This window comes from Fukomys damarensis, unplaced genomic scaffold (genome assembly GCF_012274545.1).
Source record: "Fukomys damarensis isolate Sample0158 unplaced genomic scaffold, DMR_v1.0_HiC HiC_scaffold_4, whole genome shotgun sequence".
Taxonomy (NCBI): Eukaryota; Metazoa; Chordata; class Mammalia; order Rodentia; family Bathyergidae; genus Fukomys; species Fukomys damarensis.
Window position 1 is genome coordinate 2,704,092 of NW_022900916.1, and position 56,847 is coordinate 2,760,938.

Below are 56,847 nucleotides of genomic sequence, written 5' to 3' on the forward strand. Positions count from 1 at the left end.
TGGGAGCTCATGCGCATACACACACACACACACACACACACACACACACACACACTCACTGTCCCCGAGTGTTCCCTTTGCAACTCTCTCCCTGAGTCTCTCTGGCATCTGCCCTTGAGTGACCCCTGGCCCTCTCCTCTGTCCACAGAGAACTGACACCGGATCCGCCCCGGACCACCCCATGGCAGTCGCCTGTCTCCCGTCATTTCCTACGGGGCCACTGGGCACCAGCTTCGTCTCTGCTCCTCCAAACCTTGGCCCCATCTTCACGACCACCCACACAGCACTGCAAACTGAACCTGCTTCCTCTCATGGAACAAAGATCTTCTGCACACCAGCGCCCAGGAAAGTGAGTAAGGAATTATAAATACCATTTGTGGTCCTAGGCTACACTTACTATCATTAACATGATGCATTATTATTTTCATAAACAGCCACCAATTTAGAGTAACTTGACAGCATTGACCAAAAAGCTGAATCTATGAATGGAGGCAGTAGCGTGTGTTCATTTAGGGCAGTAATTAGAGTGAGACACTGGACGTGGTCTTATTTATCTGTTTGTGAAGTTTAGGCAGACAAATCATGACTAGAGTTTTCAGTGAGGTTCCATGCCCAGGATTCTGTTAAGTAGTGAACATATGAATAAGAAATCTCTACTCAGGACTTGACAAAAACCAGAAGATCATGTAAATACATGCATTTGTCAAGTTTGTTCCACGGATAGCGTTTGGCAGTGTTTTGTTGTAGACAGACAGACGCACTCATGAAGGTATCGTCACTCCCCCTAAGAACTCACTGTATGAGAATTCAGGACATAATAATGCAAAGTCAGAACACTCAGCCAAATAAATAGAAAGAAAGCAGTTGTGCTCCCCTAGATGTGGAGATAAACTCTTCTCCTTGTTCCCTCTCCCACACTCTGTGTCTGTGTCTGTGGGTCTGTCTTTCTGTCTCTGAGAATAAAACTAGCTACAGAAAACTCCCAGTCACCCTCGCTGCCTCCTCCAGTCATGCTCGGTATGTGTTAATTTGCGCGTTCTCACAGCGTGAACTTTGCTGGTTTAACAATCTCTACATTCATGTGCCCCACTCTGGTTTCCTGCCTGCGCCAGCCCGAGAGCTGACCATCACAGGTCAGCGCCCTGAAAGGCCCTCGGGGTACGCGGGGACCAAGTCTGCAGGAAGGAACTGGGGCTCCCCCTTCTCCCACGGGGAGACTGCTCACAAGAGAGCATGAGCCTGGGCCGGAAGTGGGACAATTTCTCCCACTCAGGCTTCCTCCCACCCAATCCGCAGTGTTTTTCCGGTCGGAGGCTAAGGTTGGGGAGCTGAAAGCAAGATGGTCAGGGAAGCATGTCCGGGGCCTGAAGGGCACAGGGGCAGGGGCCGAGCAGGGGTCCTCGCTCTCAGGACATTTTCGCTGCCCAAGCCTGGCCACGCCGCGGCTGGACCAGGGCACCACAGGAGACAGGCGGGGCAGAAAGCACAGCCCCTGCCCTGCGAAAGGGCGCGGTGGGTAAAGGGAGGGACGGAGAAAGGCACCCCTTGCATCCGCTTCAGTTAAGTCCGGGGTCACCATGTAAGGACACAATGCAAATAAGAAAACTGTTATTGGGGGAGATTCAAAAAGTTTTTAGCCTCAGTGACATTTGTTTCTTCTTAAATTAGTCTGTTCTCCTAAAAGCACCCACTCTTAAAGCTACTTTTTGAAAAGAGGGAGAAAGGCAAGAAATAAATTGGGAAACACAGTCATTTGTTTTTCTTTATTGTTTCTTTTCCCAGAAGTAAATTTCCACTTTCAGAAATATTTTCTTACAAGATTTGTGAATCCTTCTGACTTTCACTGAGGAAAGATTTCATGACATTCTTTATGCCACAACTAAATATGTGATTAATTTAGTATTCTAAAATCTTTCAGTTTTGTTCATCCATATTTTGTTGAAGTTCATTGCCTTATCTGAATATAATGTATATTGTATTTGTTGAAAATCAGAAATTAAGGAAAGAAGAAATATCAAGAATAATTCTACTTTTGGAAACTACAATAGATATTAAAGATTACTGGTATAAACTTCTTCCTAATGACAACATGAGCTTCAAGATTTAAAAATTTAAATTTATGATGCATTTAAAATATTTATAAAACAAGTTAGAAATGCTTATGCAATTGATCAGGAAAGCACTTAGCTGATAATAAAATCTCTCAAAATACAAACATGAAGCCTACTACTACTATTTTCTACTGATATCGAAATAGCATATAAAATAAATAAATCTAAATAACTTGTCAATTCAAATTAAAAGGTGACATTATATTTTATTACAAATGACTCAAAGAGAGAAGTGCCTTACTGGACATAGCATCTGGAAGTCACAGCCTTCTACATAAGTGTCTCTGTGAAATAACATAAAATTCTCCAAAATATTTGTTTCCATTTTTATTCTACTTCAAACCATACTGTGCCAAACAGCTGTTCTTCCTCAGCAACAGAAGGGGATTAGTCCCTTGATTGTAGTGATTTCTGTGTGGGTCTTGTTCTTTTTTTCTTCACAATATGAGAAACAGAAATCTAGGAGTAACACAGCTTCAAATTTGTAACATTTTTGTAACAAATGCAATACAAATATTTATTGAGAAGCTAACTTGTCCTGAGAATAATATTGCATGAACAGGGTCATAAACAGTAGTGGTACGTTCCCTGATTACTAAGAGCCAGGCACTAAAATGGTATCATCTAGGAAATAACCAGACAAGTTTAGTACCTGGAAGCAGCTTCTAGATGCAAATGGCTTTGCCATATAATGACTTTGTAGTCAACTCTTTAGTGCAGATGCCCATCTGCCTTCACACACACACACACACACACACACACACACACACACACACACACACACACACACACACACACACACACACACACACACACACACACACACACACACACACACACAGCAGAAACAGTGGTTCTCCAGCATAGAATGCACTTAGATACTCGGTGGGTTTTTCCAAAATGCTCCTTGTGTTCAGAATGCACACATATATAGGTGGGTTGAAGAGACTTGTGCATCTGAAAGGGTAAACTGCCACCTGCACAAATAAGGAAGTCTTGCAGGGTTAGGGTATAGGATACCCGCCATGGCTTATGCCTAGATGGTCCCTCCAAAGCCTCATGGAGTCAGGGGTGGGGATTTTCAGAGGTGGCTGGATCGAGAGTATGTGACACTGGGGTTGAATCATGATGCAGTGCTAGGCTCAAGGCGAGAGGATTAAGAGCATGAGTGCTGCCCACCCTGAGTAGCTTGGGTAGGATAAAAGGGGCAGATAGTTGTTGACTAGGTCCCTTGCTGCTTTTGCTACGTGGTGGGCACCATGAACTGTTTCTCCTCTGCCAAGCCACCGTACCCTGGAGCCAGCTGACTATTGACTAAATGCTCCATAAACTGTGAGCTGAATAAACCTTTCCCCTTTTAGCTTTGGGTGTTGGGTATTTTGGGCAACACAAAAAGTCACTAAGACAATACCTAACCATTTGTTTTAGTTTACACAAAAAAGGTTGACTTAGGCAATTCTCCATGAAAAATCAATAATACTACTGAAGTCGATAAATATATGAAAGAATGTAATCATCACTCCAACTTTCCATTAAACCAAAACTGTTTAATGGGGTGTGGCTAAGTAGCACTGAGCTCAGTGTGAGAACTTGGTAAGTGGAGGGGTTGGCACATGGGCCCTGTGGTGTCTGCTTGTGTATGTGCGAATCTGGGCTGTTTCTGAAGGTATTTTCACCTTCTACTTAGGTTAGACAATGCAAGCATTCCTTTTGTTTTCTTGAGTTGTCCGGGAAATTACACAGCCTGGACTGTCCTATAGTCACGAAGCCTTTGCCTTACTTTTCCTATTTGATTTCTATAAAGATATGATTTTTTTAAAGTGCATGAAAGCACAGCTAGACTTTTATACATTATACATTATACTATTATGCATTTATACATTGCACTGCTCAAAATTCTGAAGAAATAACAATTATATTCTATTATTAAGTTGGTTTAAAATACATTAAAATGTTAGCAATAGGGAATCTAAATTGTGTAAAGTGCTTCTCAGTGTGAACACATATATACTTGTATTTAAAATGAGTAATGAATAGCAATTCACATAAAATGACCTAGAATTGGCGCCACCCCCTGAAATAAGTTCACAAGAAACATTATCGATTAAATAAGTAAACCAAGACTCTTCCCGTGTAACTACCTGGGTTTGCCTGGCTGGGGAGGTGAGAGGAAGGAGAGAACTTAAGGGAAAAAAGAAACAGGACAGAGACCAATTAATGGGGATGTTTTGCTTCCTTTCTTCGTGCAAAGTCTCCGAGGATGCTGGAAAAGAAATCAAGAAGGCAAAGAGAAAAGGGAAAACGGAAAGAGCCGTCGGCGCTGTGCTGGACGAGGCAGACGAGCACGCCCTGCCCCTCCTTCCGGGCATCTGTCATCTTCGTTGGTGCCAGGCACTGCGCTCTCTCCCCGTGCCGCTTCACGTCTGCAGCACTTGGCGTCTCTCTTCCTGCCTACTGAGAACATGTCCTATGTGCTCCTGAGTATTGGGTTAGAATGAAACAGTGGGACTTCAGCGTGGCGAGGCGCTGTGCGCGCTGGGGTAAAGGAGCATCCTCCCTGCTCTCCTGGATTCACGACTGCACGTAGGGGAGAATGACGTCCGATGTCATCAGCGCCTCCCGAAGGAGACGCTGGAGCTCTGTGCGGTCTGCCCGGCTCTGAGCTGCACGGTGACCTTCCCACGTGCCGAAGCCACTCGGAGGCCAGATGGAGACATCCTCGTGATGAAGGCGAAAAGGAGTGTGATTCTCTGAAAAGCAGGGTAAAAGAAGCTCACAATGCCTGGGACAAAAAGAGGAAGAAAGTGCATATTGTGAAATAACTACATGGACAAACATGAAACGGGGAAATCAGACTTACAGGGGAAGCATCTGGCGGCAGCCATCCAGATGCCACATGGGTAATGTGGCCCGATGTACACTGCTGGGCCAAGTGGGAGCTGCATGAGCCAGAGCACTGCAGGCGGACCACAGGGGCAAGCTGGGGAGCTCATATGTAGTCTAGGAGGATTCCTGTGACTTGCGCAGTGGAGATACAAGGAAGAAAGTAGATGCGCAATATATTTAGGGGCGAAATAGATGAAATTATGAGAAGGGAGCCTGTACTATTCAGACTTAGTCATGTTGAGTTTGATGCACCATAAAACATCTCAATAAATATAGTCTGTGGGCTGCGGCACGCATGGTGGGAAGCTCAGGAAATGGCTTTGGGCCTGAGAGATATTAATTTGTGATAAATGTTTCCAACACAGGGTAACTGAAGCCAGGAGAGTGAATGAGAACTTTTAGAATAAGAAGAATGAGCGTATGACAGAGACACGATGCACTTGACCATTTAAGGGCTAAGTATAAGAGGAAAAGCCAGGAAAAATAAAAGAAAGAAATGAAGCAAAAAGAGGAAGGAAGGAAGGAAAAGATCAAGCCTGTGGTTTCATGGAAGATCAAGGAAGAGGCAGCTTAGAGAAGATGGTAATAGAAAATAAGATTATAATATTGACAGATATAACTCACATTTTTTGATTCTCCACACTAACCAGTGTCATCCATTATGAAAATGATGCTTTGGCCAAGGAACCCAGGCTGGGAGCAAAGGACTGTCCCCCTGCGTCATCACCGCCTCTGCCACCGAGCTCCCTCTGGTGTGCTCGGCTCTTCTTGCACAAACATCTTTCCAAGCCCTCAATGAAGACAGCGTCGGAATCTGCTCTCCCAAGGGACTGCCACACAAGCCAAGCCCAGAACCCTCTTTCAGTTGCCTCCTTCTCCTCCTTCTGGTGGCAGAGATTCCCTTTCAAGGACGGTCAGGATGGTGCACACACAGCACCCCTGTACAGATGGGGTTGGCAACAGGCTTCTGGTCTTATGCACCCATCCACGCAGAAAGCAGATATGACACCACACGGCCTCCCATGCTGGCCAGGGTCTGGGGTTTGCAGCATCAGGAGGATGAGGGGCCATCTGATTCCCACAAGAGCATATGGACTGGTCTGAGTAATTCAGGGCACTAGCAGGGAAGCCCAAGTCTGCCACTCAGAGAGAAGCAGGCTGTGAGCAGGGCCCTTGCGTACAGGGGTATTCATTGATCAGCAGGGCTCATCTTCAGAAGCACAGTGTGGGAGAGAACTTACAGTTAAGCCATTCAAATCTGCATCAATTTTGCCTAGATGCCAAGGACAAGGCAATATTTTGCCTTTTCTTGGATCTTTTCCTACATTCCCAAGAAAGCCCAGAGAAGAAATACTTACCTAGAAGGATACTATCGCTGGATGTCTCCCTGATCACTCTGTCACTTCTGTTTTCTTCACTACTTCCCATGACCAGAAAGAATCTCAGTACGCACCACAAAGCCAGTGTCCAGCACAGAAAAAAAAAAAAAGCCTCAGACTCGACTGCATCTTTTCTATGACATGGAAGACATTTTGAGCCACCCCTCCAGGCTTGGTTGTGGACGTCCCAAAAGAAAGGAGGATGGTATGACTGTCCATTCTGGGGTGCTTGCTTCATTGGATTAAGGAACTTTGAACAGATCAGTAAAGGCTACTTTTGAGGGTCTTGGAGGTGTAACCTTGAATACTATATATAATTCCTGGCCCCATCCTCTCTGGCACTGTTCCCCGCTCTGCTTCCAGCTCTACTGGCCCATTCCTCCATGCTGCTCCTGCCTTGGCACCTGCCCACCATGGACGAAGATTTCTCTCCTCCTTGAGTTGTGTGTGCCGGGTACTGTGGCCATGGGAAAGCTGAGCAGTACTGATGGAATCAGAAAGTGAAAGGCAGCTTAAAGGCTTTCTGCATAGCTAAAGAGTTCAAGGTTCCATCAGTCCAGACTTGCATTGGAGGTAAGACTTGGAAGAACAGATTTCTGGTAGGAGTTAGAGTGTGCCATTTAATATTTACTAACCTATTATCCCATTATAATATTTTAGGTTCTCGGCTCTATCAGTAAATTTTGAATGCCTTTCATATATATGCAATATATCCTTATTATGTACCAAAGCAACCACTTTCTTGAATTTCTGTAGTCTTGTTCTTTCTTTCCCCCTATTTGTTTCCACAATTTGCACTTACACGGATGAGTAGGTGCCTTCAGAACAAGGTAATAGAGGAAAAGCAGAAAACTCAAAGCTGGGAGTGGTAGGATGTTTGTCAAGATGTGGATATGGAGGAGGGGAATTTAGTTCTGTGCTGAGTTGTATTAGGTACTGTGGAAGTCAGAGAAGGGGAAAGATATGAAAACTGTGCCTTGTGGGTGGTAGGAAAGAGCACAGGGGTCCATGAGTTTCAGGAGTGCACTCTAAAGAGAGCCCAATGCTGTGGGCCAGGAGTGGGCTCCTTGATCCTGGTGTGCTGAGTCAGGGCTCAGTTGTGACTTTTTAGGTTACTTGGAGTCATCAGGAGTGTGTGCCCAGCCTCAGGAACCCCACGGTTTCTCCATGCTCCTGGGTACCTTGTCTCCACCCTCATCTGCCTGCAGTTTACCAAAGTAAACTTTTTAATTTATTCAAAATACCATCAAACTAGTGCCAGCATAAGTTCACAGCTTTCCCACAGCATTCCTCTACTCTGGCTACACAGTCCAAAGCTCCCCAGCCTCTCCTCTCATTCTCATCTTTACTTGGAGACCAAATCTCTAGTACCAGCAGGGACATACTTCCAAAATATTCACTTACAATTCAGGCTTGGTACTGCTGCCTGAAGTCCAAGAAGGTGTCTGTCTCTCTGACACAAATGAAGAATCCCTGTGTTGGTTCAGTTCCCAAACTGAGTCTTTTGTGCTTCCTTGGTCTAACAGGGAAAGTGTAGCATTTAATCCCAAATTTAAAATCAAGAGAAATATGTTCCTGCTCAGTATTGAAAACACGCTTTGCCAACTGGAATAGTAAAATAACACTTTCCAAATTTGTGATATTTGCACAGAACTTCAAACATAATGCATTTCTAAGATCCATCTTATAAAGGCGCTGTGGGAATTCACTGATGGTCCCCCACGACTCATAAGGAAAAGGAAACAAGTGAAAGTGTCACTCTGCACTTTGTTTTGAACAAGTTATCTAAACATTACACTAGCAGATTAGAAAAGGAATTGCTTTATTTAATTGACTAATTGCCCACTCGAATCCCCAAAGACCAGTTATTGTAACATGAACTAGGTGATTTCCACTAAGAGTCATACATGAGTCAATAAAAGGTCATGTTTTTATACGCTAAAATCTCTTGAAAGAATAATATGAATGTTGACTCCTGGGCCATGCCCACACTGGCCCGTGAAAGGTATTTCCCTCCAGGGTGTGCTGGTCTCTGCATCTGTATTCTTCACAACCCGGAGCACAGGCAACACTCAAAGTTGCTTTCAGTATATTGTGATTTTGTGGTATTAAAGCGAAGCCGGTGTCTGGTGTGTGATATGTATATAAACACATATCCAAAAACTTAATCTGTACATAGCGATTCTCCTAGAGCTGGGTTGACATCATTCTTCCTTTTATTTTTCTTAAATGTTAATAAGTAATTTTACTTATATCAAATTTGTATTTGCTAGGATTTTTATAGCACATTAAAAAAAGCTGATTCACAGAAGTATTTGTTTTATAGCTACTACACTTTAACACTAATCTTTTAGGATTAGGGGCCTAAAGCTAAGTAATTATTTTAGACTTAAGGGGAAAGAGCATTTATTGATTTTCAATGTTAGGAAAAACATTTATGCAAACGTGTGTGTGTGTGTGTGTGTGTGTGTGTGGTTAAAAATAATGCCATTGTGACTTTAGGCTCAACATCAGAAATCCAGTGAGAATTGTTGTTGATTAACCCTAAAGTAAAAGCTACTGAACTGGTAAAAAATGCAATGCTTAAAACTACATTATGCCAACCAAGAAAGAAAACAACTATTCAAAATCATGAGTCCCTAAATTGAAGACATCTTTTAAAAATACACTTGTAAGACCAAAATGTAAAAATTTTTGCACAAATCTCCCATAATTTAGAATCCTTTGGGAGAAAGAAAATCTCAGTGTCCCGCACATCATTCAAATCTCCTCCATGAGTCGCCACTGACAAGGGCTCACATCTCCTATTCAAAATCATATCTAATTGGCAACTCTTCTCCTGTGTCTTCTCAGACCTCCGAGTCAAGCTCAGAGTCCGCTGAAGTAACATACAACCCCGAGCCACTCAGAAGGGTTCCGTGTTCCTCGAGACCTTGAAGCTGGAGTGTTGTCCGGCATCTGCTTTGGTTTCGCCAAATTGGTGCTGTTATGGTTTAGATGAAAATGTCGTGGAAAGGCCTCATGTGCAGCTGGCGGGGCTTTGGGAGGCGACCAGGCAAGTGGATCATGGCGGCCTACAGCTGACTTGCTGCCAGGAAGTGGTACCTGGTCACAGGGGTCACTGGGCACATGACCCGGAAGGGTTTATCTCCTGCTCCCTTCTCGCTCTGCTTCCTACCAGCCATGACATGAGCAGTGTCCCTCTGCTCAGCCCTTCCGCCCTCCGGCTTTTGTGTTGAAGCCTGGTGAGTGTGAACCGAAAATTAGGAGACTGTGACCCAAAATAAACCTCTTCTCCTTTAACTTAGGGGTTTTGGGTGTCCCTGCAATGAGATGGCAACTACGTGTAGTCAGTTATTATGGCTACCATCACTTATCCCCAGTAATAAAGTAAGGGGACCAAGAAGTTAAAGAATCTACTTCTGTATAGGTGTTTTCTCCCTAGGAACTTTCCCACTTGCAAAATCTAAAGCTACACAAGAAAAAGCAGTGAAATATCCTTTCCTCCGATGCAAAGAGATTAAACTATAAGGCAAAGAAAATATTCAGACAGAATGCTGACGGACTGAGTGCAAAGAAATGAAAATTTATGTCACCAGGAAAATTGGAGAAAAGTTACAACTTTGGGAAATTGAGGGAAGTGATGTTATTTCCACAACAATATGTGAAGGGTGGACAGGGTGGATCTTTACAATTAACCCCATTCAGGAGGGCTCCACTCAGTTATTAGATGCCAAACATTATTGACTACATTTAACAAGGTATTACCATCAAAGAGAGCAACTCCAGGATAAGCACGTCAGAATTAAAAGTGCTGAAATTCTATAGGCCATCTGGAGTACAAAACAGCAGCTGCTTACTGACTCCAGGCAGCTGATGATAGAATTTTAAAGGACTGCACAGCAAATACCCAGTAAAATGACTCAGATGAACCCAATAAATCACGGCTACTCATAAGGGTGTATATGGCCTTTCCATTCATTTCCATAAGGAGGCTGTTACCTTTAAATTAAGAGATGGGCTGGGGGTTTAGCTCAGTGGTTCTGCCACCTGCCTCATAAGCACAAGGTCCTGAGTTCAATCCCCAGAACCAAAAAAAAAAAAAAAAAAAAAAAAAAAAAAAGTGGAACCTTTAAATTAACAGAGAAGCAAGTTGCTGAAAAGGCGAAAAGCAGAGAAAGAGAAATAAAGAAATTTAAGAACTACATCTGGAGAAGAATTTTGGGTATGTGATTACCAGTCCATGGAAAATTCGAATGAAGCAAATCAGCAGTCCGATGATTGGAGAAATTTTATTTCCAGAAAGTCAGAAATTTGAACCACAGGAGCCTTTGAATATTGAAATCTAGAGCAAATAAACAAATAGTTAATAATGATGAAACTTGAGAACTCCCAACTTCACACCAGCCCTACACAAATGCAAAGGCTCTGTACCCCCCTGAGGAAGATGCTGCTCTCCTAGCTCTTGGGGCCAGAGCGGGTGAAGGATGAGGGGGAACTTACACAGGGACGCACTACGGAGCCCTGGGAAGATGAATGCAGCACTCCTGGCAAGGACATGAGTGAGGATTTGGCAGGGGCACAGCCTCCTGGCACAAGGCCGGAAACCTTCACACTGTGTCTTTACCCTTCTCCTTTGTGAATGGGTGCTATTTTTTATATATTTCTATTGGTACATGTTCCTAGTTCATAATGATTATATTCGCTGTTAGGAGTTGGTACACATATGAGATATTTCCCAATTCTTTTTTTAAGTTTTAAGTATAATTTTTAAGAGTAGAGCATTTTATGTCTTCTTTGAAAAGCAAACTGCTGCAGATCTAAACATTTTTATAAACTGGTTGGTAATTCATCCCATTTTCCTATAAAATGAATGCATAAGACCCTAAGTCAATGAGAAGCATCAAGGACAAATGAACACATGGAGAAATAAAAGGAGTGCAAAACACTGTTTAACCCCCCTCCCCCGCCGGCGTACTGATCCCTCCCCAGGGACATGCCGACAAATAATATTTGGATATATTTATAAGATGTATGATATTCATATATATTGTATATGTTTGTAGTACAGGAGGATCACGTTCCACTTAGGAACTCGGTGAATATGCACAAAAAGTGAAGGGGGCATTGTGAATTGAATACAGATGTTTATTATTTCTATGGTCTTGGAATTATAACCCATTTCTATTTCTGTGTTATTTTTACTGAAAATTGAAAATTGACTTCTGATGTGAATTTTAAATGTTTTGAATTAAACTACAAAAATTAACTTCCACACTCTTCCTAATGCAATGCGATGCAATCAAACCGTTCATAAACTCTCGCTTTGCCGGTGAGCAGCGTCTCTGGGATCCTGTCAAAATAGAACTTTAAAACAAGCTTCTTTGCTAACTTGGAAGTGGACCTTAGAATAAGGTGTCATTCTTGAGAAGCCAGAAATGAGGTTGTGCTGACTCTGGTTATTTCCTTGGCGGTGTCAGGGAATTTTCCTTGAGTGTTTTACAGGATGATTCAGTGCTCACAACAGTGACGCTGGAAGTCCAAGGTTTCCTTCACATTTTCCCTCCTTTATTTAAGCCTCAAGATATTCTGCCTTCAAAGCCAGCCAGTTTCCTGGGATGAATCAAGAGTCACAAGCTGAGAACCACGGTGGAAAGTGGCCGGCTGAGTAGGGCAGGAGTGAACGAGCCCCAATTCAGTGCCACCCCAAACCAAGCACCACTGCCCCATTTCAGCGATGAAAAAGAAAACTGGCCTTGTGTCATACTTCAAAGTGCCTTGGCCCTCCCGCATACCTGACACGTGATCTCCATTAAAACGAGGTAGAGGGAGGCCTCCCTCCGCCGTCCGCTCGGGCCATCCCGCTGGAGTTCCACCTCGAGTCTTCCAAGGCTTCGTTCAGGGAAAGGGGTGAGCTGACCTGGCAGTGGTTGGAACCAGGCTCCTCTTCCTACACTCGGGGGTCCAAGGTTCACTCTGCCCTTGTCTGCGGGTTAGCACTGCCGTGCAGCACCTGAGGGCCTGTTACGGTGGCGGGGGGACCCCAAGAAGACCGAGCGCAGTACCAAGACGCGGGCGCTGTGCTGGGCAGCCGCTGCCACAGCCTGTGCCAATGCCCGGGGCTGACTGTGGGCACCGGATGCCCACTCTGTCCCCCTGCCGCGGTCCTGTGTGGCAGCTCAGAACTCATCGTCCCCTCTCCCTGAGATTCACTTCCTGTCCTGCACTCCCGGCTCAGGTTTACCTCTCCTTAGCTATTCTCTGCTCCGTGAGATTAGCCAGCTCAAGTCTGCACCGGTTCGCCCTTCCTCTGCTTGGCCGCTCTGCTGCACACACGCTCACTCTACAAGGCCACATCGCCACGCTCCCTGAAACAAATATCCGCTGCCATTCCAGCAGATACCAGGCTTCTTCTCAGAGTTCTGCCTGTCTGGGAATCTCCTCCTCGGCCTGTCCATTAGCACAAACATTATCTGAATTATAGACTATCGTAGGCATGCTCTCCACACACATGCTATTCGATGTCTAATGACTTTATCTCCCTCTGGACTACACTGCCCTTGTCCGTGTTTTCTATAAGGAAATAATCAAATATCCACAAAATCTCATTACACTCTAATGGGAGAGTCCGTGCCTCTTCCTTTGGTAATCCTGTTTGTGTTCGAAACACACTTATTCTAGCATTATCAAATGACATTATAATTTTATTTATGAATCTGTCATCCCTAAATACATGAGATGCTACGCTTCTTAGAAACAGACCGAGCAAAAACCATGAACTGCAGCAGCCCACTATACAGTCCACCTCTCCGCCGTCAGTGGTGGGACTTCCTCACACTTACGTGCATCTTTCCGCTGATACATATTTACCCAACATTACCCTAGCTCGCATCCCATATGCTACCATTCTAATTACCCTGAAATGCTATTCAGATGCCACTGCTTTTATGAAACAGCTGGCATGTGGTGAATGATACAAAGACATTTTTAATGTAAAATTTATTCTGCCTTATTCCAGAAAAGAAAAGAATTCAGTTCCTTCCTCTGTTCTTGTAGAGCACTGTAAATATCAACAAGAACACAGAATATTGTTTTTCGTCAAACAAGGGGAATATAACAGATATGCACAGTTGCTCTGGAGTCCTTTGTGTGCAAATAGTGACTCAATCCTGTACAAATGCTGAACGTGGGAGAAGAGTAAACCTTTTTAAGGTTAAATTTCATGAATAAAATTTCATATTAGTGTCTAAATTTGAAGATTGCTTTGTGGCGTATGCATTGAAATGTGCAGTTCTGTGCAGAACTAAAAGTACTAGGGAATACTGCATCCAGGGGATGTAATTATTGGGTGACATTTTCTTCTTCCCAGGGAGAATGGTGCAAAGCAGTTGTGAGTTTTGCAGATCTTTAATAACCCTGGCATTGGTCTGCAGAACTGGAAACCTTCCATGGCAACGCCAGGGTCGCTGACCAGGTCAACCAGACTAATGCTGTACGTGGAAGTGATGTCTAGGAAGGTGACTCCTCGCTGTCCAGGAAAGAACGCAATTCCCAGTCACAACACAGCCTGAAGACCATCACTGTGATAATCATACAGAAGAGAGAAAACTTGCAGAGCTACAATTGTTAAGAGTAATAATCTATTCTGTAATGTGGGTGAGAAAAACTGATTATTGTAAAAATAATTTGAGTTATTTTACTTTAAAATATATATGAAAATGCCCCAGACTCCTAGAAACAAAAGGAATTGTTTTTCTATATTTCAGGAAAAATACCATGGCATAGGATTCTCAGACTTACTATTTCCTCACTGTAAAATCAGTGGAAGACAATGTCACTTGAGAGAAAGGAATCCATGTTTTGCTTTCATTTAAAAACATTCATCTCAAATTTTTAATTTTTTCAGATTTAAATGTTTGCTAAATAAATGCTTGCTGTACATTTTTAATTTTTTTACATTTTTATTTTGCTCCATTTATTGGTCATGCTGAACTTTAATTGTCAAGTTGCTTTATGCAAAGTGAGCTCTTAGGATATTAACTATATTTTATGATCTTAAGAGTTAATATTTTCATAATGGCTATTAAAGTAATTTATATTTCCTTTAAGTAAACTGGAAAAAACTGATGATTTTCTTTCTTATATGTAAGATACCAAGTAATATACAGGAGCAACATTACATAATATATGTGTTTCATTAAAATGTGTGATTCCAGTATTTTGTGGGCCAGAACAGGAATTATATTTCCAGTATCACCTCATAAATTTATAAACTGGGACATGTGATACTACCCTAATGCTTTCTTTTCAAAATTAAGAAACCTAACTACCCTTACTTTAATGTACATCCTTAGAACTGTGACAATGTAGCCTTTCTCAAAATATATTGGGTGTAATTGATTACAGATATTTTCTGGGTCTAAAAGAAAATCTAGGCCCTTTTTAAGTAAAATTTTGGAAATATCTAAGTAAACTTAGAGAATACCACATTCATTCTCCAAAGTGAATTCTAATTAGCAGCAATTAAAATTTGAAATACTTGGATTCAAAATTCATAGTACAATCTCTTCCATGGAAATACAGATAAACTGAGTGTTTAATATATCACTATTCTACTTTCCCATCAATTTCCACATTATTGATAATATATTTCATATTTCAATCATATATGTATTCATATATTTCTATAAGTAGAAATACTATATTAAGATGATATTTTAGTGAAATAAATATTAATAGTTTAGGGAAAAACTACTCTTAAAAGTATGATAAATTCATGCCAAATTGCACTATAGAAATATCAACAGTTTAAAATATCTTTACCAGTATCTAAGAGAGGCTCTTCTAGTTCCTCAAACAGAATACATAAATTTTTAAATCAATTTTGCAATCTAAATGAAAAGGCTTTCAATGTTTCATTAAGATTTCCGTTGTTTATTTACTTGTGCATATTTCTCGTTTATATCTGTTACTTCTTTTTGTTGATGTCATTACTTCCATCATTTGAAATCTACTAAATGATGTGTTTTATATTTGGCCTCCTCTCTGTCTAATGGAAGGCCAAGGTACAATAAGAGAGGCCAGGACATGCAGTTAAGGGGCAGCAAAACCCACCTCACACAGCACAGCAGGAAGCAGAAGGCGAGGTACCGACCCCTTCTTCTTCCAGGCCGGTGGCAGAGTTTTGTCAATGGATCAGAACCTGACCGTCCTGCTGATTGGCAGATTGCCATGCGGGAACCATCATCTATAGAACTTGAAGAACACCTCTGCAGGGAGTTCCCTTCATTCTTTGAGATTGCTTTACTTGGTTTTACCACAAGTTGAAATGCAGAACACTCCTACTAAGCTATGTCCTTCCTCATAGCCTGGCTTAGCCCTCACTATTATGAGACAAGAAGTCTTCCTTGAGAAGCCAGTCTTCCTGTCTTGGTCAGTGCATGTGGCTTGGGTGCACTGTGAGAGGATCAGTGAGCCAAAGGCCTGATCGACCAGAGAACTCTTCTCCCACTCGTGATCGGTCCAGGATGAGCACATGGTGTGGTCGGAAGCGGCTGGAGCTTATTTAAGACTTTCTCCTGTGGGAGAGTGGATAGCTGGGAAAGTAGTATTGCTCTCTGAAGTCAGCAGCAGCTCCCTTGCCACTGTGAGGAAACACTGTTTCTGCAACCATTGAAGTATCTGAGGAAACATATGGGGACACAGAACAGAGGGATCAAGAAAGTTCAGATGTTCTCTTATTTACTTTCTTCTCACTGCAACAAAATACCCCACATCCCAACCGGGGCTTTGGGGGGACATTCTGTACTGAAATTGTGTCATTTCATTGATGACCCCCAAAAGACTCATGTTCATTTCATAATGTAAAGTTCACTTTTCCATCCCCAAGAGTCACAAACTTAACATTCTAATATTGCCGAAAAGCCCAAAGTTTCCGCTGAGATTTAAGGCAAACCCTGCTTTGAGTTCCTGTAAAAATCAAAAAGAAAATTAAACACTTTGAATATACCATTGTGGGCTAAGCACTCCGCTGAGTGTACAGCACTGTGAGCCCTCCAAAATCCCCCCTCCCATCACACGAGGTTTTGGAGGATATTCTTAATTGAACCCATAACAGACACCATAGTTAGACATGGGAATCCAGCTATAACTAAGTTTTCCAATTAAATGAACAGACACATCTTCCTTTTTATATGAGCTCATTTATGTTATTTTTATATAAACATGAAGATTCTTCACCACTACAATTATTCGTGTTTCTTTATCTCTTGGGTTATGATTTTTCATCTGTTTTGTTTATAAGTATTCTCTTTACTTTTCTGGGAGGGTAGTACTGGGGATCAAACTCGGGACCTTGTGCTTGCAAGGCAGATAGCGGAATCACTGAGCTAAATCCCCAGCCCCAACTTTGCTTTAAAAATATGAATACTTTTACATAAACACTTTTACATACTATTTTTCTTTCCATTATACTTTGAATACTTTGGTCATAAAGCTTTGAAGATTTTATGTAGTTGAATCTAATCTTTATGGCTTCTTTCCTGGGAAACTATGGGCTTGTAGTCTTGACTATACTTACACACTTCATCCATTATTTTTAAAAATCTTACCTGGAAAATTCCAACCTAATGCTCCTGTTTTGCTGGATCTGCCTTCCTTTTTTTATTGCTTTTTATGTCTTTCAGACTGTACACTCTCATTTTATTTTATTTTTTTTACATATTTTGGTTTCATTATTTTTCTTTCTTCATAGTTTTCTTTGCTCTTCACTTTTCTAGTTTCAGTAGTATGAAGAATTTTAGCAACATTTTATAATGTGCCTTACGATAATCTTTGAATTTTTATTATAGTTTTATTAAATATGTAAACTGATCCATGATTTCTATTTGCGCATTATTGAGTTTTGCTATTTAAGAGTATCGGATACTTTACTGATAATTAACAGTACTTCACTAAGAAGATGTATTTCCTTTTCCCAGTGGAACTCAACATATATTTTCTTTCTTAAATTCTTTCCTTTTTTAATTGACATACAATTGTACACATTTATATGACACTGTAATATTTCAATACACATATAGATAATGTACAACGATCTAGTGGGACAATGAGCATTCTGTGTCACCTACCTCAATGTTTGTTATTTCTTTGTGGTGGAAATATCCAAAATTCCTTCTACCAAAGCTGTTGTGAGATAGTACTTTTCATAGATATTCTAGCAGATCTTTTGCAATTTCTTTTTTGGACATTTTAAGAATTCCTTTGTAGTACTCATGTCAATCATATGCGTCTGTGAATTGCTTGACATTTCTAGCAAATGTATTCACAGTAACTGAGGGGCGTACTTGCTTTATCTAAAATTAATGGAAAAGCTTCAAGAATTTCAAGCAGCACCCTCATGCCTGTATGTGTACACATTTGTGTGTGGTGGAGTATGCTCACAGGCTGAATCCACAAGGTATCTATGTTCGGATTGATGGGAAGAGCAGAGCTGTAAGCGAGATTCTCTGCAGCGCAGGCACAGAGCAGAAAGCTGTGTGGCTACCTTGCCTAACTGGACAGTGCACTAATTAATACTGTCAGAATTCTGGTTAGGCAGAGATTGTAGCTTTATGTTATAAATGCTGGCGAGTCTGTAAGAATAAATGAGCTAATGCTGTAGTAACAACGTGCTGTGGCAACTGTATGAAGACACCAGTTCTTAGCAGCACACTGGAACACCCCAAGGTGGCCATGGTCCTGGTTGTCTGCTGTGTGTGGTGATTCCAGCCTCAGTTAGCTGCTGCTGAGAGGAGGGACAGTGGCAAAGCACTCAGTGGTTTGCACCCAAACAAGTCCATAATATTTCAGAGGCCTAACCAATCACCTGACTTAGATCAATATGTATGGGGTTGAGAAACATAATTCCTTCCCGGGAAGGGGTAGAAAATAGCTTCCAAGTGAACTGACAGTGACTAATTCATAGCGCATAGGAATAGAAGTGGGACAAGCAAGACTTTCCATAGGCAGGTTTGTCTTAAGACTACCATTCTGAGAACTTTATTTCATGCTCTCCAATTCCAAATTCTAGTTCTAAAATCATGCGGTTAATGGTCTCCATCTCACTGATCCGAGTAACATAGTCGACCATAGCTCTAAACTTTCCAGTGTCCTTTGGGAAACAGAACTACACAGTACCTTTGTGGCCTCCGGAAGACTCGCTGAGCCATAAACCTTGAGTGATCGTTTGACAAAAACTAGAAATATAACTCTTCCCTGAAAGTCAGGACAAACGCACAAGCTCAAGTTTTTATCCTACAAATATTCTAAATTTGCCTGGAGGTCCCCACTGCTAGGCGTGGCTTACATGCTATATTCATTTCTAGGTATTATATAGAATAGATAAATTAATTCTAAAATCAGTTTCCCAGATCAGATAGTAGTCTTCAAAAGTGCCAAGCACATTTCAATAAAATAAATTCCATTGATTTTTCCCATCAACATTCCTTGCTAACGTCTGCTTGGCCTTGTGGACATCGTCCTCCGTGTCAGAAGCTGCTCACAGAACCAGCACACACAGTCCCTTTGAAGACGGATGAGCCACTGCCGTGGACGACAAGTTCCACTTGAGTCTCTTTGTTTTTTAACTACTGTAAGTGATAAAATTGTAGGCATCATTGGAAAACTGTGCTACAGTTTGGTACATGTACCCATGCGTGATATTTACATCAGGCTGCACATTTATTATTTCTTATGTTGAAAACTGTTGAAACATTCATCCTGTTGAAATACAGCGTGCCATGTTGTCCACAGTTGCCCTGCCACCGTGTAGCACAACAGATCCTCCCGTGCATCCAGCTGTGACCCAGCCCCTGAATGAATGCGTCGCCACTCCTGCCTCTGCAGCCTCCGGTACCACTGTCCCGTTCTCCACTTCTGTGAGATGAGCATTTTTAGACCCGTGCGCGAGCTTAGTCATTTGGCACTAACTTTCTGTGCCTGCCGTATTTTGGTCAACACAGTATTTTGGTCCAGCCCCTTTCATGTTGCCAGACATGATGGCGTTTTATGATTCCTCTGGCCGTCCGGGGTTCAGCTGCCTGTGTGTGCCCCCCTTCCATCCTCCGCTTGACTCTGTTCCCGCCGAGGTTGCTTGCATCGCCTGGCTGTTCCTAGCAGTGCTGCGAACCAGGAAGCCTGGCGTGTCTGAGACAGGTCTGTGTCCTGAATGGCCCCTGCAGCAGTCCTATCATCATTAAGTGTATGCACTAATTTGCTCTCCCACCACCAAAAGCAAACAAGCGTCCCCTCCCTCCGCGTCTCTGCCTGCATTTGTCCCGTTCGCCAGTTTGGTACCAGCGGTTCTGGTGCCGATCTGCACTTCCCTGGTGAGTGGATGTGCTGACAGAGAGGAGGTTCCTGCTGCTTTGCTTTTGGAAGGCGACTTCCGACTTCCGGGCTGCTCTCAGCCCCTGCTCCAGACTCTGCTCCTCCCACAACTTTCAGCCTGCAGCTGGTGGACTGGAAGCCTAGCAGACCTGCATCCGGGGACGCGGGAAAGGGGCTCAGCCTCCTCCGTGCCCCTCAGAGCTGCCCTCCTCCTTTTTCCTTCTGAGTGACCCAAAGAAACATCCTAACAAGTGTATTGTAAGCTAAACCCTCTCAGCCTGGCCTTCAAAAGAACCCAGTCTGAGACAGCCTGTGAAAATCCTTCTATTACTCTGCCATAAGGTAAGACCAAAATACCAAAAATGTTAGGTGTATAAACTAATATTCGCATTTAAAATAAAATCTCCCATCAAATTTTAAAATTATGACATGATTTCCATAAGGAATTGGAAATCATTTTTCTTGCTCTGAATATTGTCCCTACTATGATAACTACTAAACATTTTAATTTTGCGTTTTGATTATAGTGATTGTACTTTTGAAAAATTTATTAATCAATGCTATTTAACTTCGTAGACAGACTGTAATGTGAAATGAACCTACCGGGTGTTCCTGCGTTGTTGCACGGACTCATATCTCACTGTGATATTGGCCTAACTGCCCAAGAATGTGCCCCTCGTCACCACGGTGCATCATCAAGGGACCAGCTCTGGGCAGCAGAATAAGCAGGAAAGAGCAGAGAAGACTGGTTTATGCCCTTGGAGGTGTTACTATGAATCTTTTAACAGTATTGATTTTTTTAAAGCCCTTATGTGACAGAGAATAATTGAATTGTAATTGTACCCAGGTCTTCTCTGCGACAACACTGCAGCGTGTTGTAATTTCCCCTAAAGCCTTTGAGTGTCTCTATAATTTCTACAAATAATCCAAATATCATGTATGCCTTATCATTTTATTTGAACCGTAAACCAAATAGATTACAAAGTGTACTTTTGTTCAGAACATGCCTCAATGTTTCGCGTTTTATCAATGTCCAAGTTGAAGTAAAAGCTATAAATATCCCATCCTATTTAATTTCCGTTCAATGTCCCCCACAATGCCTCATGTTCGTTTAGTCTTTTTGTAGAGACTGCCGTGCTTGGTCAGGAATTTCCACAGCAGAACGAGTGGTTATTTCTTCACATTTGTACTGCTTCTGTCCGTATTCCACATTCCGTAGAGGGTGCAAGGCTGTGTCCACACCAAGAGCGCAAAGACAGGGTGATACGCTGTGCAGTGATGAGGCTGCCTGCGAAAACGTGCATACAGGGCAGGGCGGAAGCCTGTGAGCGGGATTGGAAGGCAGAGATTCCTCTTTATAAATTATGAAGGACTGACTATTCAAGGTTAAATATTGCTGAGCATTTTCTATTTGCCACTGTTTCCTAGGAAGGGGCTCGTGATAAAATATCAAATGTTTCGCCTTCGAGCACTTCCATTTGGTTTCTAATTGTTTAGGCTGGAAACGTCTGTGAGCACCGATTCCAATGTTAAGTTCATGGTGGTGAAGCTGGAAATTGACTGGGGGGCACATTCACCGCACTGCTGCACAGTTAAATCGCTACTTTGAGGTTTTATGATCGAAGCTCACACTTCTCCAAACCTTAGGGGTGTGTGTATGTGCGTAACAATATCAAGATTGTACAGGTTTTATCTAAATCTACTAGTTTTCTATTTCCCCGCAATCTATGAAATATTCATGGTTGTTTTCCGCTCGTTAGGAGAGTTGGCATCACAATGTTGGCAGCGCCATATTTTCTATAAAATGGAATGGCCAGATGCATCCTGAAAATGTGATTAAATCATTTATAAATTGAGAAGACGTGAAGTCGATTCTCTGAATGATTCCATAGCAAACTACTTTTAGGAAGTGAGAAGTTAATTCATCTAGAAGTGCACGATACACTCCCTGATTCTGCAAATGTCGGCTCCCTTTATCCCTCAAACAAGGGAGGCAGGAGAGAGGAGGCCGGTGGCTGCACAGGGGAAGCGAACGAGATGCGGGCCCTCGGGGCCTTGCCCCCTCCTGCTTGCATTCTTTCATGAGGACAATGGGGAATGTGACAGAGGCTGCCTTAGCAGTCCACTGTTCCAGGCTGCACATGTACCCAAAAAACATCTTTAATCCTCCTCTGTAGGCTGGAGTGATCATCCCAGCATTCCTTCACAGGGCTTCCCGGGGTTAAACGTGTGAGCACATTAGTAATATGCCTGATTCCCACATGGTCCTAAATTTGTAATGCTCAGGGGCAGAGGGAGGTATTTCCCTATAACATTCACCAGTGACAAACTATGTTTCCATCTATCGTAAACGGAAGGGTGCCGCAGTTCCCCAAATTTAGGTCCAACATTGGATTTGAAAATAGAATTTTTGCTGATGCATTGAAAGGGGCAGATGAGTTAACGCTGCATTGCGCTCTATTAAATCCACCAGAAGTGGGTTTTTGTTTGGTTGGTTGGTTGGTTTTGGTTTTGGGTGGGTTTTTCTTGTTTGTTTTGTTTTGTTTTGTTTTGTTTCGGGGATGGAACTTGGGACCTTGAGATCTTGCGCTTGCAAGGCAGGCAGGTGGTGGCACCACTGAGCTAAATCCCGGGCTGGGAATGTTATTAGAGACAGAAAAGGGCTGCAGGAACACAGAAAGGAAAGTGTGCCAACCTGGAGGCAGAGATGGAGAGATGGCTCTGGAGCCCAGGAATGACACCAAGTCTTGGGTGTTGTCCGTGGAAGCCAGGAGAGTCACAGAACCGTTTTTCTCTCACAGCCTGTCAGCAGGAACCTGCCTCACCAGCTGCTGTCTGTGGGTCTGTGGCCTCCTGAATTGTAGACGATTTCCATTCTTACAAGCCAGCCAGTGTGTGGAAGTATGTTACGGAAATGTCCAAGAAACTGATAGAATACCCTCTGTCATTCGCTATGTAGAACAAAGCTGTGAAGTGAGTTTGGTTACCAGGGTTTTGCCTTCATTCGGTGATGGAGAAATTGGAGGCGTACAGGTACAACATCAAGCCTTGACACCTCCACGTGCTCTTCTTAAGGCCTGCAAAGAGGGAGTTCAGCGTTAAGAATCAGCTTCAAAGCAGTCAAAGTCTCCGTGAAACCCTGAGCTCCTCAGCCTGAGCCTCATAACCCTGCTGGCTCCGGACGCCAGTCCCATTCCGGGAGTTGCTCCGGCGGATCTCCGCCCATGGAGAGAAAGTCCCAAGGAACCTAAACAGAAACACACTGATATTTTTTAAACTATTACTTTAAAAAGTGGAAGCTTTTGATAAGAAATTTTCTTGAGTCACATGTGATAAGCCTCAATTAAGAAATAAGCAACACATTGATTATTTAAACTATTATTTTGTTCTTGCTATTGAAGCACCAAACGTACTTCTGTAAGTTCAAAAAACAGAAAAAATTTCATCAAAATCAGTACTCAGAAGGGCCTAGGTGTACCATCTCCCCCAATAGAGATATGAAAATGAACTACAAAAGTGATTCTGGATTACAAATACGAATCCAAAGCTAAACATACCATCTATTATTTCTTCTAGCATTTTGTATCTTTTCATAAATGCAAAGGTTAAAAAATTCAGATCTTTTTACAAATACAATTTAACACCCCTCATATCCTGAGTACTGCATATGACTTTTCAATTAAGAAAAGTCTAAAACTAAATCCTACAGTGGATTTAATTAGCAAGATTTCTGAGTGGTTATTGCATTTAATGGGAAATTAGTGTTGTAGAATTGAAGCACACTGAAATTATGTCAATTAAGTTTTCATCTCAATTATAGCATGCTAAAAGAGGGAATTCAGAATCACTTGGAGAGCTGTATCTTAATAATGGGGACTTGAATTTATTCTAGAAATCACTCGATGTCATTTCGTGGGTTACAACTGCTCAGCGATTGCATTCCGTCTCTTATTCAATAAATAATCCAACTGCTTGCGTGACCATAACATCTTTTGATAACTATATGAAGAAAATTCTTGAATAACGATTTTACTACCAAATTATGACTTGGAATTATTTAAGTAAATAACTAGAATGAATAACTCACATGGGACTCTTCATCATCACTGCTACATTTCAGAAAATTTTCTTGTATACACATCAGTCCTAAATAGAGGAAAACAGCAGAGGATGAGCTGCGGGAGCTGCCCCACTAAGTAACCAAAACAAGATGCACCGTGAAGAAGCCTTAGGTTATAACATATGCCCTATCAGAACTTCAATAGAAAGTCCACATTTTAAATACATTGTGATCTTTTCATCTCACAATTCTAGGTTGAGTTGTGTACACACAGGGGGCTGTCACCATGTGAAATCTTCCCTGAAGCAGGGAGAGATCTGGGCTCGTGGACCAGAGGGGCAGAGCCCACCATGAGGTCCCAGGGAGCACCCACTTGAGCAAGGCCCTGGGGGACCCAGAAGCACACAGACTTCAAGAAACAAGCCCAGTCTCCATGGAAGAGCTGTTGTGTTGTTTCCACCAGAGTGAAAGACAGTAGCTCCCAAAGCCTAATCTCAATAATATGACATTCAAAGATTAGGAATTTACTTTTTCTTTTGGTACCAGGGATCGAACTCAGAACCTTGTGCTTGTGAGGCAGATGGCAGAACCACTGAGCTAAATCCCTGGCCCTGGAATTTAGACTAATCCTTCATGGGCAGGAGACTCTGCCTGATCTACCCGATGAGGCCTTCTTTTCTACTCACAGAAAATCTTTGACTAAGAACTTTAAACCGGGAGCTGATCTGCTGAATTTAACTCAGTAGCTGGTTCGAATGGGCTGGGATTTTGCCTGTGACAGCTCAACTGATGAACTCACCCATAGTTCAAGATGAATGAATTATGAGAGACAGAATATGAACATCACTGTCTGTATCTGAGATGGTGGCACCTAGTGATTTCAATTTAAATGCATGCATTCAGCTTCTCCAGTCTAGTACTTGATGCATTTTGGTAAAATAGAGTAAGAAAAACAGATCTCACAAACATGTTTTAGGAGACATACATTCCTTTCTATTACATACAGCAACCTATCTGTTAACAGCTGCCAGAGTAGTTAGCTCTTTTATCGTTTTAGCATATTTTAATATAATATTGCAAAAATTACGGAAAAGTCTAAAAGTAATGTGGTGTTTATATGACCTTCTCCATCAATATACGATGGAGAGAGGATCTTGTGGAATCTGCTGGTCTTCTGGAGGCCTTAATGTCCTGGACCACTCGAGGTAGGAACTGTAAAGGGAATTAGTCTGGCACGGGGTGGCTCACTGGGAAGCCGCCATCCCACGACTGCTGGGCACTTTGCAGAGGGGAAGGCCCCGGCCTGGCCTTTGCACTCACAGGACAGCACTGGCTTACACACCGTCAGCGGACTTCCAGTCAGTCCTCTGCTCCTGCACCCTGAGCTCGCCTCCCCACCACCTGCCATGGGACCCTGCATCACCAAGAGGCCCAGCAGTACCTCAGTGTCCCTGCGGCCAGGGTCCTCCCCTGTTCTGTGCCTAGACCCACAGAGAGTTCCTCCTTTCTCCTTAGTTCTGATGTAAGAACCCAACAGCTCATTCTAGCTCTACCTACACTGATGAGATTTGCTGCTCCATTAGAGAAGCTCTCCCTGCCCTAAAGACAAAACCTCATCCTTAGCAACAGCAAAAGGGTTGCTTTCTGCTGAAGAACTGGAAAAGCAACCAGTAAGAAAATGGCGGAGCTCTGCTCCCTGACGGCATAACCAATTGGCTCCAAGGCAGGGTGGCAGAGGGGCAACAAGAGCCCCTAATAGCGTCTTTCTGCCCATTTTATCTCATCCAGACCACTGGGCCTAGGGCGGTGCCACGCCAGTTCTCACTGTAGTGACCTAGTAATCACACACCCTTAATTTCAGCATCACACTCCAGATTCAGCCACTTCTGGAAAAGAAAGGCCCACCTCATCCACATGAGGCTTTGGGGGACATCTACACACAGGCCATGATGGTCACCCTTGCTGCGAATGCAGCCCCTTACCCCCACAAGTTCAGTCCTAACTCCTTACTCCGGCAGACGCAAAAACCACAAGTTTCTCCTCCCCGTGCCACATTGCGCTCTGTCTATTTTGGGGACCTATCATTCACCGAAGAAGCCCCCCTTACCCCACGCCAAGCTAGCTCTCTATGAGTCAGAGCTGAAATCTCACTCAGCTTCTCACCACTCAACACCCTCATGCTTTGTCCCCGCGAACCAGGCAGAACTCCAGCCCGTGACCAGCAGCAGGCTTTCTGAGAGGCCGCCAGCAGCGTGCAAGCCCCGCAATGTGGCAGGAGGACTGCTGGAAAAGTCGGGGCTCCCGACCTGCGCTGGGTCCTCTGTCCCGCACAGAACTGCAGCTGCCGGCTTCTGTTTCCGTCGTCCTCCGGGGCGAAGAGTCTTTTAAACCTTCACGGTTCTCCCTCAACAGCAACTCAAATTCTTCTGGTGCCACTGATCCCCTAAAGACATGAAATGGGAGCGAGCAAGTAGTAAACTTTAAAACCTAATTTTATATTTAAAATCGTGTTTAGGAAATGGAAATACAATTTTAACATAGCAATCATATTTAATGAAAAAGTGAGTCATTCTGATTACATTCAGGAACTGAGTTACAAGGCTAATATCTAACGTGACATTGGAATTTCTCCTTAGTATTAAGAAAAGAGAGGACCGGGGATTTAGCTCAGTGATTCTGCCTCCTGCCTCACAAGCACAAGGTCCAGAGTTCGATCCCCAGTACAAAGAAAAGAAAGAAAAAAGAAAAGAAAATAGCAGATGTATGGACTCAGAGAAATAATCATGATTATTGTATAGTTCATCTACATGTAAGTGACTTCTCCCAACTCTATAAATGATTAATGTATGTTCCCAGATGTTGACCAATACCAGTCCAATTTATCAAAATTAACATATTTTTCTATATTAGCAACAACAAATGTGAGATTATGATAACAAAGATGCATTCACAAATTTAAAAACTGTGGAGTGTTTAGGAATCAATCTAACAGAATATACAGTCTTTACACTGTGCACATTAAAGAGGAGCAAAGTTTAGAGAGCTTATACTTACAGTCAGTGAGAATTTGTAGAGTGTTTAGAAAAATCATGGATAGATATTCAGTGACATAGTGCTCCTGCCTGAGATGGGGGGGCTGGGCTAAAAAATTGGGTAAAGAAAAATACTTTTCAAAATCTCAGTGACTTAAGCCAATAGATTATTTTCATACACACTACGTGTCACCATTTTCTGGGTATTGTCAAAGTGGTGAGAAGGTGGGATCAGTCACTGGAAGTGAAGGAGAGGATTTTGAGGGGGACTCATGGCAATGTACGGTAGAGAATAGTAAATTTTTTATTTATTGCATTAAAACTAAGTCACCGCCCAGAGTACAGTGCATTTTACATAGATGCAGTGAATCGTGTGCAGTGATTATTCTCATGGAACACTGAGATAAAACAATGGATAGGAATTTGCCTCACATATTGATTGAAAACTGATGCAAAAGTAAAAGTTTCTGCTCAAATAGTCTTCACTATGCTTTCGTATTAGATGAGGACAATGGGGCTCAAGGACCAATGGGTGACTTCGCCTGCAGTTCTCGGCTCACTGCCTGCTCTGGAGATGCAGGCCACTATCGGATTCTTATCGTTAGGTTTCTATTTCTGTTAGTTTTGTTGTGTTGTCCTCAGATAAGAGGACAGAGGCCTGAGGGACCCAGCCAGACTGCGGGGCGATCTTGGAAAAGCGACTGCCTCTGGAACCGCAACCTACAAACGTCACCCCGGGGTCAAAGCCCACAGCACAGGAGAGGCTTACAGCAGCAGAACGTAATCATACACATGAGAAGCTGTTTCAGGGCTATAGTTAGAACTGCCAGCTGCAAAAATCTAAGTAGACAAGGACAGAAAACCTGTGAAGGTGCTGTGAGCTTGGTTGTTTATATTTATCACCTTCCTCTGCCTCCCTTTGCCCCTGTGCCCTCCTCGTGATTATGGCCTGCAGCTGCCTGTATCTGCCTTAAATATCAGTAGAATTTTACCTGTCAGTAAAATGGAGCTCCTTCAATGTTTAAACATCAATGTTGAAGGGCTGGGGATTTAGCTCAGTAGCACCGAGCCTACCCTGCAAGTACAAGTTCTAATCCCTGGTACAAAAAAAAAAAAATCAATGTTGACTGAAAATTTTGGAATGAGATCTTTGTCACCAAAAAAAGCCAGAAGAAATCTAGGCACAGGTTAACAAAAAGTAGGGAAGTTTTCTAGAAACAAAACTTTCTTCTATTTTAAAGGAAGTTAATGCTCTAATTTTTTTAAACTACTATAATGTCCACTAAAATTGAGTGTCTATAAAATTATTACAGAAGATCTACTTGTAAGCAATATCCCGACTATTTTAATACATAGAAAAAGCTACAACATTAAATTTTAAAATGAGGCACAACTTTTGCTAAAAATTACTCTGCTGCAGCAAAATATTTAATTCAGCAGAGGACTTACTTTCTTACATGTATTAGAATTGACAAGGAAGAAACACTTGCATGCTGCACATTTCTGCAGCTGTTTCAAAATACTGAGAAATGCAGCTTACTGAGGAAAGGTTCCCTGTGGTTCAGTTTCCGGGTCTTCGGTCCATAGTCCGCTGATTCCATTGCTTCTGGGTCCATGATGAGGCTGACACCGTGGTGGGAGCGGGGGGTACAGTAGAGTTTCGTGGTGATAGGAAACAAAGACAGGAGAGGAGTGGGGACCCAGCTTCCCCTTTACAGCCCAACTAACTCTAAAGATCTAATATCTTTGTCACTGGCTTCCTCTGCTAAAGTTTCTACCATCCCCAGAAGCACGATGAACCTTTGGAGGACAATGAAAATGCAAACTGTAACTTTTACACAACTAAGTGAACTGAAAATGCTGAACCAGGCATTCAATGTATTGAGTCTAAGAAAAAAATTTCCTGTCACTAACAGATCTTTATGAAGAAAATGTATTTGCATAAAAGGTTCTAGAAATCAGACTCAGAAACTAGGCTTACTTCTATTTGCTGGGTTGGGTAAGAGGTATCCCCAGAATCATTTACAGTGTAGGGATTTAAGGAGGAGGACCTGATTTCGCCCCACAAGCAGTCATCCAGATTGTAGCTTTACATTTGAAGTCCTCTACATTATGTGAGGGCCTCGATGTCAAGAGACATTTGGTTAGAAACCAAGTAAGATCTCCAATGCCTCAACAACCCTCTCACATCTAGAGCACAGGAGAACAAAACAAGGAAGATACATCCAGCTCTCTCACCGTGCCTGTCTTTCAATTTATCTGTTGCCATAGTTTCTAATATTGAATTTTAAAGCCAGTATCTACAGTGAAAATTTACAAAACGCATACGTTTTGAAATATTGCAAAGTAAATCTAACTTCTCAAATATTTATCATTTATCCATGACAACAACATAACTTAATCTTCATTAAACAGTCTTCCAAATGGCTTATCGTTCCCAATTTGAAAAGTTTAAGTTGTGCTCTTTAATTTTAGTTTCACTCAGTATTCCAAGATGTACTTTCATTCACTTAATGTTGGTTTCTTCTTTGGGAATGACTTCAAACCACAAAATCTGATTAAGTTTAAATACATCTCGATGTATTTTGGCAAATGATAATGTTTCTTTTTATAGTCTGGTTTCTTTTCCCTGAAAATATGCCATGATAAATGAAATGACACAGTAACATTAAATACAAAAGTTGTGGCTCTTCAAGTACTGAAACCTATGCTCCAAACGCAGACTTACGAGGAAGAATTATATTCGCATCACGTCACTTCACGATGCTGTAAGAGAATATCAAGCAGCTCACAGAGAGCAGACATCCACTTCTCCAGTCCAGATGCTGGGCAGTGCAAGGCCACGGAACCACAACCCATCTCTGTTTCAGGGTGGCACCCTGCCCACAGGCCGGAGGAGAGTCCGGCTCCTGCAGGCGGCTGGAGGCATTGGTGCCTGAGGGTGCCTGCAGGACCCCAGCACCTCTCCTTGGCCACTGTCACTGTGGGAGTTAGCTTCCTAACATGGATTTGAGGGCCACCTCCAGACCACAGCAGCCACTGTTGTTGGTCCCAATTATCCATTTTCTATGTGCAAACTCTTCCCATTATCTTACTGTATATGAGATAATTCCCTGAAGATAGCAGAGGGTATTACCTGCTTATTAAATGAAATCTATGACACCATTAAAATAACGTCTAATAATATAAATTGATTATTGGTTAAGTAACACATTTACTTGAGGTTAACTTCCATGATAAAAATGTATCAGTGACAAATCTACTGACCTATTGTCTTTTGCTAAATTCTAATGTAATATGTGACTTTACACTGTTAGGAGGAATAATATTAGTGTTACATCTACATGTGGCTTGGGAATTTCACCCTAATCTCTCTTTCTGGCCAGAGTGCTAATGTGTGGAACTGATTCCTTTCTAATGAAGTTCTGTGGAAGACTGACGTCTAAAGACCTCTAGGATATATTGTTAAGGGGAAAGGGAATCATGTTCCAGACTGAATGTATCTGTGATCCTTACTTCCAAGATGACAGAAAAGAAAATAGGAAAAAATAGAACTCAAGGAGGGATGGAGGGAGGCAGGGAGGGAGGCTGATTGCACTGGGGCCGCAGCCCGGTGAAGGCTGTTGGCTGTGGAATGGAGCCCAGCAGAAGTCATCCCTGGACAGAGCAAAGCATGGGACATTTCTGCCTCCTGGACACACATGCCTGAGAAGCCGGAAGCAGCCCCAGCAGAGCAGGCAGGAGTCCGTCCCAGGAGGGAGGCTCCCAGTCTGCCTCTGGGTGCTGCCCCATGCTCCCCCGGACCCCGGCCAGGAGCTAAGACCTTGTCCTACAGAAAAGGCCTGAGAGGAATTATACTCACCACACTCCTTGTAAATCAGAGGGAAATAACAATACATATTTTAATGCTCAGACCCAAAATAGGTAAAGATTTCAGAATGGTAGATAAAAATTAACAGGAAAAAGTATGGGTCTGAGTGAGGTAGGTTAGTGGGGGTGGGTTCTTTGTCGCTTCTTTCACAGCTTACTCTTTCGGAAGTATTTATTACTATAGTACTTTTTGAGTACACATTACCTAGTAAAAATTGTGCTTACTTTCTGTAAACTCTTATTCAAACATATCACCTCTTCACAGGTAAACCATTTACCAGATAACAACTATAAAATGATCACCCTTAAGGAAAGCATGAAACGGTGTAGGGAAATAGCTTCTAAGCCTTGGATTTTTATCTTTCCACCATCTAAAATGCTCTACTAAGGAGCTTGTTTTAGTCACATTGTGCCTAGCCTTCTATATGCAATGTTACTGGAAGTGAGATTTTCCATGGGACATTAATTTGTAAACTTTTAGGTTGAAAGGTGAAAACAAAGCGCAGCACTGGCTCACAAACTGGGGACCTTTTCTCAGCAAAGGCCAGGTGCAGCAGGCTCTGAAAACAGAAAGGCAGCGTTTACTTTAAACAATGACTCACCCCTCCCTGTGTGTGTCAGCTCTCTGAGTAATTTACCAGGCTGAAACTGTGGAATCCAAGACGAAGTGGAGGGACCCCCACCCCCCTAGAGTGGTTACTCTTACCCCCAATCACAAAAGGAAGATTTAAAAACCTAAATCTAATATATACAGCTATTGCTGTAATAAACCCAAATAACTACCTCCCGCTGCTTTAATGAAGAGATCCTGTAGTGAATTTATGCTTTCTGATTGAACTGGACTATGATACAAAAGCAAACAAAAATTCAAAGAGAAACAGAAAAATGAAAGTGAAGTATAAACATTTCTAAATGCTAATCATCAAACTCTGAAAATGAAGCCCATCAATTGTGTCTCCTTATGTAATTCTGAGTGGCCATAGATAGTATTAAAAAGCATATTGAAATTTTGAACACAATACTTGCCCCTACAGTCCAGTTCTAAAATCTAACAAGTTATGCAGTGAAAATGAACTGTTCATCAATTCTTGAACATTTATATGCTCATGTGCTTCTAAGTTTTAAACCATAGAAGGGCTAGTGATTTAGATCTTTACTCTTAACATTTCTAAACTGAGAATCACTCAACCATAAAATGTTATTTTATGTCTGGAATGAATTTTGCACTGGTGACACCTTGTACACCAACTGGCATGACCCTGGGGACAGACAAAGACTGGGGTAGTCTGAGGCTTTGTTCCCGGGGGAGTTTCCTATTCACTTACAAGGTCTTCTGCAACAACTGCAGAGGACTCCGTTACTTCACACCCCTCCCTGAGATTTTGTGCCTGTGCATGATTTATCTGGCATCTTTAAATTTTGCCTATTTTTAACTTGCCTCTCATCACCTTTTACCTAACTTTATCTTCAGCCATTCTCAGAGGCTTCCCCACAGATTGCTTTCATTCTACACAATTATGTCCATGCTTTGAGTAGAGAATAAGACTATTTCTGTAAAAATGAAGCCAATGGTACATGTCGAAAATTCCAGAACTGGGGAGGCTGAGGCAGGAGGATGGCTGTGAGATCAGGGATTGAAATCGGGACCTTGCATTTGTGAAGCAGGCAATGGCACCACTGAGCTAAATAAATGCCCAGCAAAAATTCTCATTTTGGCTGGACACTTAATTTCCTAGCTAAAAGACCATACTTTTCATCCTGTATTATAGTGCTTAGGAATGCAGATCAATTGATATAGAGATACCAGAAAAAAACTCCTTGAAAGGATCAAGTCATGCCCTTCTTCAGATCCTACATCCCACTGCCTGGAACTTGCGTGAAAGGGTTAGAGTCCAGCAGCTCTTTTGTGTAATACTGTCTTGTTTTCTGCCCGATCTAGTTAAATCTGATACTCTGACCCCACATTCTTCCACAAGGCTTCACTCACTCTGTGAGTACTTCACTCACTCTGTGGTTTTCCAGTGTTAGTGACACCTACACTTTCCACTTGTGGAGGTTTTTAGTAAATCAAATCTAATCTTAATATCATTTCAAAAATGAAGTAAATAGCATTTGAACCCAAAGGAATAAATGACGTAGGTCTTAAAGGAGTTAGCTTTATGAAATGCTTGCAATGTTCCTTCCAAACACATTAAAACTTTTTCATAAATAAATGCATTCATAATTTGGAGGAAATCTTGTACTAAACAATGTGCTTCTTAGGGAACGTGCACTACATTTTGCTATTTGACCAAACATCTGACACGGTGCTCAAGGTGCATCTGATAAAAAGATTTTGGCATATAAGCAAATTCCACACCAAAAAAGAAAATACTGTTGTTTTTCCTTTCTTAGGGTCATGTGAAAATGTTTAAAAGATTCTATCCTGGGGAGGGCAATAACTAAACTGAGAATTTGGTCCTTGGGTGTTGCCCCATGGAGTCCCGTGGAAAAGGGTCCCCCACCCCGGAAACTCCCGCCTCTTCTCCCAGGTGCCCAGAGCCTCGCCCCAGACCCCGCTGGACTTTACCCTCGCAGCCACAGCTCAGCTCAGATCACATCAGATCAGGCACCCTTCCGCTTGTGATCGGCCGGGGCTCCGTGTCCGCCTGACCTCCCTCCTGGCCAGCTCGGGCTCCTCTGTGCTGTCTGACCTCCGGGAGGAGGACATCGCCCTGGGTGTGCTTGAAGGTCCTGCCAAGGTCATCCTGGTCCCCTCCTCTGCCTGGCCATCCCTGCCGTAGAGCTCACACCGGGGACGGAGCCGCCTCCTTGTGCTGTGGCTCTGTTCTCCCCGGAGGACCTGGGCCTGCAGAGAACCCAGAATCCCCAGAAGAATTCCGAAAATACTGATGCAAAGGGGATTTCAGACATGTTACAGCCTCCACTCAGCTCTAAAACACTGAGCTGAGCTTGTGCTGTGAACTGAAATATCTCAGGAACCTGGTTCTCAACCTTCTGGGCCCTCCACAGAAAATTTCCAAATCAAACAAGATTCCTCCACTGGCTGCTACTCCATCAATCTTGCCCAAAATCCATATAGTAAGAGCAAAGACGACAAGTTTTAAGAGAAATTGTGCACTTCTTCCCATGTGCAGGAGGCCGGGCCCTGCCAGAGCACCTGGTCCCGAGGGGCTTCACGCTTCTCCCTGCCCCTGCCGTAAGGTCTCGGTGAGGTGCACTTCTGAGGTCCTGAGCCTCGTGGGTTCCTGGCCTGTGTGTCTGAACAGCTGTGGTCCTCGGTTTGGAGGAAGCCTGCTCGCACAGCCCACTGAGTGCTCACCCACAGGCCTGCAGAAGCCTCCTGAGGAGATGCCGGCAGGGGTACAGCATCGGCTGGCCCAGGAAGCCTGCTGCCTCCCTGCTGACACCCACTCAAGGCCGCTGCGTAGGGGCTCCAGCATCCCCTGGCTTCCCGGGAAGAAATAAAAGCTTTTGTGAGGGTTAAAAAAAAAATACTGCATTGACTTTCAGTGCCAACAACATAATGCGCTTCCATCATTTATGATGAGAACTCTGAAAAATGCCGCCTCGGGTGACTGCAGTGTCATCCTGTGACCCCGTTTTCAAAAACTGGGCTGTTCCAAAGCATGGGGTCACTTCTAAGGGTATTTCATTAACTTAGGAAGAGAGGGCGGGAGAGGCGCGGGGAGGGAGGACAGCCCCAGGGTGAAGTCCCCGGGGCTGGTCCCCCCCCAGCCCGTCTTCGTGTTAGAGAGGGTGGCACAGGCTCAGGTTGTAAGGAGGAGGGGCCACAGCAAGAACGGGGCAGCTCATTCAGAGAGCCCACTGTGTGGGGAGCAGTAGCCTGTCCTGGAGGAGAGCGCCCAGCTGGGCCTGCCCGCCTTTCCTGGTGGTTAATGAACGGGCGGGGCTGCCCCAACCTCCTCCTCAGGCTGTGTCCTCAGCCAGGTGCTTCGCCCTCCCAGTGAGCTTGGGAACAGACTCCCAAGGATTCCTGCCCCAGGCTCCGGGCTAGATCAAAGGGCCAGAGTTTCAAAGGGAACTGAATTCTCCCCAAGGGCCGCGCGGGTCAGTACCTTGTTGCTGCTTCACTCTCTCCTCCCTTTGCTAACTCTCTCCCTGCGCGTTCTGACTGTTCGCCTAGTGCTTTGCCCGGAGCAGCAGGTCCTTTTCTTACTTTCTTTGAAATCTCCCATGGGGGTCAGGGGTAGATCAGAATGGGAAGGGCTTCTATAGCCACTCAAAGCAACATCTGTGAAACGGAAAGCACACTAATCTATACCCTAGCCAACTGCTGACATGCAACCCTGACTGCAGAAAGCAGCGCTACCTACCTCCGAGCTGGCAGGGCTGTTCTGCCGGTACAGGGCCATCCTGTCTGTCAGGTGCCCATAGAACGCGCTGCACAACTTTTCGCTACACAATACACCAGCTCGCAGCCAGTGAGCCCTGCCTGACAGTGCTGAGCTGACGCTACCCCCGGGGTGCCCACGGAGAGGTGCCCTGCCCCTCCGAGGAGACCGTGTCTAGCACAGATTCAGACCGACGCCCGGGTCCCTGGAAGGACAGAGAGGCACAGGCCCGGGCCGCCCTCCTGTGGGATTCCCACGCAGCCGCCCTGATGCTCAGCTGAAGCCACTCGCTCTGTGACAGAGAAGAGAAGGAAGATCTGATCCCGGAGCCGGTAGTCACCGCCTTCTCTTCTTCCCTCTGCATCGCCCTGTCTTGAGGCCGGGAGAGCTCCCCGGGCCTCCAAGAGAAGCAAGCGAGAGACCTGCAGACCCAGAGAGCCCGAGGCGGCTGGGAGGAGAGGCCAGGCTGAAGCAGACACCCGGATGAACACGGGGCGTGCGGGGCGACACTGAGACTCCTCTGAGAAGGAAGCAGCCGAGAGGGAGGAGGAAGGTTACCTTTATGGGAAAAGCTGGTGACGCCGGCGACGCTGCCCATTGTCGGGCTGCGTGGGTCTCCCGCCCCGGTGGTGGGGATGTGGGGCCTGGCAGTAGCCTTGGGCCTGGCGCTTCCCACCCGCCAATCTCCGTTTGCCAGAGGGGTCCTAGGCTTCCTCTGGGGCTGCCCCGTCCTGCAGTAGCCTGGTGACTTTGAGTAAAAAATGGCCCTCAGGACATGGGGACGCAGCACCAATACCATCTGGAAATGTGTGTTTTTGATGTGTTCTCAGGTAATTTTAATGGTTTGCAAAATGTTCCCGCAGTGCCAAATTCATACTGTGTGGTCACCGATTCACCAGTACATTGAAAAGATGACTATGAAGGATAGGCAGAAATACTAGGAACTTCTTAACCTAACCTTGTTTTAGACAAAAAGTCATCAAACAAAACGTCACTACTTTGTAATCCCAGTTAAAACTACTCCACTTAAAAAGGAATCGGTAGCTTGTAAATTCTCAACATCAGCTGAGCTTCTAGCATGGAAAAACAGCCCAGAAAAGAAAACCCCAGAGAGCAGCTTCCTCCTAACGAATGTGTGCTGGGTTGTGCAGCCTCCTTTAACCCGGAAAGCACAGCAGTCAATGTCAGAGGTAAGAGGATCTCCCAGCTGCTGGTCCTTAATGGGTCTGCATGGGAAGCCGCAGAGTGCATCTAATTCATATTTAATCCCACAGGACAGGGGCAGCCGACAGCCATTTAGTTAAGTGGAAGTGAAACTAAAATTCATTTAGCATCTGAAGCTAATGTGATACTGAAATATGGATCTCAGCTTTTAAATCCTATTTAAATTGCTTGTTACATATCTTTTTGCTATTGCAAAGTAAACTTTGATGGCCAATATAAATTACTAAGCATATATATATATCATATATATATAAATGTTACATATATGTGCATATATATATGTGAGTGTATGTTTTATAGAGAATATTTTAAAAATACTTTTTACTTCAACTACTGTGGTACCATTAAATTTGTAAAATTCAGGTTGATAATGTTGAAAAACAAGTTCAACAACCGGTAAGACTTGTCAGTACATATTCTATGCCATGTCACATGTGAATTCTGACTCTGATAGTCAAAATAAATGCCACTTGATGTAATTTCTACATGGCTTCATTCATTGACAGTTGCCCCGTAAAAAAGTGCTTATTTCTGAGCATATCGCTTTAGAAAGCAATGCTGGACCAGGGATTTAGCTCAGTGGTTCCGCCGCCTGCCTTGCAAGCAAGAGGTCCTGAGTTCGATCCCCTGTACCAAAATAAAAAGAAAGCAATGCTCTTCCATCTGCTGCTCTGTGTGCTCTGGAATGGCTCCTTCTCCATGGCTTTGAAATCCAAACATTTGAGCCCAGCGTGGTCCTCAGGCCAACAGCAGCAGCAGCAAAGAAATGTCATGAATGTCTCTAAGAGATGTGACTGAACATCTGGTCAATATTGCATCCAAGTGCCGTCCAGAAAGGCGGGCTGGTGAAAAGTTTGAAGTTCCCTCATTCACGTTACCTGCTGGATATGTCCCCCTGGGACTTCTCCTCTGCCTCAAAGCCAAAATGACTGTGATAGATGAGCATTCAGAGTCAGTCCAGGACATGGAGGCAGCCAGCACACACAGCTGACGACACTGGGAAAGAGGACTCCAGAGCTGCTGTAGCAAGTGGCGAGAATAATAGGAGAAAGGTGTCAAAAGCAAGGAGGAGGTCTGGGGTGGATTCGTGGCAGTGTCTCTAACACAGTCCCTTTTGAAACTTAAACGTTTCCTGTGTCTTTGAATCACACCTTGGATGTTAATTTGTATCTTTTCTTTGAACTGTACATGCTAGATGGCCACAAGTATGTGGCAAGGGCACAGCTGGCCACATATCCATTAACTTTGCGCCTACGAGCTGTGCGTTAAACTCCCTGCTGATACGGCAGCCTCACTAAGTGTTTACCGGGGCTGTTGCCCAGCAGATGTCTGTCCTAACCTCCCTGACAGCTGGTGGTGAACTAATCTTTGCCTCGGGATGATGACTATGAAATGCAACTGTTTTTACTATTTTGTATATCCTAGCTATTACTGAAGACTAATACTTTTCATAGATTTATTAGCTGTTCAATAATTTACCAAGGTTAGATTTTCTTTTGTGGTTCTCATTTTTTGTAGATTTTTATTGCAGTCGTTAAGCTTTTATAATTGTGTGTGTTGAGTATAACTTCTTAAAGGGTGTTGCTTTCCTTTTTATCATTTGAACACTGTCTTTTGTTATAGTAAATTTTAAAATCATTTTAACCAAAGCCTACAAAAAGAAAAGAAATATGCAAGTAATAAGCGTAAATGGATTATTTCTATGTTCTAGACACATTCATGTAGCAATCATCAGCTCAAGAGATCAAAATTATGTCAACCAGAAAAGAACATTTTCACACGTGTTGCCCACCATTTAAATGGTTTTTTTCTTTTGGATGTTAAGAAAGTCCTCCCTAACTTCCTTTAGAAAAGGTTTCTATATTTCTTCTGAAAGTTATAAAGTTTTAATTTGTATCTGTAATTTTACATTTTTTAACCTACCTGGAATTCGTGTACGGCATGTGACAGTGATTATTTTCCCCATCTGAACCATCAATTGTTTTAATACTAATGTATGATTTTCCACTGATTTGGCATGCTACCTCTGCTGTATTCAACTTCCTCACTTCATGAATTTATTTCTAAATTTCCTATTCGCTTTCATTTATTTCTAGTATTTTAATCATTGTAACACTTTGAGGAGCCTTCTCTCTGGCATGGTGTCCTCTGACTGTATTAGTTACTAAAAGATCTTGTTTTTGTCTTTATTATTACATGCACAGTTAAGCATGACTTGCCAGTGTCTATGAAAACTCCCATTCAATACTTACAGTCGGGTATCTGGAGTGACATATTCTCTCGTCGAGTGCTCCACCTGGAATCCGGCAGCCTCTGTGCGGATCTTTGCACTGTCAGAGCCCCCCCAAGCTGACATTATGCCAGGGATGCTGTGGTTTGTGGCTCTGATGGAAATAGCTTCTTGAAAGCTGAGACCTAAGGGCGGAGGCCAGAAGCCCATTCAGACTTTTTTCTTTTTCCTTTTTCTTTTGCCCTTTTACAATTTTTCCTCTAGTCTCTCAGTACTGAGCCTCTCTGACAGGACTAAAAACAGTAGAAAGAAATGTTACCGGGGCACTTCTCAGCGAGGAGCTCCAGGCATTTCTGCCTCACACCAGAGAAGAGGTTCAGCGGGTGACGGGCAGAGCCCTGAGTCAGGTGGGCTGGCCCTGGCAAGGGCGAAGTCCGATAGGAAACCTTGGTGCTCAGACGCAGAAAGAAGCGAATCTGCCCCTTCCTCACCTCAGCAGTGAGACACAACACCGAGCCCTGCCGCTGGGTGCTGACCCTTTGTGGGCCGAGGGTGGACGGATGAGGCAGTGCTGGGTGCCCTGGCTGAGTCAGGGCTCAGTTCCAGCCCTGCTCTGGGCAGGAGGCTGAGCGGTGACTTCCTCCCAGCACAGTCCAGGCCCAGGGAGGACAGTGGGGACCCCCACCTGGCAGCTCTGCCACCCCCTGGGTCTCCTCAGTGGAGGTGGTCTGGAGACACAGTTTCCTAGCCAGGTTCAGCTGTGTCTCCCACAGAGACAGGGACCTTTCCTTCTCTCTCGCCTGCACTCAACTTTGAAGGCTTTGTTCTGCCTGTAGGGCTGGACTAGACCTCTGCTTTTCAGAGCTTACACTGCGGAAAATGAGTCCTTATAAATTCTTTTTCCATTTCTTTGATGTGTAATGCTTTTTAAAAGCCTCTCAGTGGTGGTGGGGGTGGTAACAGCTCAGCAATGATCCAGGAGCCAAGCCTTTGAAATGCAGTTGTCAGAACTGAGGACCAGCTCCCTGCCTCTGCTCTCAGGAGTGTGGGAGCCGAGCTGCAGCCAGGAAAGAACAGGGACACACCTGTCACCACAGCTTTTGGGAAGCTGAGACAGGAAGACTGGCATGAGTTCAAAGCCAGCCTGCAATATACAGCGAGACTCTGTCTCAAAAAATCCTAAACAAAAACCAAAAAATTACTAGCCTATTAAAAGCCAGCTTCTCACATAATACAGAGAAAATGAGGAAAAGGGCAAAAACATGGCGATCACCTTCTTCTTTCACTCTGGTTATTAACACGGATGCTGTTGAGAACAGGGAAGCTGGGGTTGTTCTGTGCTTCGCAGGTAACTGAAGAAAAATACTTGCTTAGGTTCAAAGTTTTAGTTATGTTGGCAACTATGTGAACACAACAAAACAAGAGACATATCATAGACAGCTGAGTTAGGCAGAAATACTCTGGGCAGTCAGACAGGGCTGGGCCCCTCGGGGAGTCAGTGCAGAGGACCAGAACGTCCAGCTGTGGCTGGAGGGCATCCCTCGAAGGCCGGGCCTCAGTGCTTCCCCAGGGACAGGTGATGACTTGGAGATTAGAGTATCACATGACCCAGGAAAGCTGAGACAGACATCAGCCAGCCCAGTGGGTGACCAGGACTTCCTGATCCATCCCTTCCTACCACGATCCTTGCTCTTGCCATGCACCCTTGCTACGTGCCCTGCTTCTTCCCTATTGGATCAAAATTACCTGAGCTGCTCTACTTGTACCTTATTGGTTGACCGTAATATTGACCCATGTTGTGCCCACCTCTTGATTTTGCCCTAAAAAAACATTCTCGGAAAAGTAGGCTTATAACCCACTTTTGAATCCTCTCCTGCCTCTCGGCAGCTCACTCTCGATACATTCTTTTCCTACTCTTAACCTCTGTCATTCTTTAGGACAACATTCTTGAATTTCAGGGAAATTGAACTCAGAGTCCCTGACTTCTAGCAGGTTGGAAGTTATATTTTTGCCTACATCAGAAAGGCTTACACTTTTCCCCACATAGATTTCTTAGAACCCAAATGCCCAAAATATAAGCTTAACATGAAATGGAAATCTTGTTTTTACATAAAATCTTATTCTACTTATCGCTTCTACATTTGATGAATCACAATTATTTACTTAATTTTTAGTAAAGTAATGCCAATGAAAGTTTTAAAAAGTGCACTACATCAAAGCAGTATTTCAAAAAGAGCTTTGAAATCACATCTAAAAGCTTGGATGTCATTGATCTAGTTATCTACTTATGGAAAAAGCTGTGCTTTAATTTTCACACTTCACAAGCTTTTAACTCACTTTATTCAACACAAAGGTTAGGGGTTTGTTCTGTGAATGAAACACACCCCCTCTTCAGTAGGGCAGTGTGTTCATTTTTCTCTTGGTTCTTTCAGTGATTATTAAATTTATAAAGGAATATACTATGATTTATCTTTCAAAATAGACTTTCACAGATTTCGTGCACTTGCAAAGTAAAATGTTCCTTTTATAAATGTGGATGAACACGTAAATGCACAAATCCAATGGGCCACTAAGCAAAGGCATACAAAGTAACTTTCAAATAGTCACAGGAGAAACAATAAAAGCTATACATGATACACAAACCCGTGGTCCTCAGATCCCACCAGGGGCCTGTCCCAGGCTGTGTGGTACGTGTGTGTAGCAAGAGCTGGCTGAGGAAGGTGTGATCAGAGACAGAGAGGAAGGGAAACGGCGCACACTGCAGACAGTGGTCACTCCACACAGCGCAGCTGCCCACCAAGCTCGGTGGGCTGTGCTGCCCCTACAAACAGGAACAAGCGAGGGATAGCAAGTCCCATGGGCTTGGAGGCGGGGTTGGGAAGGGGACATGTGACTTCTGCTGGCCTCTCCAGGAGACGCTTGCTCTGGGAGCCCAGCCACTGTGCAGAGACCACAGGTGCACCCCAGAGGAGAGGGACAGATGCCTACAGGGCTCCTGGGGCCCAGGACCATAATGTCCCAGAGGAGATGCCCTCCTGTGCCCTCCAGCACGGCACTGAGCTGTGCCTCCCACCCAGGCCAAGGCCAGATCCAAACTTGCGAGCAAGCAGGGTGGTTCTCACTCTTTCAGTCCCCTACTGTATTAGAAATGGTTTTGTAGCCAGCAATACAAAGAGTGGCGTGTAATGAAATTGGTGTCGTAGGTGAGCTTAAGGAGTGAGGCCATGTGTGGTGTTCAGCACAGTTGACATTGTGTTCCGGGTAAACTAGATGCCAGCCTGAGGTTGAAAACACCGGCAGTAGACGTCCACGCAGTTCACTTTCCAACAGTAGCAAATTATATTCTGTCTTATGATTGCTACCAGTAATTGCTGTAATTCCAAGGTTACCACTCTTCCATTTTGGTAACATCTTATTAGAATAGCAATACTACTTGAGATCAGAAAGCAAGAATATGGCTTATTCTCTTCCTTTTTACAAACTAGTTACTCCTTATTAACCTGCCAAAATTCTTCCCTCTGAAAGTTTTGTATGAGCCCTCACTGTAAGTTCCTTTCCTTTATCCTAAATGATATTATTTCTCCACTGGATTCTTGCTTTATGATGTCCCCATCCTCCAATTGTAGCTACTGCTTTCCCTGATTATAGTTCTAGTTTCCTAAATTAGGTGCAACATGAAAATATTATTTACTTTCTTATATTTTACACAGACGTAGTCATCCGTTTTGCCTTTCATATAGATTGGCCTTAGAACTTACATCCGAGGAGCAGCCTTAAAACCTGAGAGTGCTCCGATGTTCTTTTGTTTTTATATTTTTCCATCCACTTGTTTCTTCAGGTGTTTGAATTGATAAGTGAAAGTTGTTTATATTTATGGCACACAGAGCAGTCTTTGTTACACACGCGCATGGTGGAACGACCAAACCGTGCGGCTAACATTAATATAAATGAGGATGAATTTGTAACTGTCTTTGAAGTGTGCTAATTAATAACAGCGCTGTTAGCCTAACATGTGACTCAAATATTTATTCTATACTGAAAATTAATTTAAAATATCTATAATATGTATTTTAACATCTTTCAAAATATATTTTACAATGCTCTAAAATTGGATTGGGGTTGAATATACAATTGTATGTGTATTCTTAAAAGCATTGTACGATGCACTTACAGGGATGAATTATAGGGCATGTGAATTATATCCAAATAAAGTTGTTTAAAATTTTATGTCACACCTGCTATAGCATATAAAACTACTTTTAGCACCTTTGCTATTTCTCATGCCTGTGTCTTTTTGTTTATTATCTCCCACTTACATCCCTCTCATCCTCATAGATCTTTACTAAAAATGACTTATTTACAAATCTGTCTTCCCTACCAAAGTTTATGTGAGAATTTGTCAATATAGTCTACGACTTTCTTTTTTTGCATTCTTAGGGCTGCATCTGGAGAGACTGATGCATAATAAATTTTTGTTGAACAAATTAACTCATAATAGGAAAAACACAAAAAATCAAATTTTATGTGATAGTTCTAAAAATAGAAATACAAATATATTACACTGTTCAAGTGAACTAACTTTGACCTGAAGAAGTCTCCACAGGTCCTCACAGAAGAAGCTGCCATCTGTGAGTAAACAAAAGGAGAACCTAACACAGGAACATGCCTTTCTACCAAACAGCTGAGCTTAGCTATGATTGGAGCAGAGCCTCTGCCAATCACAGGCAGCCAGCAGCTCAGCCCATGGGCAAATATGGCCAGGGCCTGCATCAGGAATCCAGCTGCCTTCCTTTCTGTGTCTCTTCATTTCCTGGACGTCACTTCCGCTTCTTTTGTCTGGCTATAAATATGGCCTGTACATGTGGCAGGATGCCACATTCTGAACCATTTTTGGTGCAGACTGCTGCAGAATTCTAGAATTGCAAATAAAAGGGAATTAAGAGCTGCAAAACTGTTTTAATTTTGTCCTTTAACCACCCATAACATCAAAAAGATAGAAACAAATACTGAATATATAGGTAGACGTAAGTCCCATGGATTTACAAGTACATATTCCACACTTCGGTGTGGCAAAGTTTCATGTGCTCTTTGCTTCAAGTTTACCCCGATGTATGCCAGATTAATTTTCGGTGTAATACTTGCATTCCTGCAAGGAAAATCTGGGACCAAAATCTACAGCAATTTGAGATTACATTTTAATCCTGTCAATTTATTTTTGGTTTCTCTCAAAAAAAATCCCACTTTTAGGTTGGTAATACTATATCATCAGACAAAGTAGAAAGGAATTGTTACAACTCAAAGTCCAAAACAAAGGAAAAGATCGGTGAATTCTTAAAACAAATAGGCTAATATTTGCTGAAAAGGTAAAAGTTGAATAAAAACTCCTTTCTTTCTCCATACTGAGAGATTAAATATTTGATATATGAAGTAAGAGTTACTTGATATGCTATTTTGAAGTTATAATAATATTTCAATGAAATATACCAATGTAACTAATAACATTAAAGTTTTTGGGGGGCCAGGGATTTAGCTCAGTGGTTCCGGCGCCTGCCTCGCAAACACAAGGAGCCCAGTTCTATCCCTGGTACCAAAATAAATAAATAAATAAATAAATAAATAAATAAATAAAGTCTTTTGGAAGAAAATGCACTTAATTTAAAAATTGTTCTATTTTTTAAATCATTATTTTGACTACCACAACTTTGGAAATTTTCAAAATTGGTTGATTCTATCTTCTAAATTTGTGTCTTTTAAAAAATCACCTAGATAGTCGTTGCTTTTCCAACTGAAACTCAGTGATCTCTTTAACTACGAAATGGAAACAGCTGGCTGTGGTAGAATAGGCCTGTAATCCAGAACTCTGGAGTGCTAGGGGAGTAGGGCCCCAAACTGAAACCCAGCCCAGTAACTCAGGGTCTCAGGAAGACCCTGTCTCAAAATAAACAGTGGAGGGAAGAAGAGAAGGAGGAAGGGAGGGAAGGGAGAAAAGAAATGGAAACCGGAACTTCCTTCAAGATTGTTCTGAAAGAATGGAACCCAGTTGTACAGCTGAAAATTAAACATTCAGTTATTCTGCAAAATAGTTTGCAGAACTTTGCTGCACGCATTGAAACCTGCTCTTCCATGACTGTGATGTATGATTAGCTGGCAATTATGCGTACTGCTTAGTATGCACTGTGATCATAATAAAGAACTTACACCCCACAAGAAAAGCTTTAACCCAAATGAAAGAGAAAGCTTGTTTTGTCAGAGTTCAATTATAAAAATTTAAAGATCTGGGTAAAAGAGAAGCCCCATTGCACAGCTTCACTTGCAGAAGTAATTGCCCGGAGTAGATACAGCAGCAGGCCTCACGTCACACACAGTGCAACGTCCGCACGGCCTCTGTGAAGGAAAGCAAGGTATTCTTACCAATGTGCTACGTCCATGAAACATCTACTCAAATTTTAGTTTATTTTTAACAACTAATGAGAAAAATGATAAAAACTCGCTGACTTTTAAAGAAATACATGTCATGTGAAGTACTATTACTTAAAAATCCCACATTGGATCATTTTCAATAAAAACACAATCCCTAGTTTATATAACCTTCTTCCACTTTATCAGCAAGTAGGAAATTCTCAGCCAATGCTGTGCCTGGCAGGGGTCTTTTGACTCTGAATTGCTAGCAGGTGCTAATTGGCAAAAGAGGAGGCCCTTTGCAGTAAACACCTTTCTCAGTGAAGCCAGTGTGGGCTGCCAAAATCGGGGTCTTTGAACTTTATCGGCTGCTCAACAAATAGGCTTTTCATGGAAACAAGTCCTTAGCTTTATTTCAGCACAAAACAATATTATGTGCAACTCCAAGTGTGCAGTTTCACTGACTTAGCTGCTGGATTAGTTTTATTACTTGTACAATAATTTAAATGGTTCAAACTTTTAAGCAGTTAAAGTTTTTGTTTGGACGATTATTATCAGCACTGAATGGCCAACGGACCCAAGGTGAAAGTACGGTTTTATATTTATTACGCAGTGAAGAAGTGCACCCTGTGTAGAATTACAGGGCGCTAATTTCAGTGAAAGTTTCTATGACATCATAACCAAGAGGTTTTAAAAATAAACCTTTAAAACTCTTATGTGAAAATGTAAAGCCTTATATTAACTCAACCTAATCTGTATATGATTTGTTTCTTTAAAGAAGTATTTCCTAGTCTCATATCGAAATTTGTAAATTATTAATTTTTCAGCAAAAGTTTGTATTTCATTTCATAATCCAGAAAGCCAATTTAAAAACTCATTCCCATGGGAAATTAACTATTGTTTTTTGCAATAGAAACAAGGCAAAAATCACATTATAATCAATGATAATGAAAGTATTTATTTAATGTACCTATAATGTAGAACAATTTAATTAATATCTCCTTTTGGCAAACAATCATGACAGCGATAAATCACCGAGTTCCTTCAAGGTAATAAGGATATCTCTGTCTAGAGCCATAAATTTGCCCATGAAGCTTAGGGTATGTTACAAGCAGTAACTTTTTATAAAGAAACTTTGGATCTCAGCTTGAGCCAAACAATGGAAGTTGGCCGACAAGTTTAATTTTTAGCCAGAGGCAGAGAACTTTGAGAGGGGCAGCCTTCGCCTATGCTTTTTTTTTTTTTTTTTTTTTTTTTTTTTTTTTTGGTACTGGGGATCGATCTTGAGCCCTTGCACTTGCAAACTAGGAGGCAAAATCTCTGAGCTAAATCCTGGGCCCTGCCTATGGATAATAATAGGCTGGGAAACACTGCTAATTCTGCACACACCTTTACAAAATTCATGCGGATATGCATGTTTAGTCCACGGCTTCCATTGTCGTGGGAAAAGAGTTATCAATAAAGGGCTGAAGAATTCCAATTAAACGCAGGTCAGCGTGCAATATTTGGAAGCTCGGTGGTGAGAATCGCAGCCCGCAGCCGGTGAAGATGGTGTGGCTGTGGCATGGGCCCTCACAGCACTGTCACTGCGCATGCGGCCCCAGTGACCCCAGCCTGCGGGCCCTGCAGTCAGCGTAGCGGCACAGTGGCTACACTGGGGCTTTGAACTGTAAATGACAATGTGCCGCATCTTGGTGCTCAGTGCCTGCATTCGAGATAAACTTATTAACAAACATCCACAGGGCAGATGACTAGAATGGAGTGTGCGAAATTTGCCAGGTGAGTAACTTAAACATACGCGGTTCCTCTGGAGAAGAGCTAGGCCATGCCCAGCTGTGGTTTAGATGGAAAGTCTCATGCGGGTCATGAGATGCTCTGCCGATCCACTGATGTGCTTGCTCACTGCAGGCTGTGAAGGTGGGGCCTGCTGGAGATGGGTCCGTGCTGGTCTCCAGCTCCTTCCCTCTCTCTCCCCTCCTGGCCCTCTGCTTCCTGGCTACCATGAGGCGGGCAGATTCCCTCTGCCCCACACGTCCTCAGACAGGCAGTTTCCGCCTTGGAGCCAGCCAACCTTGGGCAGAATGCACGGGAGACTGTGAGCCAAGTCGGCGCTCCTCCTTTAAGGCGGGGCCTTGGGAATTCTCTCCCTGGGATAGGAAAGTAACTCACACCGGTCGGGTGAGGGCGTCTGCTGAGGAGCCCAGTTAGCACGTCAGTGCCCCTTTCTGGCCATGCTGCTGTACGGTGTTACCTGGCATTTCACGAGCCCCGCGTTTCAAGGACAGGACCTCCAGCCAGCCGGAGGCAGGAGCTCAGGCCCTCTTCTCCGGGCCTCCTGGGCCTCTCAGTCCCTCCTACCTCACCTCACGATCGCAGCCACAGCGTCTCTGTCCCTGGGCCTCCATCTGCCGTCCTGTCCTGTGGCCCCCTTCTAGGTAACTCTTTGGGCGATGGCTGTAGTGCTCTGTTCCTGAGAAAGGACCGACAGCACTTGAGTGTTGGATTTAAGGGTATTAAAAATACAAAAATTTAGGTAGGTATACCTTAACCATTTGAAAAGTAGATTCCTGGGGATTCAGCTCATTGGTTCAGCTGCCTGCCTCACAAACATGAGGACCCGAGTTCGATCCCCAGTACCAAAAATAAAGAAAGAAAGAAAGATAAAGATAAAAAGTAGATTTCTGAGCTATGTGTGTAAACATATTTTAGGAAAATTTGCATAAACTATATTTATATATAATTGATATAATCAGATCATATCAATTATACTTGTGCAATTTTATAATTAATCTCTACATAAATATATTTCACATAAATTATATGTTATTGCTAGGATTTTCAGGAAACCAAAGAAAACATTTTTCTTTACTATTTTAGGGGACATGTCATTCTGTTCTCACTGAGCCAAAAGCAGGAAATAATATTTTGCCTGCTTTAGTCAGGGAAAAGCCAAGATAAAAATACAAAGGGAATGGATATCAATATGTATGAATAAAAGAAGAATATGTATAACAATTTTTGAATATGAGTGATAGGATAGTAATGAAATTCTAATGATCTATTTTATGGCACAACCATAAAAAAATCATACAGCCTTTATAATGAATAAAGAAGAAATTATAAAGAATAATTCTCAAGATACATTTTTAAATTAAAAAAACAAAATATACTTGTCACAAGTGTTTGGTTGATTTTTAAAGATCTTACATCATTTGTCTTATTATATGCACCTTTTCAAAAAAGTTAACCAAGTCTTCTCGCCTTTTTGCAGCTTCTTGTACAATTTATTCATGTAGCAAATCCTGTATTCTTCATATTTGAACATTTGTGTGCATTTGAAAATAAAAACCATGGTGCTATGTAGTCTTAAAAAAATTCTACCGCTGGCAAAAATATTTTAAAGAAAATATATTTATACCAAGAAACGTGTAGGGATGAAGAGCTTTTCAAAAGCACAAAGTTGACACAGAGCTTTACTAGAGAGTTGGATTTATACGTGCAGCATCAGGAATGAAGGAGACCTACTTGGAAATTAGACTGTGTAGTATTTTATTCTTTTTTAAAAGTATAGGTTTCATTTCTTCAAATTCAATTAAAATTAAATTGTGATGCTTTCATGTTTACATTATCTATAGCATTTGTATGTATCATTCCTTTAGAAATAATGTTAAAATTAAATTATATGATGGCTAAAAGTAACAGACAGCTGGTCAGTTCGTAAATACAGTGACTAGTTATAGAATGTGAATGTGTGTAAAAATTGTGGATCTCAGTTTGTCCACATTTTAGCCAGCACTTATTATTATGCATCCTTCTAGCACTATCAGGTGAGAGCTCATTGTGATTCACATTGCATTTCCCTAATGAAAAATGATGCCACCCATTTTCTGTATGCTTTCTGGAAATGTATGCTTTTGTTAATCAAAGTCTACTCAGATCTTTTCTTAAGTAGGGTAGCCCTTTGAAAACAGTGTGGCATTGCTTCAAAAATGCAACAGTTATTTTATGATCCAGCAAGTGTAGTTCTAGACTTCTAGGTTTGTTTACTCAAAAGAAATGATACTGATAAAAGTTTGTGCATTGATGCCCGTAGGTGTATCATTCATAGTACCCCAAAGGTGAGGCAACCCAGAAGTCCAACATTTGATGAATGAAATGTGGTAGAACCACGCAACTGAAGATGAACTGTACTGTATGCATGGGGAAACCCAGGAGCTGCACCAAAGAAGCCAGGCACCAAAGAGCACAAACAACGTGATTCCCTTAGGTAAATGCTCAGGAGTGCGTGGGTCCATAAAAGCTGAAAATAACTCTAGGGGCAGGGAGAGTGGAGGAAACAAGAGTGACTACTACCGAGACAAAGCCTCCTGTGGGGCTAATGAAAATACTCAGACCCTGTGGGCGCAGGCACACAACCCTGCGAATATGCTAAACATTGCTGGATTGTACCTTTCAAATGAGCAGATTTTGTCATAAGAGAACTGAATCTCGATAAAGCTGTTTTTCACAAGAGATAGAGTCCATTGTCTAAAACTGGAGAAACACCAATAGTCATAGCTACCCAAGAGGCTGAGGCAGGAGGACTGCTTGAGCTTAGGATTTGACAGACAGTCTGGGCAACAGCAAGAATCTGTCTCCTGAAAAAAGAATCTTTATATTTATGTTTGTTTTATTATGAAAAACTGCTATGGGTATTGGTCAAACAAGTGCGTGACCCTTTCACCTGTGAATCGAAATGATCCTTCATATATGGGTCTGTGTATATACTCAACGCAAGTGTGTCTTAGTTCCTACCCAGCAAATGATGACTGCAGGCAGGGCTAGAGATCCAGAGCTCAAAGCTGAACTGTCTGCACTACGGTTGAGAGCAGGAAGAGGGGTGCTGGGTTCCTGGGACCAAATCCTCTGACTCAGTTCCCAGATGTGCACAGAGCACTGGGGGCTGAAGGCTTCAACTGGAAAAGCTGACACCTAGACAGGCCCGTGACGCGCACAGGACACCAGCCAAGCCAGGCCCAGTGTCCAGCGGGGAGGCCCTTCCCTTCCCACACCTCCGCCCAGGATTTACCTCTGACAGCCAGATTGTTATTACCAGGGCCTCTCTGCTGGCCACAACTGACTGCACCATAAATAAATCCCGGGCCCCACTGCTCCAGATGCTCTCTGCTAGGGATTAGGAATTTGGATGTAGTCAGTATAGGTGGGTGTAACTTGAACAGAGGGTTGTAAATTCAAGAATTATGTGTCTGCCATTGTCTGTTGCCTGCATATGGAGGCCAAGAAAGCCAATCCGGGAGAGTAGATTTTAAAATAATAGTAATAACTGGGACCCAGAGAGAAGCAGAAATAAGAGATGAAAGCCAAGTATTCCTGGGTTACTCAGAGCTTTCTTATTCCTGCTTTCAGGATTAAGAGCTCTTAAATTTTGGTAGAAACTCCAGTGTCCTTCTAATAAAACTGTCTTTTTGGCTTACGTGGATAAAAATAAATGAAAAAGAAGGAACAGAAAAGACGTAAGAGAGGCAGGAATAGATGGGCCAGTTAGAAGCGTTGCCATGGGCAAGGCCAGAGAGCAGTGAGGCCTGAGCAATATTCTGTTCATGAGGGTGCAGTTCCTGTGCTTTGTGTTCCATTATTTACCTGCTGCAGGGCTGAAGTCATTTGTGCAAACATTTACCATCAAGCCGAACGACGTTCTCACTGGAGACAATCTGACAAAATCACTTCCAGCCTAGTTATTTGTTTGCTGTACAGCGAATTCTAAACATCGGTGGGTGTGATGAGAAATCGGTGCCATTCTTATTTCTGTAATGCTTCTAACAGCCCAGACTATTTTAGAATGTAATGATAGTGGACATGTTTAATTTTTCTTCTGGAATAATTAGGTTACGGCAAATATATTTCTGGTTAGAAAATAGAATAAAAGATAATTAGCAGAACTGAATCCTCTGAATTACAAATATAAATGTAAATACATTTAAATTTGATACTTGTTTTTTCCTCTAATGTTCAGAGCAAATAACAAACTCACTTGATATTCAGCTCATATACATTTAAAAATTTACATTTAAAAGCCTTATATTTAAAACTTCAGAAGTGAGAAATGATAGACACAGTCCACTAAAATACTTAAATTAAACAAAGATTTAAAATAGTTTTAACAAGGAAACATGGAGAAGTTGTAAATATCTCCAGGCTTTAACTGGGTAATGTGAGAGAAAGGAAACAGAAAATCACGATGACTTTCTTATAGTCGGCTCACCATTGTCTGCAGACTTCCAGCCAAGAACGAAGATCTTCCAGCTTGCTTTCTTCACCGGACACTTCGTCAGGCCTCCCCTCCGTGCACTGATCCATATGCGTTTCAGGATTCAGCCTTTCCCCTCAGCCTTCAGAAGAATTAGTAGAAGTCGTGAATTCTTCCAGCACTGGCTCTGTCCCCCAAGCCCCGCCATCAGAGCCTCATGACAGAAAGCACAAGTGCCGCCATAGCTCTGCTTTTCCCACATTTCACACATCGCAGGGGGCAAACAGGGTGGCACTTACACTCTCGTGCCACATCGCCTATTGTGTGTGATTCACACACAATTCTGAGCAGTGTCTTACAGGAAGGGTTACAGATGTCAGCCATGTTGTTTCTAAATAGGAGCATTTCATACATTTGAGGAAAGCTTGCAGATGTGCATAGTTAGTCCTGAACTCTCCATTTCAGGTAGCTTAATTGTATCATGACAGGACTCATTCAGATGACACTAACAGCATGTGTTCTTCCAAAAGTTGATCTACGAAAAACTAGTTCTGTATTCAGTATATCCGTGTAACTGTATGTATTAGACGGGATTATAAATGGTCCTGGAGGTGAGGTTGCAGAACTCTTTCCTGTAAGGGCAGTCTACTGAACTTAATGCTATTTAGGAAAGCAACATAAATGTTACGTACTAGTGGAAAATGTCACATAGAGCAAATTCGTTTCCTCTAATTGTCTTCCTACTCTTTAGTTTGGCTCCAGGGACCAGTTTCATGGAGACGATGTCATTCTTCCAAGAACCAGTGTGGGGAGATTATGGCTTCAGAGTCAGATTCTCAGAGGAGCTGGAAGGCTGCACCCCAGCATGCGCAGTTCTCAGGGGGGTTCGAGCTCCTATGAGCATCTCATGTCCGCTGATCCGCAGAGCCGGGGTCATGAGGCCAGACACGGGGGCAGCTCCCGGGACAGATGGTGCTTCTGCCCTGTCCACCCCCAAGTCCTGCTGGGGGGACCAGTCCTGGTCAGCAGCCTGGGAGCTGGGGACCCATCCTACCCCTGTCCTCTCACGTGTCCCCACTGTCCTCTGTGCTCTTTCTCAGTTTAGGTCCACGTGAGCACCAAATGTCCATTTGAAAACAGTCTTCATGGTGACGTCTCACTGCAGAGAGCACAGGGATGCCCAGGGCTGTGGACTGACTCTAGAGCCACAAGTCTCGGCACTGAGACAGGCAGCTTCACGGAAAGACATGAGGATCCCAGGCAGCACCGGGGCCAGGGTCAGGAAGCTAAAGCAAGAACTGGCGGGTCGGCTGTGCATCGTTCCCCAGATTTGCTGAACTGTGTGGATATTGGCCAGGGCCAAACCGAGGCCTGACTCAGAAGAGGACTGTGCTTGGATTGAACGATCCATGGAAAGGAAAACGTCAGGAGAGCTAAGAGTGAATGTGACAGTCGTGAGGGCTGGCTCAAAAGTGAAACTGGGTGTGGAGGAAAGTAAAGGCCGGGCAGTGCAAGGGATAAACAAACGGGAGGAGTAACAATCCGTATGTCAGAGCAGGGTCGATTATTACTGTGTTTGGTTCCAGTTTGGAGTTTGAAATTTGAGACACGATGGCTGGAAAGTGAAATTTGAAATTAGATCGCGGAGGTTTGCGGTGACAGAGGTCTGAGCCAGCATCAGAGCAGTGAGAGCCAGCAGGAGGCCAAGAGTGTAAGCTGAAGGAGAGGAGATCAGGATCAGATCAGCCATTGGCCGCCCACGTCTCAGAGCACTTGCGGTGCACTGTGGGAGCCTAAGGCCTGGGCTAACGTCAGTGGGCTTGCAGGGATGTGACCACTGGGCAAAGGACTTGGCCTGAGCCTCAGTAATCGCCATCTCTTAAATGGTCCCAGGGTTATAGCCTCTAGGTCAGCAGTTAGGTAAAGTGTTCTTGGATCTCTATCCAGCACATGCTAATAAACACCGTGGGCAGGGCTATTTTCCCGAACACAACTGAAATCCCCCAGAATTAGGGCAGGAGGAATAATGCCGAGAGAGCTTCAGTCCTTCTACAGTTATAAGTCTGCACAAACAAAGGAGCTAAGCCCAAGAAGATAATGCATCCTCTGAGATGGGAGGCAGGGCAGTCGGGACAGCAGGCGGATGTCCTAGGACAGACATGAAGGACGTGATCTGGAAGCTGTGGTGCAAAACTGAGGGTCAGGAGGAGCCCAGCAGCAGGCGGAGGACTTGTAAGACCCTGTCCTGGAGGTCTGATCCTCCGACTTCCTCTCTTCTTCAGCTGTGTGCACTGGTCCTGGAAACTTTGAGGCTTCCCACGCGTTTGCACCTGTGTTTGACATCGCCCTGCTGTCCTCAGGTCATCTCTGCAGTCTCCGCTGTTTGGTTCCCTTGCTGGGTTTTTATTCTCGCTGTCACCTTCGCTGCTGTGTACCCGCCGTACACGTGCCGTGAGGGTCATCCCACCCCAGACCGCAGCCCACCTCACATTCCGTCCACGCAGTTTTGGTTCACTCCGGCCTACACCTGCTTGCTGAAGTGTGCCTCTGACTGCTTCGTTTCCTCCTCATACTTGAAATGATACCACTCGTTAATGCTTTGTCGTTGTTTCAGAAGAAATCTAACGGCTTTGGCCTGGCACTGAGGGTCCCTCCCCCTGAAACCCTCCCTGAGCTTCGCCCTCCCAGGGCGCATTCCAAAGGATTCCAGATCTCAGCTCTGCCCTCCTCCAGTCCCACTTCATAGGAGTTTGTCCTTTCGGTCCTGAGCACTGCCCAACCCCCAGCCCCTTGCTTTCTAAAGATTTGGCCTAGGCCAACTGGTTTTCTGGATCTTCTGTGATGTAAATTTTGAGGAGTTTTACCAGGGAGGGAGCTCGAGGAAGGCATCTTCAGCCGGGTGGTGCAGGGCTGACTTTCCCGGGATAAGGAGACAGCGCGTGTGAAAGCACAGTCAGCCTCAGCAGGGGAGGAGGCCACTGCTTTGAATCCAACCGGACGCTGCTTTCTGTGGGGAACTGTCTTGCTCCCTAATAAAACTTTATGACAATGGGCAGGAGGCGGAGTTGATGTGTTTAAATCATAACCGTGTAATTAACATACGTATGGAGAAACTGAAAGAACTACAGCAGCGGTGTTTTCCCGGAGTGGAGCACTGAGTCGTAAAACAGATGACCCAGCTTTGCCCATGAAGGACTCTGCTCGGGTCTGGCCCGCTGGGCGGCCACAGTGAAATCTGAGTTCCCACCATCGCTGCAGGAAGCCAGCAAGGGCTGAGGAAGAGAACCAGGGCCGGGACAGGAGCCTGCCTGGGGCTTTCTGGGGGAGCTGCCGGGGCCGGTGGACGCTGCCCTTCTCAGTCACAGCCCCGCAGACAAGGCCCTGAGGACCTGGACAAAGACTTGCATCGCTCCAGGGAACTCCAACCCCTCCAACCACCACTGTCTCAGGCCAGGCAGGCGCAGCACAAAGCGCAGCCGAGGCCGAGCAATGGTCCCCACTGTGTTGCAGGGGTAACGAAAAAACGAAGGGCTTCCCCCGGCGACTGTGCTCTCACCGCGTGGTTTCCAAATCAGTAGCAAGGGTGGGCCCCACAGTGTTTACATTTAGACAGCTGAAAGCTCTGAGGGGGCTAAGGCTTTCTTTACCTAGGAACTCAGGTAATATCTGCCGGCACCCTGCCCGTGGGAGAGGCGAGCTCACGGCGCGCATGCGCTCGTCCTCATCCTGCTAACACGATGTTGGAAGAAATGGTATTAAACTTCACCATCACCACCGGTCCCCTCTGGATTCTGCTGCTCCTGGACTTCCAAGAAGGAAGTGTTTCAGACCAGGTAAGGACTTCTAGAGCCTTCCCAGCGAGCACGGGGAGAATCTAAGACCAGAAACAGAAAGTGCCCTGGCTGAAACACTTAATACTGGGCAGAGAGGCTCAGGAGAGGGGCTGGGCAGGGCTGGCACAGGCGCGCTATTTCACCCACCTCTGTGCTGCTGACCCTGCTGGACCCTACTCTCCGCTACGGCTTTGCTAAGGCAAGAGTGGGTGTCAAGCAGCGACTCCTGTCCTCACCCCTTAGAGGGGTCAAAGCCTGTGCTACTGAAACATGAAGAGCGAAGAGAGAAGCCTAACGATTTTATGTAACATTTTTTTTTTTAAGATGACACAAGAGCCTCTAAAAATGAAGCCTCCAAGACCCAGGGGATAACATCTACTTTTAGGTGTTCGAAGGATCTACCATGAAGAAATGTGATCGGTGCCAAAAGAAAAGAAGTATGATTAATTTTAATAGATTGGAAAAGGAAACCAGCCAGACTTGTCTGTTTAGCGTCTCCTCAGCCTCTCTGTGGGGCCCCTCCTCCCAGATGCAGGACAGGACCCAATGGAGTCTTTAAAGGAAACTGAGGCAGGGAGAGACCTGCCTAGGTTCACAGCTTGCTTTGGAGGGACAGGGGCTCTTTCTATGATCTTTCTTGGAGAAGAAGAATTCTCATTTTCATGGTTCTCTTTGGGGCAAAAAGAGTAACAGGAGACATAAGGGCAGAAAACTTAAGAGAAACCTTGCTTCTGAGGCCCTCCAACATCCTTTAGTTCGAAGGACAGTCACACACTGCATAGCAAGGCTTCAGCTAAGGATGGACCACATACACTGCCCAGAGACGGAAAGGCAGCTCAGTTCACGTGAGTCGGTCCTGTGATATTCACTCAATGAGAAAATCGCCTAATGACCAATTCTTGTCCTTCACCAACACATAATGTCTTAGCATGCAAACACTGCATGTTAGGGTACCATCCTCTGAGCCCCAGGACAAGTAAATTCTAGGTTGTTCTTGCAATTCAGAAAACGGAGAACCGTGGGTATAGACTGGAGGTCAGCAGGAGTGAAGCAGGGTTTAGCTTGAAAGATGAGAGAGAAAAATAACTGAAGTAGCCGTGCTGAATGTAATGGACGGAACACTTAATCTTCCTTCAGAACCTAAGTTAGATACTGAAAAACTCACACTCCTATGGATTCCTGAATTATTTTCACATGCTAGTCCATAAGTAGATTTGGCTATGAAGCCTTGCCTCCCCTGGGTTTTTAGAGGCTTACACATGACTCCATGGTTCAAAACAACCCTCCCTAGAAAGACACCCACACCCTTGCCATCTCCTCATGGCTCTGGCTGTGATTTCTGAGCTGAAGACAGATACCGTGGGACACAGCAGTCGGTACTGGGCGGGCTGCTGGATCTGCTCAACACAGGGAAATGCGCTGCCTTTTCTGCGTACCGGGTCAACCTCTATCACCTGTTTAGACTTCACTTACTTTATGAGCCTGGGACCCCGCCGTCGTGGTGCCTACAAACCCCTACGGTGAGGAAAGCGACGTGAAGGAGGCATGTGTACGAAAAGCACTTCCGGTGCTGCTGAGTCCTGAGATGGTGTGGACGCCCCGGGTTTCCCCGGCCTGCAGCCGCGTTCCGAGTGGCACAGAATCTGGGCCCGCTTCAGGGCATAGGCCTTGCTCAGGGGTGGGGCTCGTGGCCATCCTTGCAGGCTGCTGCCTCTGCGTCCGGCATTGGAGCCCAGTTAGCTGAGCGGGGAGGGGAAGATGGTGGCAAGAGCAGGGCAAACAGGAGCCTCTCTTGTGTGCTCCAACCGTGACGCCTGGGCCGACCTGCCGAGGGGCCGCGAAGCTGGCACAGG

General features: G+C 43.8%; 1 long non-coding RNA gene across 1 annotated transcript; it reads right to left on the reverse strand.

The window, feature by feature from the left end:
* Nucleotides 1–22,354: 22,354 nt before the first annotated feature.
* On the reverse strand, nucleotides 22,355–28,666 carry LOC117283366. Its single transcript, XR_004514325.1, has 4 exons — nucleotides 28,377–28,666; nucleotides 26,111–26,247; nucleotides 23,832–23,890; nucleotides 22,355–22,821 (listed from the first exon to the last, which is right to left on the reverse strand). It is a non-coding gene; the product is annotated as an uncharacterized LOC117283366 (long non-coding RNA).
* Nucleotides 28,667–56,847: the final 28,181 nt, after the last annotated feature.